The sequence below is a fragment of the Mustela erminea genome, chromosome 5, assembly GCF_009829155.1.
Source record: "Mustela erminea isolate mMusErm1 chromosome 5, mMusErm1.Pri, whole genome shotgun sequence".
NCBI lineage: Eukaryota > Metazoa > Chordata > Mammalia > Carnivora > Mustelidae > Mustela > Mustela erminea.
In genome coordinates this window covers 46,503,533-46,564,480 of record NC_045618.1, presented here as the reverse complement: position 1 = coordinate 46,564,480, position 60,948 = coordinate 46,503,533, and the positions used below count along the sequence as shown (strand labels likewise).

Here is a 60,948-nt window from a genome sequence, read left to right as displayed (position 1 = left end):
GGACTCGGTGGTGCAGGGTGCAGCAGAAACAGTGGGTCAGAGCAGACCCCACGGCTTTGAGTGTTTCTCCGCAGCCTGGACCCACTTGACAGTCCGCTGGCTCTCTCCACTTCCCCGGCCCCCCAAGTTCGGGGCTGGCCCGCGGGCAGGGGGTACGGCGCAGTAGCCCGGGACCGCGCCGGCAGCTCCAGCCACAGTTCAAAGCGCAGGGGGCGCGTCCGCCGCGAAGCCGGGAATGTCCGGCCGCTTAAAGCGCTCGCCGGCTCTTTTGTTCCCCAGACCGGGCCTCCGGGGAGAGGGGCTGGGGGAGGGGACCGGGAGGGGAGGGAAGAGGGGCGGCGGGCGGAGGGAGAAGGGCGGGGCGGGCGCGGGCGGTGCGAGTGCGGAGCGCGCACCCCGGGCGAGGCTGACAGATCGCTGGGGTGGGTGCAAGATGGCGCAAGCGGCGCTCCCCCTGCGCCCCCGGCGCTCCTAGGCAGGCATGTGGCCCCAGCCCGCCGCCGCCCGGGCTCGGCCCGGGCCGGAGCCCCGGCCCCGGCCCCGGCGCCGACCCCGCGGGACGCTGTGAGCCGCCAGAGGCCCCGGAGCCGCGCTTCGCCGAGCCGAGCGGACCGAGAGCCCCATGGCTGCTCCGCGCGCCGCGCGGCGCCGGCTCCTGCTGCCGCTGCTGCTGCCGCTGCTGCTGCCCGCGCCGAGCAACGGTGAGCGCCCCGGGCGGCCGCGGACCGAGCCCCGGGAAGGGCGAGAGGGGAGTAGGTGGGCGCGAGGAGGCGGAACTGGGGAGAGAGGCGCGGACCCTGCGGGCGGACCCGGGGCGGGAGGGACTTGTCCGAGAAGGAGAGCCTAGCGGGACGGGGCGGAGCCGGGGGAGAGGGCCCCAAGGCCGGCTGCCCGGCCCGCAGGAGGATGCTGAGGACGCGGCCCCCTAGGAGAGACTCCGATTCGGGGCGCTGAGGCTCCGGGACTCGGGCAGTACGCAAGCCCAGACCGAGGAGCACGGAGCACCGCAGAGCAGAAGCGAGGCGGGCGGGCGGGAGTTGGGGAGAGGGAGAAGCGAACCAGGGGGGCACCTCAGGGCCGAGTCCCGTCCGAGGGGGCGGGCCGGGGTGTGCGGAGCCCGACTGCGGGCCAGAGTAGCCCGAGGCGGCCGAGACCTAACGCAGCCGAGCGGGAGGGCGGGGGGACGGAGGCGGGTCCGACCGGGCACGTCCCGGGTCGAGAGTTGGCGCTGGCACCGGGAGTGCTCGGCGGAGACCAAGGCAGAAGAGGAGGCAGAGTCCCGGCGGGCCGCGCGTGGGGAGGAGGAGACCCGAGGGAGACCGCGCGACCGGGGAAGGGGAAGAGAAGCCGACCGAGAGGGAGCGAGCTTCGGGGACGCTCACGTGCCCGCCCTTCCCGGGAGGGTGCGCGGGCAGAGCGCCCCTGACCCCGGGCTCTGGGTCTGCCCGCGTTGCTGCCCAGAGCTGCGTCACCACCACTCTGTTCCCTCAGGGGCTGTAATGCGCCCATCTCACGGGAGGGGAGCGCACATCTAGGCCCTTCCCTTCCCACCCCAGGTTCTCCGAAGACGCTGGTCTAGGCGGTGTTCTCCCTCCTCTCCGCTCGGGAGAAGCAGAATACCGCGTCCGCATCTAGGAGAAACTTTATTCCTCGACTGCTGTACCGGGGTTGGGTTGGGGGCTGAAGCGGCTGAAATGCAGGGCAGGGGGAGCGTGGGTAGGGGTTTGAAAGGTTATGACCCTCAAATGTCTTAAATTATTACATATCCCTGTGGCTGGGGGATTCATCGGTAAGGCGGGTCCCCCTCCTCCTTTCTCCCCACCCACTTTCCCTCTCCCCCAACCAGGGAGGGCGCTTGTCTGTTGGGGAGGGGCCAGCTCCAGGATCACTAGTTCTCTGGAAAAGTGACGAGGGGATCTGTGGCTGCCCTTCCAGACCAGGTGGGTTCATTCCTCCCGGAGTGAGGTGATAACTGGTCTGGTAAGTTGCTCGTTGGAGAAGTTGGGAACTTGGCATCACGCCTGGGATTGGAGCTCTTGTGCTTCCTGTCGGGATTCCCCGTCATTCCCCAATCACCTTCTTCTCTCTCTCCTCATTCCCCTTCTCTTCTTCCAGCTCACTTTTGTTCTACGGGAGCGGTGAGGTCGGTCAGAGTAAGGATTCTGGAAACCTCCCTCTTCCTGAATTTTGGGAACTCTGAGTTGACGCTTGGTACCCTTCAATTCTCCTTATGACAACAGCAAAATAACCACATAAACCAAAACATAGAGTGCCCTAGGGCAGAGGCAGTGGGGCTGGCACATTGCCTAACCTGTACCTATCAGATGAGGAATGGGATGCTAGGACAGGTTGAACACTTTGACCTTGAAAGTCTGTGAGGCTGCAGTGTGTAGCCAGAGTGATCACAGAAGTGGTAGCAGCCATGTTAGAATCAGTCTTACTTTTGGATCTCAGATGTGTTACTATGAATTGTGACACCCTAGACAAGTTGTTTCATTATCTCTGGGCTTCAGTTCCCTTGTCTGTAAAACGAGGAAACAGTACAAATAATATCTCTCTCTGAGATGGTCTGCTGATTGAGAAAGGTACTGCATAAGACAGAACTTTCTAATGCATAAAATTATATATGTAATGGAGATTTCTACTGGCATTACTGAAAGATGGGGTGGGTGTACAGTTTTGGGAACTTGGGCCACCTGTGTATGAAGTTCTTCCTGCCTGTTCAGTTCACACTAACCTCTCCTTTTCCTTCCATCTCCCCTTCCCCATACAGGTCTTGGCCACTCTGCCGAACTGTCCTTTGCTATGGAGCCAAGTGATGATGTTGCAGTTCCTGGGCAGCCTGTAGTGCTGGGCTGCAGGGTGGAGGGGACCCCTCCAGTGAGAATCACCTGGAGGAAGAATGGAGTGGAGCTGCTGGAGAGTACCCATGCCACCTTGCTGGCCAATGGGTCCCTGATGCTCCCTCACTTCCAGCTGGATCAGGGAGGGAGCCCCTCAGATGAGGGTGACTATGAGTGTGTGGCTCAGAACCGCTTTGGACTCGTGGTCAGCCGGAAGGCTCGAATCCAGGCTGCAAGTAAGTGGACACCCCTTACTGTCTTTTCCTACACTGGGGATCCAGGGTCTGCCCAGGGGTTGGGGGCAGGGGAAGCAATTCCCTCTTCTGCAGCCTTCTGGAGGACTGATTTCTCAGCATGGGTCAGTTGAGATGTACATAGTGGTCATTTGTGGCGGTGGAATTATATCCTGTACTCATTTAACTGACTGGAATGGGATTCGGCAAGAATACAGCCAAATACTGCTGCAGGGAGAGGGAGAGAAAGAGAGCAAGCTTTATCCAACTCTTGGGTCGGTGTGTCTTAGCTTCCACGTGGCTACACTGGGAATGTCCCAGTCCATCGAGTGGGATGCTCGTGTCTCAAGAAACAACTGTCATACTTTATGGGTGATTTAAGAGAATTTTGAAGGACAATTTGGCTACATTGCAATTTTAAATTATGTGGTGACTTTCAGATCTTTTGGGTAGGATAATGATATTCGGAAGCTTGTCAACAATTCATTTTACAAAAAATATGGTAGGTTAATTTCAAGGTTATCACAATGATGACATTACTCCCACTCACCTTCATGCTAATGTGCCTCTTTAAAAAAAATTCAGCTTTATTGAGGGATAATTAACAATAAAATTGTAAGTCTTTAATGTGCACGTGGTGGTGACTTGACATCTGATGTGTTTTGCATGGGAGAGAAAGGGCCAGGCGGGGTGTTTCAGTTCTAGAATTGTGCTTTGCTTACACTGATCGACCACCATTAGTTGAGACGAAATGATGGCTGTGTTCTACTGTCCTGTCCCGCAAAAATTCAGTTGTTCTTTAATTTATGCGTACTCGTGGTTGTGTAAGCCAGAATTATCTATGGATCTTGAAGGGGGCAAGCTGGGGATGTGAGGCAAGGTGTGTGTCAGGCTTGAAAACCACTGCTCTTGAGAGAAGGCGAAAGTTTTAGCAAGTGCTAGGTAGTTCTCTACCTCACAACTTTGTACTTCCGGGGGAGTGCCCCTTAAAGACTCTGCTTACAGAGGCTATGCCTTAAAGGTGTTGGTAATAATTCTATTTTTTTAAAAAGATTTTATTTATTTTATTTGACAGACAGAGATTACAAGTAGGCAGAGAGAGAGAGAGAGAGAGAGAGGAGGAAGCAGGCTCCCTGCTGAGCAGAGAGCCCGATGCGGGACTCGATCCCAGGACCCTGAGATCACGACCTGAGCCGAAGGCAGCGGCTTAACCCACTGAGCCACCCAGGTGCCCAATAATTCTATTTTTTAAAGATTTTATTTATTTACTTATTCATTTGAGAGCAAGCACAAGTGGGGATGGCAAGGAGGCAGAGGCTGAGAGAGAAACAGACTCCCCGCTGAGCAGGGAGCTGACGGGGCTCCATACCAGGACCCTGAGATCATGACCCGAGGGGAATTCGGGCAGCTGCTTAACCAACTGAGTCACCCGGGTGCCCTGTATAATTTCAGCTAATGTTACCAAGCCCTTGCTGTGTGCTGGGTCCCCTAGGTGTTCTGCATGAAAGTTCAGTTATCACAATGGCCTGGAGAAGACAGGCAGTCTTTGCCCCCGTTTGACAGATGGGAAAATCAAGAGGCAGAGGGATCCCGGGACGCTGCAGTAGGCAGAGGAGCTGGGCTGAAGTCTGGGCAGTAGAAGCCCTACCCATCCTGCCTACCTCCCATGGCATGCCGCTGGTGCCCCCGCTGAGGGCCTGCCAGTTTCCTCCTGGCTCTTAGGGCATTTGCCCAGTTGCTCGGAATGGCTGGTGAGTGATGAATCGTTCTGAGGCAGGAGGCTTCTCACTGAGTTGAAGATGCCCCTTTGTTCTAAAGAAGGCTGATTCAGGCCCCCATATGGAGCTCGCTGGGAGGCAGCCCTGGACCTGGAGACCCAATCACTTCTGGCTCAGCGACCCCTCCACGCCAGCTCTCGGCGGTGCAGGGAAGGCTGGTGCGGCCTCTCAGCAGATGGCGGGGTATGAGGAAGAGAAGCATGGACGTGGATGCAGGGCAGGGCCCCCAAGATTGGCCGGGGAGAGAAGTAAGATTTCTTGGGGAGAGGATCCCCACACTGTCCCCGGCTTGTGTATCAGCACTGGCCCCTACATTGCCAGCCTAGAATTCTGGAAGATAAATCCCAGGTGTTTATATATAGCTAATTGTAAATGTGCTTTTCTATAAATGGTAATACCTTCAAGATGTCTGGTCTCCTTAAACTACAGTATAAGAAACTGAGCTGTGGGCTGGGAGAAGGGCCAGTGGGTGAGGTCAGCGTGGTTAATCCTTTGGGGTCCTGGAGACAGCTGGGGGGTTGCCTCTAAGCACCAGCGATCTGATATGGCCTCTCTCTCCCCTGCAAGGCTTGTGACCCCATGGGGGAATGCTTGGGTACCAAGCAACCGGGTGGCTGGATCTCCTTTTCTCACTTCACAAGCTGATGTCCCTAGAAACCTCCAAAGCTGATTAGCTGCCTGAGTTTTCTCCTTTGGTAATAACTCCCTGCCCGTGTGCCTGCGGGCGCTGCAGATGTTGTGTGACATGGGAGGGTGCCTTGCTGAAAGGTGTGAGGAGCCCTCTGGAGCTCCTGCCTCTCCTGCCTGCTCCCTGGGGGCTAATGGGGAATCGGCAGGCTTAGCAAGACTCACAGACACACAGTCTACCCAGCGGATTCACCAGTGGGGCACACAGAGGCCCAGGTCTGTGGGGGGGAGCCCTGCTGGGGCCTCTGAGCTCTGGGCCTGAGGCCACAGCTAGAAAAGCCCCCTCTTGGGGTGCCTCGGTGGATTAGAGCCTGTGCCTTCGGCTCAAGTCATGATCCCAGGGTCCTGGGATCAAGCCCCACATCAGGCTCTGTGCTGGGCAGGGAGCCTGCTTCTTCCTCTCTCTCTACCTGTTTCTCCGCCTACTTGTGATCTCTGTCTGTCAAATAAATAAATATCTTTTAAAAAAAGCTCCCTCTTCCATCCCAGTGGCCTCAGATGTTGTCATCAAAAGATGGCCTGACCAGGCTGGGCTACATTGCACGCTGGTTCCTTGGTGGCTTCTGTTCCCAGTATCTCCTTTTTAGGACAGAGTGGCTCAGGGTCCTAAGACCTGAGGTCCTAATTCCTGCTTCTGGCATGTCTGGTTTTCTGCCTTGCAGTTCCTTGTGCTTGGGGTCTGGAGGCTGCAAACTGAGACACTTGTTAATAATGAGACAGACCCGGACAAGTTAGCCTCTCTCTGGGCCAGATTCCTCACCTGTGAAATGTGCATATACTCCTACATTTGTGGGATGGTTGGAAGGACTGACACATCCCATGATTTGCCTACTATACAGGAGGCACATGGGAGCCAATACGGCATTCTTCATCGAAAGGTGATTTTACAGATATTGCCAGCAAAAGCAAACTGCCTGACTGTGTTCCCAGCCCCCAGCTCTCTCCCTCACTGGGATTCGGTTAGGAAGTACACCAGGGAAATCTACCAGGGAGTGGAATTATTGGAGCCAGAGAGCAACTTGTTCTGTTTTAACTCTTTCCTGGGAGGGCCTGGGGATTCTCCCAAGCCTCAGAGTATGGGCTGAAGCCGGGTTAGCCTCTGAAACCCTCTGCCATCCCTCTGGAGGGCCCCTGGGAGGGTATGTGTGTCACCTGACCCAGGGGGAACATGTGCATTGCCTCACACCTGTTGAAGTCTGTGTACCTGGACGACCCCAAAGAGGGTTGGGCAATGGGGCTCCTAGCTGGCTCAGTAGATGGAACATGTGACTCTTGATCTTGGGGTTGTGAGTTTGAGCCCCACGATGGGTGTAGAGATTACTTAAAAATAAAATCTTTTGGGGCGCATGGGTGGCTCAGTCGGTTTAGCATCTGACTCTTGGTTTCAGCTCAGGTGATCTCCCAGTTGTGGGATCGAGCCCCGGGTCAGGCTGTGCTCAGTCCAGAGTGCTTCAGGTTCTCTCTCCCTCTTCCTCTCATTCACAATCTCTCTCTCTCTCTTTTTTTTAAAGATTTTATTTATTTGACACAGAGAGAGATCTCAAGTAGGCAGAGAGGCAGACAGAGAGAGAGGAGGAAGCAGGCTCCCTGCTGAGCAGAGAGCCTGATGCGGGGCTCGATCCCAGGACCCTGAGATCATGACCTGAGCCAAAGGCAGAGGCTTAACCCACTGAGCCACCCAGGTGCCCCCACAGTATCTCTTTCAAATACATATAAACATACATAAAACTTTTTTTTTTTTTGAGAGAGAGAGAGGGAGAAGTAGGGGGAGGGGCAGAGGGCGAGAGAAAATATTTTTTTTTTTAAGATTTATTTATTTATTTGAGAGACAGAGAGAGAAATTCAAGCAGACTTGGTGTTGAGCCTGATGTGGGGCTTGATCTCCCACCCCTGAGATCATGATGTGAGCCAAAACCAAGAGTCGGATGCTCAACGAACTGCGCCACTCAGGGCCCCTGAGAGAGAGAATCTGAAGTGAGCACCAGACTGGGCTCAGTCTCACAACCCTGAGATCATGACCTGAGCTGAAATCAAGAGAGAGAGGGATGTTTAACTGACTGAGCCACCCAGGCACCCCCAAAATGAAATCTTAAAAAAAAAAAGATGGGCTAGATACAAGGAGGGGGAATGCTTGGGGGACCCACCCTTAACTCCCCTCAGGCAGATGCCCTCAGGCCCTACCCTTCACTTCCTGGTCCTATGCCCCTTGGAGAATCGGAGCAAAGATCTATGTGATCTAGAGCGGGACTTCACAAATGCTACTGTGCCCATGAAGTACCTGGGGAACCTGATAAAATTTGTATTTTGAATCAGAAGGTCTGTCTACGGCCATACCACCCTGAACGCGCCCGATCTCGTCTGAATCAGTAGGTCTAGGCCAAGGCCTGGGGTCCTGCATGTCTCACCAAAGGCCAGGCGATACTGATGGATCCTGCTGGTTCACAGGTGCTAGAGTAGAGCTCGCCCCCCAGGCCATCCACCATCTCTGGTGTGGGGGTGTGTGGGCAACACAGTAAGGTTGGCAGAATGTGGTGCAGGAGCAAACCCAGATGGGTTTGGACCCCAGCTCTGCCACTCACCGATGAGTTACTAATCCTCTTGAGCCCTCGTCTGAAAAAATGGTCATTACCCTATCAGCCTATCAAGGCTGTTGGAGGATGAAATGAGTAGATTGGGTGTAAAAACCTGGCATGGGGCTTGACCTCTAGACATTAAGTAGTTTTGTCAGTGCTAGGTACTGACCACTAATTTAGGATGAGGTTCAGCCTATCTGGATGGTGGCCCAGTCCTCCAAGAGCCAGGATGGCCTCCCTCCCTGCCTGGGGCTGTCCCCACAGGGCAGGCCCAGCAGTGGCTGTGAGGGTAAACTGCAGAAGCTACTGCCCCCACTGGACGGACATGGACAAGTCACTTACCTGTACGGAGTCTTTATTTTCTAGATATAATATTTTATCTTAAAATTCCAATGCAAGTTGTTTACAGTTACTTTTTTAAAATTTGCTTATTTTTAATTTTTTTTAAGATTTTATTTATTTATTTCATAGAGAGAGCGCACAAGCAGACAGAGCTGCAGGCAGAGAGGGAGGGGGAAGTAGGCTCCCTGCTGAGCAGAGAGCCCGATGCGGGACTCGATCCCAGGACCCTGAGATCATGACCTGAGCCGAAGGCAGCGGCTTAACCCACTGAGCCACCCAGGCGCCCTAAGTTTACTTATTTTTTAGCAGTCTCTACACCCAATGTGGGTCTCAAACTCATGACCCAGAGTTGCATGCTCTACCTACTGACCCAGCCAGGCACGCCTTAGCCTCAAAATGGGGAAATAGGACTTCCCAACAAAGAATGTTATGAGGATTACCTGTGATGGTCTGGGTGAAGAACTTAGCACTGTGCAAGGCACCTAGAAAGTGTTCCTCAAATATTAACATTATTATTCTGAGAAATGCGGGGGTTCTAAGCTCCTCTTGTGTGGATTCCAGGAAGGCCCTTGGTGAGCCCAGACTCCTAGGAAGAGGCTGTGGGGTCAGGCAAGGGGGAGTCTTTCCTGCTGCCTCCACCGACTTCTCAGACCCTCAGGCACCCACTTCTAAAATCTTGATTCATTCTCAACCCATCTGAGGGAAAGCAATTTAAACAGCTACTCTGGAACCCACTTTTAGCAGCAAGGTCCGTGGTTGTGTGAATCTGGGATCAGGGTCTGGAGCCAGATCTGGGGAACCAACTTGGAGCTGGGGGAAAGGGCCAGTGGCAGAAGAACCATGGGCTGGAGCTAATGGGGAGAACAGTTTGTGTGGGGGGTTCAGTGTATTGAGGGGACCCCAAAGTGTTTCAGGGTAGGGCAGTGGGCTATGTAGGGAAGCGGTTCCTGGTGCAGTGGCTGGGAACCCCAGAGGCCTGTGTCACCTGGAGGTTGGACACTCAGGCCTGGTATATAGAGCCCAAGCTTCTCTCTCCTCCTTGAAGGGCAGCTCAGCTGAGGTATCCCTGAGGAAGCCCCCACCAACTGCCTCTCAATCACATACATCTGCCTACCAAGTGGAGCAGGAAGCAGGTGTCGCAGGGGAAATGTCACTGGTGTGACAAGCGGGCTGGCAATGCAGAGGCCGGCTCTCCTTTCCTGCAGCTCACGTGTAACTAGAGTCAGGTGCAAATGGGGGAGGGTCAGGCCCTTTCCACATGCCAGTTGATACCCCACTGACGCTCCTCGGACAGTCAGTCCCTAGCCGCTGTGAGGTGTGATGGAAGGGTGCTTGCCCGGACACTGGGCTCCTGCGTGGCCCTGGGCAAGTCACTCACCCTCTCTAGGGTTTGCTTTCCTTATTGTGAAAGTGGGTGCTTGAACTCCGATTCTTGTCTGCTCTAAGGTGTGAAGGCTTGTTTGCCATCCAGGCGGTCCTGGGGACATGCTCGCCTTTGCTGGGCCTTTTCCCAGTCTCTTCTTGCCCCTGTTTGTCCCTTAGCCGATCAGTTTCCTCTCCCCCAGCTAAGGCAGGGTGGAATCATGGCCTGTGGCACTCAGGCTCAAGCTTCCCCTCAGTGATGGCTGCTTACATTGTTAAGTACTGTTTTGTGGCTGCATATTCCATCTGTCTCCTCAACTAGACTTCAGGCTCCTAAAGGGCTTTGCTTTTGTATTTCTCACGTCCCCCGCCTGTGGAGCTTGGTAAAAACTAAATGAACATGTGGCCCTGCGGGTGCAAAGCTCGCTCTCCCTTGTTTCTCTTGCTGCTTCTCCCTTGCTTTCTCTCTGTGTGTGTCTCTCCTGGCCTTGTAATTGATCGCATAGCTCAGAGGAGCAGAAGCTCAGGAGCGGGCCAGGTCGGTGAGGGAACAGAGCACACCCGGCAAGATCGGCAAGATCGTGGGCGGCTGCTGCTGGGTGTTTTTTTTTTTTTTTTTAAAGATCCTACCCATTCATTTGACAGACAGAGATCACAAGTAGGCAGAGAGGCAGGCAGAGATGGGGGGAAGCAGGCTCCCCGCTGAGCAGAGAGCCCGATGTGGGGCTCGATTCCAGGACCCTGGGATCATGACCTGAGCCGAAGGCAGAGGCCTTAAATCACTGAGCCACCCAGGTGCCCCTGCTGCTGGGTGTTTATCTGCAGAGGACCTGAGACTCTTCCTGGCCACATGGAGTGTGAGGCAGAGACCAAAGCACTTGGCACCTTTCAGGCGTGGGTCTCCGGGTCTCCTGCCTTGAACTTCAGTCCCTTGCTGGATGAGGTCCCTGTCCCTAGCCACACTGGCCCCAGCTGAGGGGGGAGGGTCCCACTCGCCCCCACCCGCAGGACTCGAATGTGGAAGTCGAATGCTTCTGGTTCCCACACCTTGGCTCCACTGTCGCAGGCAGCCAGCTGGCCCCTTGAACACAATGTGCAAATCTCCTCTGTTCCTGTTCCCGGCATTGTCCGTGGCCGGGCGCCTTGGCTGGGAATGTGGGCCCGTGAATAGGAGAGGCATTTGCAGCCTGCAAATGAAACAGGCCCCCAGCCCCCCTTAACCCCTTGTCCCCTCCCCGCCCCCAGGGAGAAAGGACTTTTTCACTCCTGGCTTTCTTGTATTGCCTTTCCTTCTCCTCTCCAGAGTCCCTGCCGGCCAGAGAGTGAGAGTGAGTGTGCGTGTGTGTGTGTGTGTGTGTGTGTGTGTGTGTGTGTGTGAGAGACTTTTTACAGCAGCTTGGAGGCTGTTCTACACAGGCTTCAAAAACAGTAGAATGGAACAGAAGGGCATGTGGGATGGAAAACCAAACTGCTCGCGGCTGTCTTTGTTTAAACTGGACCAAGTGATTCAAAAAATGTCTGTCTTGTGTGATTCACCTAGGGCACCCAAAGCTTCTCTGACCATAGCCTTGTTGCACCCAGGAATGGAGAGACCTGTAGTGTGTGTGTGCTGCCACATGGACCTGTGTGGGGACCTGAGCATGCAGGTGTGTGCCTGAAGGAGGTGTATGGAGCCCAGGATTGGGGTCCCTCTCTTCTCCAAGCACTTCCCTTGGGCATTGTGGCCAGACTGGAAGGCTAGAGTGGACAGAACAGGCACAGGCCAAGAGACCATGGTCGGTGATGTTTAGGTCCCACAAGGAGTGATACTCAGCCAGCTGAAGCGAGAGAAGAGGAAGATAATCCTCAGGTCACTGGTGCAGGGTGGGGGCTCACCTCATGGGCTTGCAGGCATGGGAGCACCTTGGGACTTGACACCATATTCTTAGTTATTTATTAGGCAGTGCCAACAGTCTGACTGCAGTCCGAGCCCGCTGGCCTGTGTGGCTCCGTATCCCCCCCAAGGATCACTCTTTGATTTCTCATCTTGCTTCCGGTTCACCACCTCCAAGAAATGCTAACCCAACTCTTGTGACTGCCCTCAAGTATAAGGTTAGGACAGAAGACAGATGGGAGCAGTCCCGGTGGCTTCCTGAGAAGGGGTGCCTGGACACGCGCCACTGGGACCAGTGAAGGTGGAAAGGCAGGGGTTGAGCAAAGGCCTGAGGAGGGGCAAGCAGGAGGAGCTCCTGGCCAGACCCCAGACCCCAGGGAGATGGAGGGAGTGGGGAGTATGGGCCTACGGCCAGTCAGCCAGCCACCCAATTCAGGCAGGGGGAGAAAAGTGTGATGCAGCGGGTTCACCTCCCAGCTTCTCCCACGCACTTTTCTCTCTCCTCTCTGGATTTTGGCTTTGACACTCTCCCACAGACTGCACTCCACCTCTGCCTTCCTGTGGGGTCATGCTTAACATCTTTGTCTTTGTTGTCCTCAGCCCTGTTCCTCCCGCCCTGTCCTTTCTCCTGCTCCTCTCTCCCGTGTTCTATCCTTCCTCCTGCCTGTTTCTCCAATTGTGGCAACGCTGTGTCCACCATCCTCTCTTTGCTGGGGGAGAGAGCCTCCTGAGAAGCTCAGTCCTGGGCACAGAGCAAAGAGATAAGAAGAGGAGATGGAGAGGGTCAGGTTTAAAGATGACCCCCATGGAAATGGTCCATGGCCTCCCCAGCAAGCCAGAGCCCCCTGGGGGCAGACCTTCCCTGGGAGGAACCTGAGAACACTGGCCCCTGCTTGAGGCTTGTCTCTGAGCCTGGACACTGACCACGGTGGGTGGTGGGGGCAGCCCCAGGCCGCTCTCTGGAATGCTGGTGTTGGGTTGCAGTACAGATGCGAGCAGTGATAATGGGCAGGAACTGGACTTTCTGGTCTGGCTGCTGCCCCAAGGCCATTGGAATGTGAAGGGGGGACCAAAGAGAGGCTCCAGGGCCTTAGGGTGGGCAGACGGAGACCAGACCACCTAAATGGAGAGGAGGGGCAGACCACCGTGAGAGAGAACAGAGTCCTCGCCCTTTCCCTGAGTTGCAGGCTGCAGCAAAAGACCCTGCAGATCTCCCCCTAGCTAGGACCTCGGAGGCTTCCCAGCCTCCAGCGGGACCACAGGCATCCAGAGCAGAGGGACTAGCTTTGGAGCTCATCTGGTCCAAGCTTTTCCTTTTACAGACTTGAAAACTGAGTCTCCAAGTAGGTAACCTGCCCAGGGACATGGCTGGTTCTCCAGCCTGGGCAGGTAAGAGAGCCTCCTGGGCACGTCACCTCTCTCACGGGCCTAGTGCCTCTCCGGATGGGGAGGGGAGGGGTCTTTTTATGTGCTCCCTGCACCGAGGGGAAGCTGGTACATGTATACATATATTTCTCTTTTTCTTGTGCCCTGCCCTGCCCTAGGCTTTATCTGTGATTGTGGTTCTGGATATTTGTTGACCAGCAAATGTTGAGTGTGGGGCTCCTGACATCCACGGCGTATTTCGGGGGCATCCAAGTTTCCAGAGCACACTGGATGTTGAGCCTTGTGACTCGAGGGTGACCTGTGTGTGGGCACTTGCACTGAACTAACTAGTAGAAGTCTTCCTAGTAATATGGGGCCGCACTGTCCTAAGGCCTTGATGTGTTAATTTACTTAATTCCCACAACATTTCCCTTAATAGGTATTACTAGTCCTATTTTACAGATGAGTAAACAGAAGCCCAGGATGGTTCATTAACTTGCCCAAGGGCACACAGTATAAGCAGGGAAGCTGGGATTTAAACCCAGGTCTGCCAGACCCAAAGATCAATGGCCTGAGGGCCTTTAGAGGGGGCTGGAGTCCCTGGAGAACAGAATCAGAATTACTGCCGTAGAAATAGAGCTGGGTACCTTGACACATACAGGGTGGAGATGGGGAGTGTTGGGAGCAGAGCCTTGAACCCTGGCCAAAGTGGGAGCCACTTCCAGCGGGGCCAGGATGGGCTACACGCCCCCCCACCCCCACCCCGCCCGGAGCCGCTGCTGGAGGCCCACAGCGTGGAGGGCCAGTTAGGCTGGCAGGCTCTGCACAGAGAAGTCTTGCTCTGCCCCAGTGCAGGATGCAGGTTCCTGGCAGGCGAGGAAGTTGAGAGGGTGCCGGGGCTGCTGGCGCTGGAGGTGGGAGTTGCTTCTTCCCGAGGAGGAAAGACAAGTTCCCCTCCCCCCTGGGGCCCCCTCAGCTCCCTTTCCCTTTCTTGTTTCCGCATAATGACGCTGATTGCTCCACATCTGTCATAATTACTCTTTGTTTGAAAATTCAGAACAAATCACAGGAGAGGAACTGGTGTGGCTAGAGAAGGCTCCTTCTCCCCAGGGGTCCTGTGGGGTGGGGGAGAGGAGGAGGAGAGAAGAGCCATAATCAGCCTACAGGAACCAAGCTGCTGATTGTCCTTGTGCTGTCCCCTTGCCTGGGCAGGGTGGCCTAAGGCCTCCTGGGGTTGGATGCCTCTCTCCTGAAGCCCAAGGCTACAGTCTGCTGGGGTGACTGGGAGAATCCACCCCCACCCCACCCTGGAGGAGGGGTCTCGGTTTGGGCCCCCGCCCTCCTGGCCCCACTGAACAATGAGTTGGATGGCAGGCTTCACGAAGCAGGCTTCTTGGTAACCTGAGCAGCACAGCAAGGAGGGACAGGCTGTGCGTGCTGGAAGGGTGCAGGGAGCCTTACTGGCAAGGGGAGAGGGAAGTTCTTGCTGGGGTCCTTGGATCAAAGCAGGCACTGGGTCTTGGGGTGACAGCCAGAAACAGGGGAATTGTACTTCTGGGAAGCACAAAACCCATCCTCTTGAGATCCAGCAGCTTCCCTGGGTGCTCAAGTTTTCCTCATAGTCGCCCCCCACAGACCTGACCGCTGCTGCTGCTGCTGCTGCTGCTGCAAGTCCTGCTTCCTGCCCCCATGCCCAGCCTGAAGGCTCTTGGTTTGGGGAAGCTGATAACTCCTGGGGCATGTGCTCTGGCCTGCAGCCCTGCCTGCCACCAGCATGCCTCCATGTCCCCCCTCCCAACTAAGCCCTTTCCCACCTGGGATTGTGTCTGCAAAGCCTCTGCACAAGTGGGGAGAAATCAAGGACAGCCTGTAATGTGTCCCCAGACCCCACCTGTAATAAAACTCCACTTGCTCCTGCCATGGGACGGTGGTGAGAAGACCGACACCCTCAAGGAGCAGAGCCATTGTGGGAGATGCAGACAGACTGGAACTGAGGCTTGGCTCAGCTCTGGGTTCAAGCTTTCTGCTCCCTACCCCCAGAGCTGCTGGGCCTCAGTTTGTCTTGGCGGGAAGTGGGAGGGCGTGCTGCCCTACTTGGTCTTTGAAGGGGAGAGAAGGAGTAGGATCCAGGCATTTGTGGGGTGTAGGGTCCTACCTCCCCATCCTCTTGCCACCACGCAGCTGGCGCTCTTTATTGGGACTTTAGTGGGCTTTGGTGTTAAGCAGGGCAGGAAGCTGAAGAGAGGGGGAGAGCTGAAGCCAGGCCCCACACGAGGTACCTGGCTTACACTGGCTTGGAGGGGACACCTCCTGTGGCCCCACCACTATTGAGGGCCCTGGATTGACTCAGACACCATCATGCTTACTTCTGTGCCCTCCCTGGATCCCACCTCTGGATTTTCTAGTGTCAGTGTTCAACTCACCCCTGTATGACTTTGGACCCGTCAGTTCACAGTGCCTCAGTTTCCTCATAGGTGGGAGGCAGTGTGAAAAGAGCCAGATTAAAAGATTCCTCAAGTCCCTTCTCCCTTCTAAGGTTTGGAGGCGCTGACTCGATTTTGTCTTGCCCAGCGTCCCTCCTCCCAACCCTTCCCCTCCGCGCCCCTCTCCAGGCTCGCTCCAGCTCTCTCCTCCGTCTCCCTCTCTCGGGCTCTCCTGGCGCGCTGGGCTTGGCCTCCTCCTTTTCTAAATGTTAGGATCAAAGTTTGGCAGAAAAGCTTCCCCGCCGTTCTCACTCGCCTTAGCTCCCCCTCGGCCCCGGCCGGTCGTGCACGTGTCCCAAGTCCCCGGACTGCGGGCCGTCCCCGCCGCGTTCCGGAGGGCGCGCGCCACAGCCGGGGCTCCGCTCCCCGCCCCGCCCCGGGCCCCGCTTGTTGTCACCGCGGCGGGAGGAGGGACGATCCACCCCAGACACCAAGCGCGGCCGCCTCTCGCCCAGGCCAGGCCTGGCGGGCCAGGCGGGCGGCAGAATCAATGTGCATTCAATTAACCCCGCGCCGCGCAGTCGCTGGCCGCCGACGCCCCGTGCCTCATGCGTCTGTGTGGGTGTGAGGGACGACGTGTGTGCGTGTGCAAGTGTGTGAGTGTACGCTGTCTGTGAGTGTCCGGCTGTTCTCGCTTCCTGGACTCGGTGCCTGGGGCAGGGGCACTACCCCCCAGGGCTGCGCTGGCCAGGTGGGAAGGGACATTTTACCTGGTAACTTAGGGACTGGCCCCTGCCAACCTGGGGCCTGGAACTGGTCTGGGGCAGGAAGATGGAGCGTGAGAGCGGAGGGCTGGAGGTCCCAAGGCCTCCTCCCCGTTGGCTTGGGGTTGTAGGCCAGGGATTTCTGACCCTGGGCTAGAGCTAGACCAAAGTTTGTGGGCAAATCTTTAAGCAGGCCACCTCTAGGGGCAAAGGAAGCAGAGAGGGTCCCAGAGCCTTTACGGAAGGACAGACTTGAACACTAGGATGGGTGCTTGGGGGTGTTCTAACCCCAAGTCAGACAGGAATGGGGAGTCGGGGAGCTCTCCAGGCTTTGCTCATTCACCCTGATCCTACTTTCCCCTGTTCCTCAGCCTCCTGCCCCCATTTCTCATATCCCTGCTGCGGAAACAGGTCCAGAAGAGAGGGCATTGCCCCCAAGTTCTGGGTATACAGAGCTGGGACAGAAGGGGTGTGATGTTCTTTTCAACATGCTGATTGGCAAAATGGTATTTGGGCTCCTGCTCAGAGCCACGATCTTAGGGAATTGAAATCCAGTCTTTGGCCCATGACAAACAATTCTTGGATCTTTTTTTGTCATCTTCACATTTGGTTTGTTTTTTTCCTCACTGCCCCCCTTTTGGGTTATTGTTTTCCCCAACAACCTGACTTATCTGGAACATCCCCCCTCTTTCTGCAGCAATTTCTTTCACCCTAATTTTTTGAGGTCTCTTGAAATTGTATTTCAAACCTCAAGCACCTCAGAGAAGCCCTAATTTAGTCTCCCTTGCAGATTGGATTAGAATATTCTTGATTCCATTATGTCAGCTCACCAGTAATTTCACGTAGAATGAGCCTCACAATTGAGCCTCTTTGATATTCCTGCTCTGCTGTGTTTCTGGTTTGGCTTCTCAAATCAGTAATTTTCCCATCAAACTGTGGCAAAAATCAAGATCTTGCAAGTAAGCTGGTAAGTGTAACACTGATGGGATCAAGGCTTTCTTGAAATAAAACAATGTAGTTTTTATTACATCAATTAAAGAAGCATTCTTTATGCCTTTTTTTTAAAAAAGATTTTATTTATTTATTTAACAGACAGAGATCACAGGTAGGCAGAGAGGCAGGCAAAGAGAGAGACAGGAGGAAGCAGGCTTCCCGAGGGGCAGAGAGCCCGATGCAGGGCTTGATCCCAGGACTCAATTCCAGGACTCTGGGATCATGACCTGAGCCGAAGGCAGAGGCTTTAACCCACTGAGCCACCCAGGCGCCCCTCTTTATGCTTCTTTATGGGCTTTATGCCCAGCTTTGTTTTGGGGTGGGGCGAATCCAGGTACACAGTCTTTTCTGGGACAATGAGTATATAGCTTGTCCCTCCCCACTGGTCTGCAAACTCTTTGAGGGGAGGGGCTAGCTTCGATGGGCATCCTCAGCGCTGGGCACAGTGCTTGGCCTGGAGTTGGTGCCTGATGAGGGTGAGCAAATGGGGAGCCGTGGGTACATGAAGCGGGAGGCTAGGAATACCTCCTGCCTGCTGGGGGTTACTTACCCTCTGGGGCTCAACAGCCCAGTTTGGAGAACGGCAGACAAAGTTACATCAGAAGTTATTCCTCATGGGTCTATGGGTGTGGTTTTGCCTGTGCTATTCTCCGCTAGCTTTTGAGCAGAGAGTGGTCCTGTCTGCATCTAACTGTAACCTAGGGCTCTCATCCCAGCCTCTTCTGGTATTAAAGAGCACCTGGCTCTCCCTATTCTGTTCCCTTCCTTGAAACATCCTACTTCCAAGGTCCCACCACTGGCCACCTTGGGGAGGGGAGGGATTCAGCTGAGCTATAGGTGCTACTCCTTAGTGCTGAATAGGAAGGGCCTGGCCTGGCAAGTTCAGACCTCGGTCCTGCCACTGCAGGAGAGGTGACTACCAGTACTCAGTCAAGCAGGAGGAGGGGGCATGGAATGGACACCCTCCCAGACAAGCTGGAGAAGGTCCCAGAATGCCAGACTAGTGGCCTCACCCCGAAAAGAGCTTACAGGCCAGGCCAGTTTCCATTTGAACAAGCGTCCTTCTGCCCTCCAGCTTCCTATAATCCCCTTCAGAAACACTAGCCCTACATGTCCTGCCAGCCTTCCTGTTATCTTAAAAAGTCATAACCATGATAACAAAGTCTCCTGTGAATATTCACATGTTGCTGTGGGAATGGATAAGGGGGGAAAAGCCTAGTATCGTTATTATACTCATTATCTTTCTGTCAGAATTCTCACCCATGGAGCATTTTTTAAACGTGCTTATGGTGTTCAGTTTGGGGAAAGAAGAGATATGAAGAGAAATAGGCTTCTTTTTAAAGCACTTTTTTAGTTAAAAGTATTGAGTCTCTAATTTGGGCCTGGAGGCTCCTCTTGGTTTTTGAACAGTGGATCATTTTACAAAGTATAATTTATCTGGGGATTAGACATTTAGGCATTCTGACTGAAATCTGGGCAAACCATAAAGGCACACATAGAGTTATAATTGTATTTGTGTTTCTATTTGAATGGTCATTTTAGTCTTTTAAAGTAAAGCTGGTAGCCTGTATGTCATCAAAATGATCTTTGATCTACCTAACTAATTACCTTTTTCCCCCCCCAAGTTTTTAATTCCAGTTAGTTAACTGCTACTAACTGTCTTGTTTCCTTGGATAAATCCTTTTTTTTCTCTAACTCAGGGGACTTTAAGCATCATTCCTTAGAGTCCCTGAATCTGTGGAAGGGGCACAGGGGCTGGAGATGGGGAAAGAGGGAGGCCAGATTGGGGGGGCTTCAGGCCTCCCACATTTACTCCATCCACAGCAGCCCTGCATTATCCTTTGGTTTTGTTTTTGTTGTTCTCAAAACCAATTAACTAGGCAGATCAACTAGCTAGGCGGATTGGCCTAAGCGGGGGAGTAGTTCACCAGCAGCAGGTGGGTGCTGTGATGCCCAGCAAGCTTAGGGTTGTAGACCCTTTGGAGGGGGTAGAAAGACTCTAAGATACAGAACTAGGAGAATTATAAAGAAAAACATTATTACCACATCTGAGGGTAAGACCAGGGTTAGATTAAACCTTGGTTCAGGATTGAGTCAGAAAAACAGTGAGCTATACCTACAATCTCCTCTCTTTTAAAAACATGCTTTTCCTGTATCACTGTTAACAGCTAGTGCTTGTTACCATTAATTATGATTGGTTGGTTGGTTGGTTGGTTGGTTGGAGCAAGGCAGAATTTTGGCTCAACAAGTGTTTTCCATTCTTTAATTTTATTCTCAAATTAAATTCTCAAATTTTATTCTCAAATGGATGAACGGGTAGGTAAATGGTTGGTCCTGTTTAAGAGTCTGGCTATGCATTGCCTTTAACGAGTTTATAATCCAGTTGTGGCCACTCAAACGTTAGAAAGGATTGCAGCCTCAGAAAGCCACGATGAGCATCTAGTCATCGGTGCTAACTGAGGGCTACTGGTTCAGTCCAACAACCTCCTGTTGATCAGAGCAACAGACCAGACCCTTTTATCATTTGATAAGGGCATTGGAACAGGTGTATAACATTCTTCCTTTAGGCAGAAAGAGTCTAAGAGCCCATCAGAAGGGGTTAGGAAGTGCATGCTTCCAGGAAAAGGATATGTGGACTTGAGGGATATTAAAGCAGCTCAGTTCTCAAATCAACAGCTCTCAAAGAGCTACTGTCCTGTGCCTACCTGCCTCTGAGCTAAGGGCTCAGGGATAGAAAGATAAGACCCTTCCTGATGTTGAGAGCTGAAATCTCCTGCCCCTTCCCTTCTAAAAACAAAAACCAAACAACAACAAACCAAAAACAAGCAAGCAAACAAAAAACCCCACCTTATTTGGTGGTGATGGTAAAGAGAAGGTATCCCGTTGTAGCCCACAAAATCTATTGAATGCATAAAGAATGTGTTTATCAGTTTATCTGGCTGCACCTTGACTGCCTTTGGTTCTGCTTTCTAAGCTGAGCTCTCTTACACCCTTTCCTCCTTAAAAAGTGGGGGGAGATAGCCTGGAGCAAGTAGGATTCCTGATGCTGAGTGGGGTTTCCACCGGCCTGTGGTTGGAGCTGCAGTCTTACCCATCAGCCCGCCGCTCTCCCCGGATCAGAACAGTGGCCTCTGTGCTTGGGGCACCCCATCCTGACCCTCTGTAATTCAGACCTCCCTTTTCCAACCATTTCCAGCTTCCTCCCGGAGGAGGCCAGTGCCTCCGTCAGTCCAGGCTCGCCGCAGCTCTTCTTCCTTCCCCTTCTTTCCCGGGTCTTCCTCTCCAGCCTTCCGTACTCTTCTCTCCCAACCATGCCCCGAACTTCCCCCAGCCCTGTGGGTTGGTGGCACGCAGCTGGGCACCGACGCCCGGAAGCTGCGGCCTCCTCGCCGGTTGTCTCACGTGTTCCCAACCACGTTTAACCAGGCCGCTGAGCGCCGCGCCGAGCCTGGTTTTCGGAGGCAGAGGAGAGCGCTGGGCGAGCCCAGTAGGCGCCCAAAGAACCGGCGGGTGGAGAAGGCAGGTGAGGAGCGGGTGGTGGGGCCGGAGGGAGCCGGCGGCGGTTGCTCCCGCGCGGCTTCCTCAGTTTCCCCTTGGCCGCGGGGGCCGGGCCCAGCTGGGGAATTTGCGCCGCCGCGGGGGGAGGGGGCGGCGGGAAATGGTGCCTCGCTCGCCCCAGCGACATCAAACCCTCGTTTGGCGTGCGAGGACAATGGCTGTCTTATTTTCTCCATTCGCCGCGCACAATGCCGGATTCTCTCATTCACCCGCGGCGGTGCGAGCGAGGTAATTAGCCAGCGCCATTCAGCGCGGACACTACCGCTATGCGGGGGGGCGAGGGCGCCCGCCCCGCGGGGATTAGCGGCGGGTCGGGGTGTGCAGCTGCGGCCACTTCAAAGGGGCCCGGCGGCCCGGCCGGCTGTGGGAACCGGCGCTGCCTCCCTCGGGAGCCGCCCGCCCGCCCGGCCCCGGGCCGCTGCGCTCGGGACCCCGCGCTCCTCGCGGCCCGGCCCGCGCCCGCCGCCGCCTGCCCGGGCTGCTCGCGCCCCGAGCTCGGCGGCCACTGTCGCTCCCCATCACACTGCCACTTTCATCACCACCTCGAGGGCTTCTTTCTTTCGAGTCCCGGGAGTCAGAGGGCACGGGGGTGGGCGCGTGGGGGGGAGGTCGGGGGAGGAGCGAGGGGGATGGGAGCTTGACACAAAGCGCTGACCTCCGAGGAGAGGAGCAGATGGTCCCACTTACTCCTGCCGCCGAGAGAGCGGCTCTCAGGGCCCCAGGCTTGGGGCGCTGACCCCGCCCGCCGTCCCGGGGACTGAGCCTGGGGCCCCGCAGGGGCCGGGCTCCCGCACGCCAGTCTACCCGCCCGCCGCCCGCTCTGCGCTTCGTGGCATCGCAGTCACACCGCGGGGATCAGCCAGTCTCCAGCAAAGCTGCGGGGGGGTGGGGGGTGGTGGCTGAGAATCTGCCCTCCTGGGATGCTGGAACCTTAGAGGAGATCAGATTCTCAAGAACCTGCCAGACCAGGGGTTCCCAATCCGGGCTGTGCATTTGAGACACCCTGTGAGCTTTAAGAAAGAGACAGATTTCTGAGCGCCAGCGCCTGACCAAAGGCATTGGAGTCCAGAAATCTGCGTCGTTAGCGAGCCTCCTGGTGTGAGAACGGTGGCCCAGCCTAACTGCTTCATTTTCATTGCAGAAGCTGGGACTCCCGTAGATGGGTAACCTGCCCCAGAACAGACGCTGGATTGTGGTGGGGTGGGGACTTGTGTGGAAGAGAGGATGATTGGGGAGGGACCCCCCAAGCCATATGATTCTTAAAGTCAGCATTCAGGAAATAATTTGTGAGCACTTATTACTTACCTAGTGTTTGTTCTAGGTACTCAAGGTGGAAAGGTACCGTACTGTTCTCTGCCAGTAAAGAACTTGTGGCTAGAAGGTAGATTGATGTGTGAACAATGGACTGTAATACAGGTGAGGACAAGGAGAGAGGCACAATTAATTCTGCCTCCTTTGGGAGATGTGGAGGTTGGGGCTGCAGCTAGAGAAAGGAGCAAAGTGTCCCAGGCACAGGGGACAGCAGAAGTAAAGAAATAGAAGTGTGAGCATTATAATATGTCTAGGGAAGGCAAGCTTGTCTCACACGGTCAGAGTACAAACCACATGAAGGCAGAATTAGCCTGCTTTCAAGGCCAGAAAGATGAAACATGATCTAATTATAAAGACATCAAATGGCATCCCAAGGAAAGTGCTTTGATTCAAGGCAATGGAGAACCACCAAAGGTGTTTATGGGTCATATTGGATAGTTAGGAAGATAATTATGGCTTTGGGACTCAGGAAGAAGAGGGAGAGCGGGCTGCAAGTGGGAAGGCTTGAGAGGGGAAGCTATTACAGAAACACCTGAGAGTAATAAGCCAAGGCAGTGGGATGCAAGAGAGACAATGCACCAGGATTTGGTGACCAGTTAGTTGGGGGAGACAGGGAGAAGAATGGGGCAGTGGCCCACTGGTTTGTTTATACCTTGGCAGCTGGTGCATGATGATTAGTAAGAGAGGGAAAGGAAGAGGTTAGGGGTGTGGGTACATGTGGTGACTCCTTTGAATTTTATGGGAAAGCTTTTGAAACCCTTTGTGGAAGATGGTTCCTAGGGCTTTGGAAGACCTCTGACAACTAGAGGGCAAATAAGTCTATTTCCCAGAGTTGACAGCCCCATACCAACCAAGAAACTCTGTAATCCTCTTATGGAATATAATCCTCCCTCTTCCCCCAAACAGATAAGGCTTATTCTGGAATATTGTTGGGGTAGGGGACCTGCAGGCCTTAATCTATTGTGGTTTGGTGTTGAGCCAACAGATTCTGTAGAGCTGTGAAACAAAAAAGCAACATCGAATCAAGGTGTGAGAATAGGAAAGCATCCTTTCATGGATGCAGAGGGGACAACTTTACCCAGTGTTATCCTAGAATCTTAATATTAGTATGGGCCTTAGAGATGATCTTGTCTGTCCTGCCCCACTGCCATTTTACAGATGAGAAAACTAAGGTCAGTTTTGGAAGGCCACGTAGGAAGTCTGTGACAGAGGCAGGCGTGATTGGGGTCATGGTCACCCATCCATTACCCGACCCCTGCAGCATTCATCCCTACAGATCCTAATATATGACTCTGGAAATCTGGGGGAAGTGTCTGTTTTTGTGGAGTTGTCCTCGTGGTCATGTGAAAGCAATTTACTTAATAGCTCCAGCCTGGGCTGCCTAACCAGACGCCCTTCCGGGAGGTGAGAGAGATCCGGTGTCTTGACCAGAACGACGGGAAGTTAAGGATGTTGTGGGCTTGGGCGGGTTTACATAAGGAAGATTGGTGACCCTGACACGGGCAGAGACGTGCAGTCTGAGGAGAGGGGCTCTGCTGGGCCTGGACATTCTCAAGTCTAAAGCAGAGAGGGATTCCCCACTTGGCTCCCAGCCCCTGACGCTGTACTGCTGGCTGGTGCGCTCAGAAGCAGACAGGCCTCAAAGGCGGACACTGGATGAGCCTTTACAACTCGTTCCACTCAACTCCCTCATATTAGAGAAAGAAACCGGCCCAGAGAGGGGCTTTGGTTTTCTCAAAATCATACATCCAGTTGTGAACAGGGCTGAGTTCGTCTCCCCACTACTCCTCCTCCGAGCACGCCCTCCTCCCTGCCAGTCATCCCACAGAAGCTGTGGTATTTCACAGTGCTTTACCCTCCTGCCCCAAACTAGGAAAATAGATTACTCCTCTGGTTTATGAGGCCCAGGAGGACAGGAGTAGCCCTCCAGGCCCCACCGCTCCAGGACCTGCCACTGGGTGACCCGGATTGCTGATTCGGAAATGCTCGGGGAAGAGCTATCCTGGGTCCAGCATCTGGGTTTGTTCATATACTTGTGTTCATAGGGCTAAGGAAACGTGTGGGCTCAGGGAGCATTAATGGGGTGGTAACACCATCTTATAGTGGTGCTTATCTGCATTAGCTACGCTTGGGGAAACTTGTCCTGCGGGAAGCCCGCTGTGCCAGGGGGCGTCTCTGACTTTGAGTCGGTGCCCTTAAGGGCCTAGGATGTTGTATTTTCCTCTAAGTGCATATGCAGGTATCCTCAGCCCTGTCTGAGCAGTGTTGGAATACAGGTGCCCGCCTCATCCCACCCCATCCCACCCCAGGCGTGATGCAGGGAAAGAGCCCTTGGTGTGGAGCTAGATGGCTCCAAGTTCAAATGCTTGCTGTAACATCAGTCACTGGGTGTATCACACAAGCTCCCTGCTTATGTGATACAGACAGGGTAGCAGGCCCCACCTGTCGGGTTATGCCGATGTCACATGTAACCTCTGACACCCAGTGGCTTCTGCAGAGCAGTTATTACCGTGATCGTGGGATCCTGGCCCTGGGCTCTCACCCTTCTGATATTTCTTAGGAGTGTTGGCAGGGACCCCTAAGGACAGGGCCTGTGGGATGGGAGGAAAGTGGCACTAGGACATGGTCTCCTACACATTAGCAGCCAATACATATCTGTCGAATGAATGCTTCCAGTTGACTCTGTGGGTCTGCCGTGAAACACAGCAGATGACTCTATTTCCCACACCCCAAACCAGGACACATCCTCACTGTCTGACGTATGGGATGAAACCAGGGCAAAATATTTGAAGTGCTTTCAAAATCCTAGCAGTTGGACGGGTAGGGTGGTCGCGGGGGTCGGTGATACTTGTCTCCCTTCCCCTTCCCTGAATGTGTAAGGCAGGTGCATGGCTTGTCCCTCAGCACATGCATCCCCACTGGAGGCTGGAGGGTGCAGAGAAGAGGAGCTCGGGCCTTGATCTGGAGGAAGAACAGGAGCCCCCGAATTATGGGCAGAATCATTACAAGTAGGGCTTTGAGAGGTTTTATTCCCCTGGGGTTGTAAACGCCCAGTGCAGAGGTGCAGAGAAACCCCAGATGGCCCCCACCCCACCCCCTGCATCTGTGCCTCGGGCCTTACAGTCCACTGGAATCAAAGATCAGGCCATAAAGTTTCGATGCTCTACAGCAGCGGACCAACAGCTGGAGGCAGGGACTTTCCCAAGCCGAGGCTGGCCTCCCACTGCTCCCCACCTCTCCCCATCCAGGCCCCCATTTGTCAGAGGTGGCTGCCAGAAGGGGGGGGGAGTGATGTGGATTTATGGCTGCTGACTTGAAAGACAAAGTTGCCTTTTGTGTTAGAATTGGGGCTGGGGGGGCGTGGTGAGCTGGTGTTGGAGTGGGAGGCGCTGGGGTTCAGGGCTGAGGCAGGGGGTAACGGGCTTAAGGAGGGGAGGAGGCAGACAAAGGGATCCAGAGGCTTCTCAGAGCAAGGTCACCAGGCAAAGGCCCAGAGGAATCAATCACCCCCAGTGAAGCCGAGCATGGCCTCTGCATTGCAGTCCTCTGGGGCTGTTCGTAAGCAGATGTGGTCCACCCAACCCCAGAAGCACCCGCAGCCCCAAAACATACTCTTGGGATTCAGGACCTGAAGTCGCTCTCGGACTTTCTTTTGGAGGCTTGGAGAAGTGAATGTAAGTCTTCTGAAGTCCTGCTTTCCCCCACCCCAAATGGCAATGGCCAGTCAATGTGGGGGTTCTTCCCTAACAGTGAAAGGGGCAGCGTGGGGACGGAGATAGTAGGGAGATGGGGACAGAGTGCAGGGGAATGTGAGCCTGGGCCAGATAACCCCAAGGACAAGACCAGGATCCCACTGGGGGTTGTGGCAAATCCCCAGGACTCAAGGTTCTCTGCCACCACCTCCCTCCTTCCCGTGCAATCTAGAGATAGGACATTTACAAGTGCTTTGGAGAGTGTAAGGAACATTGGAGGTGGGACTTGGCTGGCCTCCTTGTCCTCCAGGGGTCACTCTGCCTGGTGGGTCTGGGCGGAGGCCAGAGTAGCCCTCGGGTGCCTGAGTTCAGCAGGTGCTTTAACTATGCCTCAGAGAGCCACATCCATGCCCCAGAATGAGCCTGGCCAATAAAGGCACGAGTTTATGGGCTTCATAAACATTTTACTAGAAAAATCAAGGCCTCAATTACCCAATGGCCTCTTCCAGCTGACAGCTCGCCTACTGGGGCCTCTGTGAAGCCCCAGGCTGCGGTGAGATAGAAGAAGCTGAGCTTGGTTTACACCTGACTGCCCCCTCCCCTGGCACGGACACCCCCCTCACCATTCAGGCCTTGCAAATTCTGTCTTGATTGACTTCTCTAGAGGACTTGAGGTCCTACCACTAACTCTCTGGGCCTTAGCCTCTCTGAGGGAAGATGGCCACCCCCTTGGAGAAGGTAGCTTCTCTTCCCTCTCCCCGTAAGCCCACCGTCTTTTTCCATAACTTCTCAGCTCCCTTTCACTCAAGATTCTACTGATTTCTCTCAGCAGCCACTAGCAAGGGTTTACTCTGTGCTAAGCACTTTACGATCTATCTCATTGGCTTAGCAACATGAGCTGTTTTCCTTCCTATTTTATAAGTGGAAAAAGAGAGGTTCTGAGAGATCGTCACTTGCCCAAGGGCACACAGCTAAGAGTGGCAGTGTTGAGTTCTGAACGTAGTTCTGTTTGACTCCAGAGCCCATACCATTTACGGTCCCACCACCTCAAAAAGCTCTTAGCAACTATTTCCCCACTAGGAGCTAAAAATCTTGCTGCGTGAGGCCTTCTCTGTCACACAGTGTGCTAGCCCTAGGGTATGATCAACTATGGGCCTTGCCATCTGGGTCCATGTGGCCAAGGGCAGAGGGAGGCGGGAGTGGGGGCAATGCTAGGCTAGTGCTGGAGGTGGTGAGGAAGGGGCTTCTCAGCAGGGGCAACAAGAGAGAAGGCAGGTAGGGGGTCTGAGGCCTTGTCTTGGTTTTAGGCCAGCACTGTCCAGTGGAATTTTCTGTGATGATGCAAATATTCTATTGGTGAAGGCCCATAATGTACCACCTGTGGCTCTTTAGTGCTTGAAGGATAGCTGGTAGGTCAGAGGAACTGAATTTTTCAGTTTGATACAGTTTTTACTTAAATGGCCACATGGGACTAGTGGCTACCATACTGGACAGCACAGGGATACTCACTGCGGCTCATGGAGGAAATTTGGTCAAGGTCCTATGGTGATAAAAGGCTCAGACCAGCCCCACTGGGTTCTGGCCATTTCTAGATGCCCTACTCTTGCCCACCTAGAGCTTGGCTAGAGGAGGGTCTCTGGGCTCAAGACATCTGAACGTCATTTCACATCACAAGTGGCTTGAAGGAGTGAAGGGTGTTTTACCTCTGAAGATGTTTCTCAGGGAACAACCCAGACCTCAATTATCTGAAGGGCTGTTGTGTGAAGAACAAAATTGTTTGTCTTCTAGAGCAACACTGTCCAGTGGAAATAGGATATGAACCACATAGCTAATTTTAAATTTTCTAAGAGCCAGTCACATTTATCAAAAAAAAAAAAAAAGAAACAGGCAAAGTTAATTTTAATAATCAGTTTTATTTTACTTAATATATCTAAACTACTATTCCAACATATAATCATTATTTTTATTTATTTATTTATTATGTATTTATATATATTTTTAAGTAATCTTTATGCCCAACATGGGCCTTGAACTCACAACCTCAGGATGAAGAGTCACATGTTATATCAAGTGAGCCAGCCAGGTGCCCCAATATAATCATTTTTAAATTATTAATAAGGTTTTTTGCATTTTTGTGAACCAGGTCTTTAAAATATTATTTGAGGGGCGCCTGGGTGGCTCAGTGGGTTAAAGTGTCTGCTTCGGCTCAGGTCATGATCCCAGTGTCTTGGGATCGAGCCCTGCATTGGGCTCTCTGCTCCACGGGGAGCCTGCTTCCTCCTCTCTCTCTGCCTGCCTCTCTGCCTACTTGTGATCTCTGTCAAATAAATAAATATTAAAGAAAATATATTATTTGAACTTGTAATCAGTATTTCTTTTTTTTTTTAAGATTTTGTTTATGGGACACCTGGGTGGTTCAGTCAGGCTAAGCATCTGCCTTCGGCTCAGTTCGTGATGCCAGGTCCTGGAATGGAGCCCTGAGTCTTAGGCTCCCTGCTCAGCAGGGATCCTGCTTCTCCCTCTGCATGGCGCTCACCCTGCTTATGCGCTCTCTCTCTCTCTGACAAATAAGTAAAATCTTTACAAATAAAGATTTCATGTATTTGACAGAGAAAGAACACGCAAGCACAAGCAGGGGGAGCAGCAGGCAGAGGGAGAAGCAGGATCCCTGCTGAGCAGGAAGCCCCAGACTGACACTCTGAGGGTCGATCCCAGGACCCTGGGATCATGACCTGAGCCGAAGGCAGATGCTTAATGACTGAGCCACCAAGGAGCCCCAGTATTTTAAATTATTAATTAATACTATCAATTACAATTATTTTTCCAATTTTCAAGTTGTGGTAAAATACACATAAAATTTACTGGTTTTTAAATTTTTTTTTTTAAATTTTAGAGAGTGCATTTTTTGAGCAGGTGGGTGGAGGCAGGGAGGGGCAGAGGGAGGAGGAGTCTCAAGCACGCTTCATGCCCAGTGCATAGCCCAATTCAGGGTTCAGTCTCATCATCCTGAGATCACAGTCTGAGCCAAAATCAGGAGTCGGACACCTAACTGACTGAGCCACCCTGGCACCCCTAAAATTTACTGTCGTAACCATTTTTTTAAGGGTGCAGTTCAGTGGCATTAAGTACCTTCATGTTATTATGAGAACCATCGCTACCATCCATCTCCAGAATTCACCTTCCGAAAGTAAAACTCCATTTCCATGAAACAACTGCTCCCATTTCCCCCTTCCCCCAGGCCTTGGCAGCCACCACTTGGCTTTGTGTGTCTAGGAGGGTGCTACTCTAAATGCCTCATCTAAGTGGAATCATGCAGTGTCTTTTGTGTCTGGGTTATTTCACTTAGCATAATGTCCTCCAAGTTCATCCACGTCGTAGCATGTGTCAGAATGTCTTCTTCCTTTTTAGGCAGAATAATACTCCTTTGTATGTACATACCACATGGTGTTGATTCTCTCGTCCATCGATGGACACGTGGGTTGCCCCCACCTTTTCAGCTGTTACGAATAAAACTTCTGTGTTTTACAACTGTCTCTTTGAGACCCTGTGTTTAATTCTTTATTTATATCCTTATCTATACAGGGAGGTGCGATTGCTGGATCCCATGATAACTATTTATTTTTTGAAGACCCGCCATACACTGTTTCCCATTATGGCTGTGCCATTTTGCTTCCCCACCAGTAGTGCACACAAGGGTTCCGATTTCTCCATATCCTTGCCAACACTTGTTATCTTCAGGGGTTTTGTTCTTTTTTTGTTTCTGTTTTTGCTTTGACAGTAGCTATCCTAATGGGTGTGAGGTAGTATCTCATTACGGTTTCGATTGGCCTTTCCTTCATGCTTAGTGTCTTTTTATTTTATACTAAATCTTTGAAATCCAATGCGTGTTTTTCACTTACAGCCCATCTCAGTGTGGACTGGCCACATTTCAAGCACTTAATAGCTGGCTGCTATATTGGAAAATGTGACTCTAGAGGGGACATTGAGGGCTGGTGGGTAGAAGCAGAGGGGACTCAGACATGTCTGTGGTGTAAGGAAAAACAGGACGATCACCTGAGCTGTCTGAGGAAGGGCCAGGCATCCAGGTGTCCCTGATCCTCTGTGGGAACAGATAAGAGGAAGGGATGGCTTTGGTGGCCTCTGGAGGCGCCTGTAGATTGTGGTTGTTCCTCTTGAATAGCTGGCCGGGCGGGAGTTGGTGTCTCAGGCCCCCAGTGCCACTGGCTTCTGCAAAGGGTGTGTTTTGCACTCTCTATCCTAACATGCCCGCTGATCCTTTTGTCATCATACATCGGATAGGAGTGTGGCTGTAGTCCAAGAGTGGGAGGCCCGGCTTGGGGGTTGCTGCCAACTTCCTTCCCAGCACTCTGCCTCGACCCTTCCCTGCCCCCCAGCGTCCCCCTGGAGCCTGTCTAATCAGATCCAGACCTGACCTCACCAGAGGTCCTGGACCAGGAGGCAAGTCCTCCCTCCCCTCCCTGAGCTGGTCTAGATCTGGCTCTCAGGAGACCCCCTCCCCTTGGGTGATTTATAGGGGGTGTCCAGGAGCTGTTTCCTGCCTGTTCTGCTCCCTTCCAGCCCCGTGGACTGTTGGGCTCTCTCTGCCCACCTTGCCCCACCGCCTGGCTGTACCCATGGTTGGGGCAGGGTGGGACTGGGAGAGTCCTTCCCACACTGTGGGGGGACAGAGGTATTTTCTCCACGGTGGCCCCCAAGCAGGCCTTTGTCCTCCCTGTCACTCTAGCCCTCACACCGGAAGGGCTCCAGCCAATGCCCATGACCCCTCCCATTACCTGGCCTGAAATGAGGGACCCAAAATAGTCCCTGCCTAACCAAAAGCATCAACAGCCACATGTCACAGCAGCACCCTCACGCACACCAGGCATGGACACAACGCTACAACAGCGGCCTGTGCATCCCCTTACCAGTCACACTGTGGTCTCCAGGATGAGTGGTTCAGGATTCAGCATGCTCAGAGGTCCTGTCCTCAGGCCCTTGTGCCCATGGTTGCCCGGAAATCCTCTCCCCAGAGAGACCTGGCGAAGGACATCTTCCCTCTGACTCTGTGGCCTGCTAGCAGCAGCCAGGGCAAAAACAAACTTGTTGGGTTTTTTGGTTATGTTAGTCACCATACAGTATGTCGTTAGTTTTTGATGTAGTGTTCCATGATTCTTTGTTTGTGTGTAACACCCAGTGCTCCATGCAGTCCGTGCCTCCTTAATACCCATCACCGGGCTCACCCAGCCCCCACCCCCCTCCCTTCTAAAACCCTCCGTTTGTTTCCTGGAGTCCATAGTCTCTCATAGTTCGTCTCCCACTCCAATTTCTCCTCCTTTATTTTCCCTGTCTCCTACTATCCTCCATGCTATTCCTTATGTTCCACAAAGAAGTGAGATCATATGATAATTGACTTTCTCTGCTTGACTTATTTCACTTAGCGTAATCTCCTGTCCTATTCATGTTGATGTAAAAGTTGGGTATTCATCCTTTCTGATGGCTGAGTAATATTCCGTTGTGCTTATGAACTTCATCTATTCAGCTATTATGGCCATTGCTGCTATGAACTTTGGGGTACATGTGGACCTTCTTTTCACTACATCTGTATCTTTGGGGTAAATACGCAGGAGTGCAATCGCAGGGTCATAGGGAAGCTCTATTTTTTTTGGGGGGGGGCTCTATTTTTAATTTCTTAAGGAATCTCCACACTTTTCCAAAGTGGCCGCACCAACTTGCATTCCCACTGACAGTGTAAGAAGAGGGTTCCCCTTTCTCCACAACCTCTCCATCACTTGTTTCTTGCCTTATTGAGTTTTGCCATTCTAACTGGTGGAAGGTGGTAACAATGTGGTTTTGATTTGAATTTCTCTGATGGCTAAACAGACAGACTTGTGAACCAAACTGGCCCCACCCTGAGAGATGGGAGGAGGCCCAAGTGGCCCCTAGAATCTTTCTCCCACTTGCTAAAGAAAAAAAAAAAATGCCTGTGAACGAGGGGTGAATGCAGGATTGTGGATGTGGACAAGAGCCTGTTTCTGGAGGCAGTGGGAGTCCTGGTTGGAAGGGCCCTTCGTTTACAGATGAGTGGACCGCTGCCACCCCTGTCTCAGGGCAACCGCCCTTGGACATCTAAGGAATAGACAGGGCTGCCTGGAGGGCTGGGCAGGGGTGTGAGGAAGGGGAAGCAAGAAGGAGCCTCAAATCAAGAAGAGCACTCCCTCCTACTGCAGCCACCTCTCCCGGGCCACATCTGTGTAGCCAGGGGTGGGACGGAGAGACCGTCTTGCTGAGGCTCCTTCTCTTCCCTCCCCCTGCAACATGGTGCCAACCCCCACCCCAAGAGAAGAGGCTGGTCTGAACTGCAGTCCACCCTGGGGTTGCCTGCCCTTGGAGAGTGACAAAGTGACAAAGTTGCTGGAGGATTAAGGGACCCCTGCAGAGGGCCTGCGCTCAGTGACCCCTCCAGAAAATGAAGGGGTTGGCTTTCAGATTCGTGCTTCTCAGGTACTTTTAAAGGCAAAGCTGCCCTTTGAGGACATGTTGGTGGGGAGGGAGAGCCGCAGTTAGTAGTGTTGATAGGGAGGGACCGCACAGGGGCGGCTCTGGTGGGAGGGAAATGGGGAGAGCCCTGGGCAGAGGGGGCTCAGCTGCATCTAAGGGACCCCAGGGGACCGTTAGGAATCCTGTTGTCCACTGTGCGAAGGGTCCTGGGCTGGCTTCTTACCTGTGACCACTTCCTGCTTGAGCGCTTTCCTCCGCCACATACTCAGCCCGTGCTGTTGTCCTTGTTTGGTTTTGGGGGGAGGAGGAAGGGGTGAGACGGTGGAGGCCAGATTTTTCTCCATCCCCAGCGCCCTGTGAAGCAGCAGCTCTAGCCCTAGTCCTCTCCTCCCTGGCTTCTCACTCCAGGCGCCCCCAGGGAGCCCAGGCTGGGGCTAGCAACACAAAAGGAGCCGGTTCCTTAATAAGCCGGCATCTGTAGTCAGCAGAGCCATCAGGCCCCGCCCCAGATCCCTGGGGGACTTGGAGCTCCTCTCCAGCTGGAGCGAGGAGGGGGCACGCTGCTCCCTGGCTCCTGAATGGGCAGAGCCCTGGGCGTACAGGCAGCCAAGTCAGGAGCCTGGGTGCCCTCTCCACGCTCGAGGCCCATGTCCAGCCCTGCCCTCCTGGAGGCTGAGGCCTAGAGGTGGTAGAGGGTACCCAGCAGGGCCTCAGCCCCCCTGTCGCAAGCCCCAGGACTGACCAAACACAGTCTTTGGCCCGAGACAGGGCAAGCTGACCTCACAGTGCTCTCTAGGGACCCTCTCACCAAGTCTGATGGGGACACCAGCAGGGTACTTGCCCCCACCTCCTGCTCCGACAGGGCCCCCTCCCCCAAGCACACTTTAGGGACATGGGAGCTGAGATCTACAAAACCCCCACGCATATCCTGGACACGCTGACCAGATATGTGGGCAGCCATGTCCTCCCAGAAAACACAGCCCTGCACACGTGTACAAGGAGCTGCTCACACCCATCAGCTGCACTCCCAGGAGGCCACGACTGAGGAGGAGGAGGAGGCCAGGCGGGGGTTTATGCATGTTTATATTTAATGAACCGCATGCAAATGAGTTGGAGAATGCGCCTCAGAAGAGTCAGTCCCCAGAGACTCTGAGAAGAAGGGCACAAAGGCTCAGCCTTTGGGGGCTGCCCTGGAGTCCAGAACAAGCCAGGGGGTTGAGGGGACCTGAGATGGGGTGTGCCCACCCTCACCAGGGAGCCAGGGGTAGGAACCAGGATGGGCTCCAGTGCCCTCAGTGCTGCTGCTGTCAGGGGAGGGCTCCTTCTGGGAGGGGACAACTGTCCCAGTTGATGGAGTGCCGGAGGGGAGGGGCTGCCTGTCTGGACAGATGGTGAGCTGCCTTCCCGCACTTGAAGCAAAGTGGATTTTAATGAAATTGCAGCCCCAGTGCTGAAGCTGGGAACCCGCGTGGGAGGGGCACCTTCCCTGGGCTGCCGGATGGGGGGTGGGTGGGGGATGGGTGGGAATGAGGGTGGGTAGGGACACTTAACTAGCCTAAAAGTGGGGTGTGGGGGGGGGGTGCACCATAGCCTCTCTGGCCCAGCCTCTTCAGACCAGAGTTCAAGCAGTTCAGATCCCCAAAAGGTGGGGAGGGGAGTCCCTGAATATTTATGACACATTGAAATGCAGATTGTAGGTCTGACAGTATTCTGAGAGGCTGTCACCTTGGATGGATATACCACCCTCTCACCCTCTTGGGGTGCATCCTGACGCTGTGGATCCAGAGCTGGGGATGGGGCTGCTGAGGAAAGGCAAAAAAAAGGGGGGGGCTGCTGGGTGCTGGTAAGCAGGGTCTGATGACTGGTGTCCCCGCTGGGCACCGTGGGACTAACCACTTCCCCTCTCTGGACCTCCATTTCCTATTCTGTAAACCAGGCAGCATAATACCCAGGCCTTTGATGCCTTAGGGGGAGTTCATAAAGATACATCTGAAAGCAGCTGAAACAGTGGGAGTAGGACTTGGGAACAGGGACTTTGTGGATCACCAGCCCAAGATCTCCTTGTTAGAGGCTTGTTGTCTGACACTTTGTCCAGACCTTTCTCAGCATGTCCCAGCCATATACCAGGGGAGATGCCTCTTCTGATGGGAGGCAGGGTCAGTGATCGTGTGTCCTCCCTGCCCCAAGCCTTTGCCCCGTGTCTGCCAGCTCCAGGAAAACTCCCAGCCCCCCTCCCCGGGGTGCGGGGGCGGTGAGGTCCAAGGCTCCAGAACATGGGACTGTGACCCCCCCCACCCCTCTGCCCCTGGCCCCTCAGCAGTGTGCCTCTTCCATACACACGTCCTTCCTTTTCACCAGCCATGTCGGACTTCCACGTGCATCCCCAGGCCACCGTGGGAGAGGAGGGTGGTGTGGCCCGCTTCCAGTGCCAAATCCATGGGCTTCCCAAACCCCTGATCACGTGGGAGAAGAACAGAGTCCCCATTGACACGGACAACGAGAGGTAAGGTATTCGTGGGAGAACTGGAGGGAAGACGGAGAGGCGGGCAGCCTCCAGGGTGGTGCTTCTGCAGCCATGTTGAGATCAAGTGTCTGGGTGGCCAGCACGGCCCAGATTCAAGGCTGGTCGATTGATCCATGAGGACTATGCGTGGTTGTTGTCAAGGCTGGCGCGAGAGTCCCACTGTGTGTCTGTGAGGATGACGGTGACTTTGAGACAGCGCCTGGGGACCGAGCAGTGTCTGTGATGTCAGTGTCCCTGTGACTGATGGTACCCATGGTTGTGCTGGTGGTCAGCTGTGCCTCCCTCCTCAAAACAGGTACACATTGCTGCCCAAGGGGGTCCTGCAGATCACAGGACTTCGGGCTGAGGACAGCGGTGTCTTCCACTGTGTGGCCTCGAATATTGCCAGTGTCCGGGTCAGCCACGGGGCCAGGCTCACCGTGTCAGGTGAGGGTCTTTTGCTCTGACTAGTTCTGCCCCTCACCAGCCCCCTGACTTCTCACTCTCAGGTCAATCCCTGTTCAGCTGAGCCCTGGAGACCTTCTCCACTCACAGCCCGATGCTCCCTGGGGTGTGGGTTCAGGAGGAATGCAGCCCGCTCTCTGGCTCAGCTCTCCCTGGGGAAGCCCTTCCTTTGCTCACCCCAGGGCTCTCCCATTGCTAGAGGGCCCTGCAGGGACTGGAGCAGTGGGATGGAGGTGTGCAAGGCCCCAGGACCCCTAGCATCCCTCTCTGGCCCATAGGACCTGGTGTCTGGGCTGGATCTTGTTCCCCACTCCACGTGTTCTGGGTTGTGGGCAGGATAAGGTGGGAAGGGTCATAGCTGAAGTTAAAAAACATGGCCTCTTCCTGCCAGGCTCGGGCTCTGGGGCCTACAAGGAGCCAGTGATTCTCGTGGGGCCTGAGAACCTCACCCTGACAGTGCACCAGACCGCTGTGCTTGAGTGTGTCGCCACGGGCAACCCGCGCCCCATTGTGTCCTGGAGCCGCCTGGGTGAGCCTTGTCCTACAGCCCCTGCCTCTCCCACCCCTGTCCCACCCCCTAGGAGGCCAGTCTCATCACCCAGCTGTGGGGGGGACTTTGAATCCTGTTTGTTCTCCATGGGGGTCTGTGCTCTCTGGGGCTTTATGGAGGGGTAAGCTTCCCTCTGCTTGGCAGGACTGGGGAGGTGGGCTTGCCCACAACATTCTCCCTCCCCCTGCGTGGATGGCTTAGCTCCCTGGGTTACCTCATCCAGTTGGGCCAGTCCTGCCTTGCTGGCATCGGGCTCTCCAGAAACCCTCGGCAGCTCTCCTTCCCCCAGGTTCCTTTCCCTCCTGCGTGGTCCTGCCCGCATTCCCGTGGCTGTACTCCCCAGCAGTGCTACTCCAGACCCCTCAAAATCTCAGCCAGTTGTCACACCCTGTCTCCGGGCCCCCCAGTCTCTAGCCTGGCCCCCTAAATCCCCAGCCTAAATCCCTAGGCAGCTGAAGGAGAGAAATGAAAGGGTGCAGATGGGCCCACATTGTCTGAGCGGAAAGGTCACTAGGGGAAGGAGAGTCTGGAGGGGATGGGGTGGGGTCGCATTCACAAGGAGACTGTGCCACATTGTAGCAGCTGAGTGATCGGGGAAGGAGGGGGCAGCAGGCAGGATAATGGAGTAGATTTCACCACTTCAGCGCCTGAATGGGGAGCTGTCTCCTTGCATTCTGACTGTGCTAATCTGATCCTTGGGTGGGGGGAGGGCCCAGTCCCTGGGAGAGGCTGGAAAGAGTGGCCTCACCATTAGGAGGAGCCCATAGGCACTGCAAGGACCATCTGGTCCAACATTTCCCAAAGCATACAGGGAGGAAAGAATGGCTTGGTGGTCTAACGTCTAACGACTTTGGGAAACAGATTTAACCAGGTCCCTTTGCTGTGGGACTTCTCAGAGCCTTTATATTAAAGGGCAGTGTGACAGTCCACAAGTGGAATGAAAAATTTGAGCACGGAACTATTTTCAAGAGAGACAAACCAGGCTGGGAAACGCCCATCTAATCCAAACCACTTAATTCCCTGAGGGGAAGGAACTTGAAGGTTGCCAGCGAATCGGTGAAAATGCCAGAATTAGAGCCCAGGTCTCTGCTGCTAGGCAAGTTTTCAGGGCTGCTCCAGCTTCTTCCACAATGCCTTGATGCTTGGGAGGAAGGGTGCCAAGTGAAAGATCAAGGCTCCCTGGAACACGGGTGGAATGCCAAACAATCTGGACCATTCCTCACTTGTCCTCTTCCACATTCTTCCTCCAACCCCCAGATGGCCGCCCCATTGGGGTGGAGGGCATCCAGGTGCTGGGCACTGGAAATCTTATCATCTCCGACGTGACGGTCCAGCACTCCGGCGTCTATGTCTGCGCGGCCAACAGGCCGGGCACCCGGGTGAGGAGAACAGCGCAGGGCCGGCTGGTGGTACAAGGTACGGAGCTCCCCGGCCCCACAGCCCTCTCCTCCTGCCCCATTCCTTCCTGGCTTCATCACCAAGCCTGGCCCAAGCTCGGGGCCCTGGACACCTCCCAACCCTGGCCTCTGCCCCTCCCCAGGCCTCCAGGCCAAAAGGCAGCTCCCTCCTCTCGTCCAGGAAAGCGTGTGCTGAGAAGGGGAATGCAGGTCTTGTCTAGGTCATCGGCCCCTGCTTGCCTCTCTGGGTGCCCATGCCATCCCCCGCCCCCCGCCCCCCGCCAGTCATTCCCATTTTATAATCTCCTGCTTCCTACACCCCTGTATTCTTCACACGTGTCCCTGTTTTCCTTCACAAACATGTGGCACCTGCACGCTCACACCTGCCTGCACACTCTCAGGTGTTTGTCATTCTCACACTCACACCCTAGCTCCTGCCCCGCACACGGCTGGTCTCCAATGCAAAGGGAGGGGGCAAAGGGGGAGGGGCGGGTGTCAGCCTCTGAAGCTGATCACGTTCTCCTGTCCATCCTCCTGCGCTGGGGCTCAACTGTCCCCATGGACTGGGCTGGGATCCCAAATTCGGGGGCTTTCTGGGGTGGTTGCCGCCCAGAGAGCTGGGGAAGGGGTGGGAGATAGGGGAATTAGGAACTTAAATGCCTGTTTGTTTAGCATTCCATGTGCCGTTAATCTGTCCAAATGAAAGTGATGGAGCATTTCATTTCTCGGGTGTTAATGGAAGCTGGAGGCCTGGGATTGGAGGAGGGGGGGATATTGCATGTAGGGGCGAGGGGAGCTGGTGCTGAGGCTCATCCATCTCCCCGTCATTACAGCCTTCGAGGTGCAGCCAAACCTATTAGCACATTTATTTATTTAACAATTTCCTGAACAGGGAGCTCAGCTTGATTGCTTTCGGATATAAATGTCAGTCTTTTAAATAGTCATTAAAATGGAGTCTTCTCCTGGGTCTGCCTCTCTGGGGCCAGTTGAGGTGGGGCTTGTCTTGTCATCTCCTGCAGCCTGGGCAGGGGGTGGAGGGCGGGCCCCACCTGGAGGGTTCTCAAAGGATCTGACTGGACACTTGTGCAACACGAGCCCACCCTGTCCCTCTACCCTCCCCATCCCCTCACTCACGGCTGTCTTGTCCCCGTCCAACCTACCCCTCATGGCTGCTCCTACTTCTCTCTGCCCCCCACCCCAGCCCCAGCCGAGTTTGTCCAGCACCCCCAGTCCATCTCCAGGCCAGCTGGGACCACAGCCATGTTCACCTGCCAAGCCCAGGGTGAGCCGCCCCCTCATGTCACATGGTTGAAGAACGGACAGGTGCTGGGGCCGGGAGGCCACGTCAGGCTCAAGAACAACAACAGGCATGTGTGTGTGTGGGGTGAGAACAGGGAAAGATGGAGGGAAAGATGCGGGGAAGGGGGCCTGGATGAATGACCTGAGCAGGCTCTGCCCTCCTGTGGGGAAAGAGAGCTAAATTGGATCCGGAGGCTTGGGTTTGAGTTCGAGGTCTGCCCCTGACTTAGAGGGACCTCAGACAAGTTCTTTGCCTTCTGGAGGGGCTCAGTTTCTCCATCTCTCAAATGGGGTGTTCTGGCCAGACTTCAGGGATACTCTGGGATCTAAGGTTCTCCCTCCCCCTGCAGCACTCTGACAATTTCTGGAATTGGCCCTGAGGACGAGGCCATCTACCAGTGTGTGGCCGAGAACAGTGCCGGCTCCTCCCAGGCCAGTGCCAGGCTGACCGTGCTGTGGGCTGAGGGGCTGCCTGGGCCCCCCCTCAATGTACAGGCGGTCTCCGTGTCATCCACTGAGGTCCGCGTGTCCTGGAATGAACCCCTGGTCAACACCAAGGAGATTATTGGCTATGTCCTGCACATCAGGAAGGCTGCTGGTGAGTGGGAACTCTGTAGCCTCTTCTTTTTAGTCCCTGTTGATCATCCCTTTCAGTCCTGAGTGTCCTGACCCAACCCCTTCCCTCCCTTGTCCTCCCTGCACCTTGGATGCCCTCATCTCACAAGTGCTGGTAGGACTCCCTCACGTGGCGTACTCTGCCCTCCCCTTCACCTCCCCAGACCCTCCGGAGCTGGAGTACCAGGAGGCAGTCAGCAAGAGCACCTTCCAGCACCTGGTGAGCGACCTCGAGCCCTCCACTGCCTACAGCTTCTACATCAAGGCCTACACGCCGAGGGGGGCCAGCTCCGCCTCTGCCCCTGTGCTGACCAGCACCCTGGGCGAAGGTGAGGCCTGGGTGCCGCACATACTACCAGTCCAGGAATCAGCAACAGTGCATGCAAGCTTGCTCACCCCGCTCCACCAGCAGAAGCCTGGCCCCGAGGCGGAGTGGGGTCTGGGGCTACCTGAGGAAGGGGCGTCCTTTTCCATTTCACGTAAAGGTGTCCTTGAGCAAGCAGAGGTCCTGGGTCAGAGAGGAACTGCTAGGCTCGTGGGGTCAGGGTCCCAGGGGGCCACCCCCTCACATCTCAGCCTCCTCTGCCCTCAGCCCCCGCCCCTCCCCCGCTGTCGGTGCGGGTCGTGGGCAGCTCATCCCTGCAGCTGCTGTGGGAGCCCTGGCCCCGGCTGGCCCAGCATGAGGGAGGCTTCAAGCTGTTCTACCGCCCAGCGAGCAGAGCCTCCTTCACCGGCCCCATCCTGCTGCCTGCAACCACCTCCTCCTACAACCTCAGCCAGCTTGGTGAGCCGGACACAGACCGCGCTGGGGGAGCGGGCAGGAGTGCAGTGCCTGGTGCCCGGAGGTGGGGCGCGGGGGTCACCTCTGGTGCCCTGCTGCACCAGAGCTGCCACTGGAGCCTGGGGAGGTCACTCAGCACAGCACTGCCTTTCCTTCAGACCCCACCACAGTGTATGAGGTGAAGTTGCTTGCCTACAACCAGCACGGGGAGGGCAATGCCACAGTCCGCTTCGTGTCCTTGAGGGGAGCCTCTGAGAGGACAGGTAGGTTGGGGAGGGGTTGCGGGGCTCAAAAGTGGTGCTCAGGAATGGAGGCCAGGCGCTGGGAAGGGGCGGGGGCAGGAAGGGGACAGGGATACTGGGAAGGTGGGAGAGTGTAACCGCACATGGAGCCCTTGAGAACAAGGGCCTAGAGCTGAGTTTGAGATTCGACGGTATGACATTCTAGCTGTGTGACCGTGGGCAAATTATTTAACCTCTCTGAGCTCCAATTTTGTCCTCTATAAAACAGGGACTTTATAAAGCCATGGTAAGGATCAAATGGTCCTTTCATCAATGGTATAAAAGTGTTATTCCCAGTATTGGGCACAAAGTTAGTACTCAGTAACTCATAAAGAGACCCCAAAAAAGGTTGGGCTGGGGTCCCAAGGGCAAAGGGGATGTAGACATGGAGGCAGGTACAGCTGAGGAAGGAGGAGCGCCCAGACGCTGGGTGTCCACAGGGGCTTCGGGCCAGAGAGCCACAGCTCCCTCCCTTCCCCTGCCCGTAGCCCTGAGCCCACCGTGCGACTGCCGGAAGGAGGAGCCCAGTAACCAGACGTCCACCACAGGCATTGTCATCGGCATCCACATCGGGGTCACCTGCATCATCTTCTGTGTCCTCTTCCTCCTGTTCGGCCAAAGGGGCAGGTGGGTCCCAGGCAGGAGGGTGGGGGTAGCCCAGAGAAGGCCTTGGCGCAGGGGAAAGCAGAGTTGGAGCTCACTGTGTCCAGCCTTCTGTTTTTGCTCCCCCCCAAAGCCTCCTCCTAATTCTTGGCTCACCCCTTAGGGTCCTCTTGTGTAAGGATGTAGAAAACCAGCTCTCCCCTCCTCAGGGCCCCCGGAGCCCAAGGGATCCTGGCATCCTGGCACTGAATGGGGCGGGCCAGGGAGAGCAGGGCCAGCTGGGCCGAGATAAGAAGCGTGTGGACTTGAAAGAACTGGAACAGCTGTTCCCCCCAGCTGGGGCAGCGGGGCGGCCAGACTCCAGACCTGGCCCCAGACCCATGGTGAGTGAGCCCATCCCAGGTTCAGACTACCTCCCAGTCCTGCCCTCCCTTCACCTTGCTCATAAGCCAGGGTCATTGGCCTTCGCTAAGCTCCAGGTACAGAGCTTGGGCCGGTGCTGCTCTCTGAGTGCCTGAACCAGGCAGGGTGGCCCAGAGTCTCGAGTGGGATTGGAGGCAGGGCCTGACCCTCTGGCTGGGGGCTTTGGGCTCTGACCCTCATGCTGATGCTGGTCAGACTGGCTCTTTCTCCAGCAGGATCCCGGGGACCCTGCCCTGTGTGAGGAGACCCAGTTCTCTGTGCTGCCACTTGAGGGATTCAGCCTTCTGGAGGAGATGGTGTCAGAAGCCAAGGACCCCAGCGCAGGCCCTGCAGCCTCCCTGCCACCCCAGGATGTATGCCATGGCCGCCTCGGTGAAGGACAGGCTACCCGGCCTCCCATGGCACCAGCTGCCCAGCCAGCTCGCTCGGGACAGTAGCCAGTGTCTGGCAGGCTCTGGAGGGGGCAACCCCCCATTCTCAGGTCAAAGGCAAGATTTCTCCTGTCATGTGGGACTCGGATGGGGCTTCCCAGCATTTCTGTCCTGACACCCTTAGGGGGTCAAGACCTAAAAGTAGCCTCAGCAGGGATCCCCCCCCCCAGGACCTGGAGGGGTTCCTGCAGGAACCTCTCCCTTGGACTAATGTCCCAGCTCACCTCTGCCTCATATCCACATGACATGGAACTGAACTAATGTTTTCCTTTAAAAAAAAAAAAAAGAAAGAAAGAAAGAAAGATGAATTAGACTCCAAAAACACGCCCTTGCCGTGGCTGGGCCCCTGGCACTGTCACCCTCCACCGACCTTGTTTTCTCAGGATGGATTTTTGCTATTTGGCTCTCAGTACCTACCTCAGCCGGAATGAATGTTCTTGAGGGAGCTGGGCTGTGGCCTCAGCACCCTCACCCCACAAAGCCCCAAATGCATTCCTACCTCAAGCCCCTATAGGGGCACCCCCTCTCCTTCCCCAGATTATTATCCAGAATTGAAAAAAAAAGAAAAGAAAAGAAAAAAAAAAGCACTTCCCCATTTCCAGGTGTGAAAGAAAACATCTACCTCAAGGCTCGCCAGCTCTCCGGGCCTGTGTTGTATCACTGGACCCTCCTCCTGGCTCCTCTTCCTGCCCGATACCTTCTACCCCTTCCCGAGAGAGGAGGCCAGAGGCTAAGTCACCAACAGTGGGCCTCTCAGGACCTACAGAAATAAAGATGGAATTAGTCAAAGAAAATGTGGAAAAAAAAAAAAAAAGCCAAAAATGAGAGGAAATGTGTTCCTTGACGTCTGTCGCTCCACACATCATCCAGCAGGCTGCTGCCACCGCTCCGCCCTGTCTCCTCGCCCACTCCGGTTTCGACCCTCTCGGCCAACTGATCCTTGACTGGGATCCCCACAGCCGGCTCCCTGCCTGGGCCTTCCGAGGGTGGGGTGTTGCCCTGAAGCCTGCCTCCTATCCCGTCCGGCCCCAGAGCCCTTGGAGCAGGCTGTCCTCTGGAATGTTCTGTGTGTGTGACCGCTGTGTGTGGGTGTTGGGTCGGGAGGCTCCCTGGCAGACGTGGCCTGGCCCCCTAACCCATGGGACACAGCCGGCCTGACCCAACCCCTGGACAGTGGAACAACCACTGTCAGCAGATGTGGCTGGAAGATATTTTTATACAAGGTGTGTTTAAAGATTTATGTTCTTGTGACTTCTTGTTTCTCTTTTCTGTTGTGGTGTTTTTTGAAATACTTAAAGTAGGAAGGGAAAAAAAAGGAAACAAAGACCTATTTTTGGTTAACTCATTTTTTTAAATAGAAGGAAAACTTTTTTTTAAAGGAGAAAAAAATAATAAGTGTATTCCTTAAGTCTGAGATTAGACCATAAAGTCCCTGATCCCTAACCCTCTAGGGAACCCTCCTCCCCCAAGTTTAGTTAATTAGATGAAGAAGATAGAATTTGTGGTGTTTTCCTAGAAGACTGGCGTCATGTCCGTGTGGATTCAGAAAGGGCAGTCGGCCCCTTCTCCCAAATGCTGGGCCTGTGCCAAAGGCCCTCAAAACTCCCACACAGTACCCCCTCTGTCCCTGCATTGGCCTCTCGGCACCCCCAGCATCCTGAAAACCCCTTCTCCCATGGGAAGAGTGGTCTGGGGTTGGAACCGCCTGGCCTGACTTGACCTGACTTTTGTCACACTCGACTCATTTTGACTGAATAAAGTCCTGTTGCCAAAGTGAACCTTGAGTTTTTTGATGGCTGTGTCAGGTCCTGGGGAAGGGTGGGAGTGCTGGGATTAGGGTGGCCCATAGTGGGGCAGGCTGACCCTCCCAAGGCCAGAGCCCAGAATAACAGCCGCTCCCTGTGTACCACTTACAGGCACCATGCACCCTGGCCTCCACATGGAGGGAGTGTCCTTGGGTCCCCACAACCTTTCTGGGAAGTAGACAGTCTAGTTACCATCACCATATTTTACAGATGATGAAACTGAGAAAGGATAAGAGAAATAAAGGAAATGTCTAAACTCTCACATAGCCAGTTACGGCAGGACCAGAGATTGTGTCGGGATCAGGCCACCCAGTACCAGGGTCTATATTCTGACTGCAGCTCTGTACCTCCTTAGCTGGCAGTGAGGAATCTGAGACCAGTCCCTCCATACTGAGCCAGGTACTGCTCATGCATTGTCTACCAGGAGGGACTATTTTTTTTAAAAAAATATTTTATTTATTTATTATTTGACAGAAATCACAAGTAGGCAGAGAGGCAGGCAGAGAGAGAGAGGGAAGCAGGCTCCCTGCTGAGCAGAGAGCCTGATACAGGGCTCGATCCCAGGACCCTGAGATCATGACCTGAGTGGAAGGCAGAGGCTTAACCCACTGAGCCACCCAGGTGCCCCCAAGAGGGACTATTTTTGACTCCAGGCTACAACTGAGGAGCAGGATCTGGCTGTAGTGACTCTTTCCAGGCCATATAGCCATAACTCCTGGCCAGGCCTCTCCATTCCTCCCTGTCTGCTCCTCAGTTCAGGCTCCTGAAGCCAGGTGTCTGGAGCCAAAGCTTAGGATAGGCCAAAAGAGACTTGGCTTTAAGGTGGTTGTGCTGACAAAAATCTGGAGGTCTCAGTGGGCCTCAAGCCTCGTAAAGGACAGTGGTGCAATACAACTGCTTAGAATGTCAGTGTTGCCTCTACTGTGCAAATGGAGGGCCAATGGGAATCTCCACAGGTCTAGAGGGCTGCGCTGTGTACCCAGAGGTCCATTTTGCAAGGAGCAAACCAGGACAGTGGTTTGCAAGCTGGGCTTCTCCAGCTGCGGCGAGGGGTTTGGGGGTGAGCCTCTCTGCAGGAAGATTCTACTCTCCCTGTTCATTCTCAACAAGAACAACCCCACTTGTATCTTGTATGTTGGGCTCTTCGTGAGATTTCATTTGAAAACAGCGTTCTGGGGGTGCCTGGGGGGATCAGTAAGTTAAGCATCCAACTCTTGATTTTGGCTCAGGTCATGACCTCAGGGTCGTGAGAGAGAAAACAGGGTTCTGCTCCTAAAAGAACATTTAAAAGTCCCTGTCCTGGCACTTGTAGAAGAGGCCTGCAGGTCAGGCCAGAAACAGTGATGGTGTGTGGACATTGAACTGAGAAAAAGAAGCCTGAGGCCGCCATGGTACCTGTCCTGAGTCTCTGGGGGAAGTGGATGACTTGCCCTGATTTTCCCAGAGAAAAGAGCCAAGCCCAAATAGCAACATAATACCTTACCTTTCTTAACGCAGAACTTTGTAACACAGGAATTCTTCAACACCACCAGCCATCCGAGGGCTGCCTGGGAAGGTGCTGGGTTTGTCGTCTGGTCAAGCAGATCCTGCAGGGATGGGAGTAGATGAGATGAACCCCCAGTGTCTCTGTTCCCTCCAAGAGTCCAAGATGCTACTACCTTCCCCAGGGAGGCATCTGGAAATGTTAAGAAACCACCCTGTATGACCCACAGAGATGTATGCAAATTGCATACAAATCACATGCAAATTCAGGCAGGGCCTGTTCCAAGCTAAGGTAAAGGGAAGCAGGGTTCCAATTAGGAAGATTAGCAGAAATAGGCATCAAAGCTGGGAGTGGGGGGTGAGGGGGGGCGTGCCTGCCTGGAATCTGGCTCCTGATCTCAAATAGTCCCATGGCCTCAGGCTGAAGACACGGGTCCCTATACACACACACAGTCCTGGGGCAGAAAGCAGCCACCGCCTGGGCTTGCAACTGGCTCCAGTGGTCTAATGCTCGGTCACAGTCCACCTCACAACTTAGTGGCTTGATCTAACATCTGTTTTGGTTGGACATTTGCAGTCTGGGTGGGGCTCAGCAGGAGAGTTGTCTGCTTTACTGGGCATCGGGCGGCTTGAAGCCTGGGGCTGGACTCCTCTGAAGGCTCGCTGGCTCTCATGTTAGGTGGCTGGTGCTGGCTATGGGCCCCACACCCCCACGTGGCCTCTCCAAGTGGCCTGGGCGTCCTCAAAGCATGGTGGCTGGGGTCCAACGACAGGGGACTAAAGAGAGCCAGGCCAAAGCTGCGTCATCACTTCTAATCTAACTACGGACTGCGCGTGGTGTCACTTCTGCCTTGCTCCATTCATTAGAAGTCACTGCGGCCAGCCCTATCCGACGGGAGTACAGTCAACATTATGAACCAGTTCTAAAACTATCACAGGACCCCTTCAGGGGACAGGTGGAGAACATGTGGACACCATGGGGGGGAGGCTGGCTGAGCAAGAAGCTATCCCCAAGAGGGCCCAGCCAGAAGGGGCTGCTGCTGGGGCTGCAGGAGGACAGGGGTGCTCCTGACTCCTACACAAGCCCTGTTTATGGGTCACATCCCTACTGTCAGTGAAGAGGGATCCTGGTGTTCAGTCCTGAGGCCACGGGGGGCCCCGTGAATACCATGGCCTGCTCCCTCTCCACAGGCAGTAAAGGGGCCAAGGAGGCAGGTTCGGGCCTAAGAGCCCCACCAGCCTGGGTTGGTAGAGTTCATAATGCCAGCACTGGAAAGGACCACAGTCTCTCTCCTGAGACAGATTCAGGGCAGGAGAAGCTCAAGGGGACAGGGAAGTTAGAGGCAGGGCCAGGGCTGGGACCTGGGATGGCTACACCCTGCCTGGAGCCCTTTCTACTCAGACCCTCAAAACTGGACTGTGCTCCAGAGCCTAGAGGGAAGGACAGGGAGAGAAAGGGTGGTGGGGCAGGGAGTCGTCTTGCTCAGGACGGGGAAAGGGGGGTCTGGATTGGAAATGGTAAATGAAGGAGTGGGAACATCCAAAGCTGGTACAGGCCAAGGTCACACAGGGGGAGATCTAGACCCACATCCCTCTCACAAAGAGGTTTATAGGGTCTGATTTGAGAACTCTGTTGCTTCCCTGGCTCTCTTGGGGCCACCCAGGGCACGAAAGGGGAGAGGAGAGGAATGGTGGAGAAAAGGCCCAAGGGAGCCAGGTTGCCCAGAGGGGGAAGACCTTGCTCCTTGGGTTCAAGAGGGATGTACCCTGGACTTGGATCTCCCAAGGACACAGATAGTCACCCTGTGCCATGTGCCCACTGCCACACTGCAGGGTCTGGCCCTGACCCTCACTCCAAAATGCCCACAGCCCAGGGCTCCTTCTCCCCTGAATGCCTATCACGTCCTGTGCTGTGCAGGTCCCTGCACTTACTTCCTTGCCTTATGATCTGGCTTCCCACAACACAATTTGTATCCCCACGACCCGCTCAGGAACTATTGGAGACAGGCAAGCAGGAACAGGACATCTAACTGGGATGCTGGGGACGCTGTCGGGAAACTACAAAGGACAAACCCTTTGGCCAATCCCTGGCTAGTACGGTACCATCTTGGGCTAAACAACAGGGGAGTTTTGTGCCTGGAAGTTTGGGGCCATCTCTCCCATGACTAAGCCCCCCAGTTACTCGGGCTACGGCTTGGGTAGGGAGAACTGGAGCCGCAGGAGAAGGAGTGATTTCTCTGCCATGCTCTCCTCATGTGCCACCTTATGGGGGACCTTCTCTAACTCCAGCTGGTGGCTCACTGGCCAGAAACAGCCTTTTGCCTCCCGGGAGGTAGCCCAGAGCTTATGCACTGTTGTTGAGAATGATGAGCTCTGTCTCTTAGTGAGAAGCGTGGCAACCCCTGCAGCTGAGGTGGGGGTCTGGCCCAGGTGGCATTTGACAGATGAGGTCTCAACAATGGGCTCAGCCATTTCCTAATCACGCGACTATGAGGAGCTGACTTGACTTCTTTAGGCCTCAGTTTTCTCATCTGTAAAATCGGGATAAGATGCTCCTACCTCAAAGGGTTGTTGACTCAGCTGGCTTCTTTATAGAAACTGAGAAGCTAACCTAAAAATAGTGTGGAAATACAAGGAACAGGGGCACCTGGGTGGCTCAGTGGGTTAAAGCCTCTGCTTTCAGCTCAGGTCATGATCTCAGGGTCCTGGGATCAGGTCCCGCATCGGGCTCTCTGCTCAGCAGGGAGCCTGCTTCCCCTCCTCTCTCTATCTGCCTACCTCTCTGCCTACTTGTGATCTCTGCCTGTCAAATAAATAAATAAAATCTTTAAAAAAAAAAAAAAAGAAAGAAATACAAGGAACAAAGAAGAACAAAGTTGGGAGGCTCACTTCCTGATTTCAAAGCTTACTACAAAGGTTTACTACAGTAATGAATACTGTGGGGTACTAACATAAGGAAAGACAAAGAGACCAATGGGATAGAATTGAGAGCCGAGGAATAAACCCTCACATATAAACTGATTTTTGGCAAGGGTGTCAAAACCATTCATGGGGAAGAAGAGACTTTTCAACAATTGGACAAGTGGATATGCACATGAAAAAGAATGCATTTGGACCCCTTCCTCACACCATGTAAAAAAAAAAACCAAAATTTAAATGGAGCAAAACCCAGGGTGTTTGGGTGGCTCAGTCATTAAGTGTCTGCCTTCGGCTCAGGTCATGATCTGAGGGTTCTGGGATGGAGTGCCACATCGGGCTCCTTGTTTAGTGGGAAGCCTGCTTCTCCCTCGCCCTCTGCCCCTCCCCCACTCATGCTTGCTCTCTCTGGCTCTCTCGGTCAAATAAATAAATAAAATCTTTTAAAAAGTGAGCAAAAACCTAAATGTGAAAGCTAACACATAGAAGAAAACAGACGTATGCATTTGTAAACTTGGATTAGGCAAAAATTGACATAATGCCAGGGGTACAGTTAAGAAAAGGAAAAATAGATACATTTGAACATCATCAAAATTAGAAACTTGGTGCTTCAAATGACACCACCAAGAAAGTACCAAGACAAGCAAGCACAGGATGGGAGAAAATATTCGCAAGTCATATCTCTGGTAAGGGATTGGAATCTAGAATATATGAAGAACTCAGAACTCAATAAAAATAACCCAATGATAAAAAGGCAAGTAACTCAATTTAAAAATGGGCAAAGGTGGGGCACCTGGCTGGCTTAGTTGGTAGAGTATGCAGTCCTTGATCTTGGGGTCGTTAGTTTGACCCCCACATTGGGTGCAGAGATTACTTAATATTTAAAAAAAAATAAAAATTAAAAAAAGGAATACACATTTCTGCAAAGAAGAGAAGCAAATGGCCAATAGCACATTAAATAAATAAGAAATAAAACCCCAGGGCACCTGGGTGGCTCAGTGGGTTAGGCCTCTGCCTTCGGCTCCAGTCATGATCTCAGGGTCCTGGGATCAAGCCCCGGGCTCTCTGCTCAGTGGGAAGCCTGCTTCCTCCTCTCTCTCTCTGCCTGCCTCTCTGCCTACTTGTTATCTCTGTCTGTCAAATAAATAAATAAAATCTTAAAAAAAAAAAGGTAAAACCCCAATGAGATACCACTCTGTTCCCACTGGCATAGCTAGAATAAAAAAAGTCACATACTGTTAAGTGTTGTGGAGAATATGGCGAACTCCACACCTTCATACGTTGCCCGTGGGAGGGTAAAATGGTACAGCCGTTGTGAAAAGCAGTGCTCATTCCTCAAAAGGCTGGACGTATAGTGACTAGATGACCCAGCAGTTCCATTCCTCAGTGTATAGTGTACACAAAAACTTATACGTCGATGTTCATAGCTATAAGATCTGTGATAAAAAAGTAGAAATAAATGTCCACCAGCTGATGAATGGATAAACAAAATGTGGTATAGCCATATGCTAGCATATTATTTAGCAGTAGAATGGGGGAACCCAGAAAATGTGACATTAAGTGAAAGAAGCCAGCCACAGAAGACCACATATCGTATGGTTCCATTGGAGGAAATGCCCAGAATAGGCAAATCCATAAAGACCAAGAAGAATCAAGTGGTTGCCTAGGGCTGGGGTTAGGGGAAAATGGGGAGTGAGTGCTAACGGACACAGGGTTTCTTTTTGGAGTGATGAGAATATTTTAAATTTGATTGTGATGATGGCTGCACAGCCTTGTGAATATACTAAGAACTACTAAGTTGCCCACTGTAATGGGTGAGTTCTATGGTATATGAATTACATTTTGATAATCTGTCATTGAAAAAAAAAGAAAAAAAGCAGATGGAAGCACCTGAATGGCTCAGACCCTTGAGCGTCTGACTCTTGGTTTCCGCTCAGGTCATGATCTCAGGGTCCTCAGATCAAGCCTCATGTGGGGGCCCTGCACTCAGCAGGGAGTCTGCCAGAAATTCTCTCCCTCTCCCTCTGCCCCTCCCAGGCTCGTTCGCTCTCTAAAATAAATAAATCTTTTAAAAAATAATTAAAAAGTTTAAAATAATAAATTTTTTTTTTTTTTTTTAAGCTGAAAGGACTCAGTGAGTTTGTAATAGGGGAAGCATGCAGTTTGTGTTCAAGTGATCCCACTGTTACAGGAAGAGAAATTGAGGTGGGCAGGGCAAGGTGACCCCAAGTGGAAGAAGAGTGGGGTAAAGACGAAAGTAAGCTTGAAGGGACAGACCTCTGCACCCGGCCTGGCCTACCTACAGCCCAGGAAGCTTCTGGATGCTGGATCCCCGCTTGGAAGCGGGTCTCCTGGGAGGAGGGCTGGGACCAGAGGGTTTTGCTGCCACCCTGTGGAATGGGTGAGGATTACAGCTATGGGGGCTCGCAGCTAAGATGTGCTCAGACTCCTACAAGGGAGGCAGGCCAGGCCCTCAGTGAACTGACTGCCCGGCGTGAATAAAATTACTGCAGACTATCTACATACTCACTTGGGTGGTAACAGCAACAAGCTGTGGAACCAGAAGAAAATGCAGCGTCTAGGAGTCCAGGATTAAGGAAGACTTTGAAGAGGAATGATAAAGTGGGAAAGGGCTCTGAGGCTGAAGGCCAGGAAGCTATCATCTGCGGCATGGGGCTGGGCACTTAGTAGATGCTCAAGAAATAGGGGAATAAATGGTTACTAGATTGCCAGAGTACACGCTTTTGGCACAGTTGATGTGTCTGAGAAAACCTTGATGTGGCCTTCTGGGTGGAAAGGGAACCAGCAAGAGCATCAAATAATAGCCAGGGCCTTCCTCAGGGAAAGGAAAGAGCCTCTGGGGAGTCCTGAGTGATAATGATGAGGACTCTGTTACTAATTCTGGTGGCATTTTGTGGAATACCCCCCATTGCCTCATCTGAGTCTTCTCAAAGCCTTTCAGTGGTCAGGGCTGGATTCTCCATCATTCTTTCACTTAACAGATGGAAACTGAGGCCCAGAGAAGTGAGCTGGAATATGGGCCTCCTTGTTCTAAGCCCATGCTGTCTGCTGACTTGCTATCTGGGTGCTGAGGAGAGAGGACTGGGGAACTCGGTAGTGGGGAGGAGAGGGAATGGTCTAAACTGGCTGAGATGAAGATATTCTTCCTGAATATTGAGGAGGACCCAGGGATGTCAGACTGTAGAGTAGGAGAGTTGAGGAAGTTGGGCGTGTCCTAAAATGTAGGTGAGATCAAAAGCCTGCCATGGCTTCCCGTTGCTCCCAGGGTAGTACAACACCTCTGGCCTGGCGTTCAAGGCCCCCTCACGAGAGGCAGTGTAATTCAGTGGCTCAGACACGGGCTTGGGTATGTAATCCCCACTCAGCTGCTGTCCAGCTGGGTGACCCTCTGGGACCATTTCCTCCTCTAGAAACCATGCACAAGGACAGCATCTGCCTCCCAGGTTGCTTGCTTTTATTATCATTATTGTTATTATTATTATTATTATTCAGAACAGAGCCTAATTCTTGGCTCCTTTCATGTACTCCAATCCTTCAAGTTGGGCCTCTGGCTTCTCCAGTACGTGCCAGGCATTATGGTGTCTCCAGGCCTTTCTGCAAAGATGGTCCTTCAGCCTGAAATGATCCCACTCCACTGGTCCCTTGTTTCCAGATCCCTTCAAACTGCCTCCTCCCAAAGTCTTCCCCGATCCTCCCTGGTTAAATCCACTTCTGCTTCTGCCCTTCCTCTGCACCTTGCTTAACCCTCTCATCTAGAACTATTTCCTTCTGCATCAAATCAGCACAAGGGGCCTGCCTGCCATCTCTGCTTGGGGAACTTAGGAAGTGAGTTTCCTCAGGACGAGCACAGTATCTTACCTCTTTGTGAGCCGGCCAGAGCTGACATGGAGAAGCTCTAAACAATCACATGCCTGTGGAAGGAAAGACAGAGAGCAGGAAAGCAAAGCTGAAGGGAAGCGGGGGAGGGGTGTGCAGTGGAGAAAAGGAGAGAGAGGGGGTAAAGGTGATTGGGAAGTAAGGCCAAGAGAGACTCTGGTGAATGCAGCTGGGGCTGCTTTCTCTGGAAGACTTCGGCGAGGAGACTGGAGACCGAGTGATCTGCTGCTTTTCCATGGCTCTGATGTTCGTTCCTCGAGCCACAGCACTGAAACGGACTCTGGAAACCTCACGGTGGCTTTGGACTGGCTAGTTAGCGCCTCTGAAGCTCCATTGCCCCATCTGTAACACAGATAATAATGGTACTTAATCCAACTGGATTGTTGTGGGCATCAGAAGAGAAAAGTCCCAGGAAAACCCCTGCACTGAGGCCATAGTAAGTACTCAGTAAATACTATGTGTTAGGACAGTGATGGCTTGGTGGTTTGGAGAGTTCCAGACATGTCCGAATAAAAGGCTGCTCTCTGCTGGGGAGGAGAGGCGCTTCTTAAGCTTGGAGAAATGTCTTTTGTCCTAGAGCCCTCCCCAGTGGCCACACGAAGGTCACAAAGTGTTTTCCGTGGGGCCTTCCCACCCACCCCTGCAACAAGATACACAATAAAGCCTCATGATTGCTTGATTAAAGGAAGTGGATACACAATTAATTTCAATTTTAAGCCTAACCCTCCTTGCCTATCCAAAAGAACCGCACACCCTATTTCAATTTACACACTGAAACAATATGGAATTTTCCAGCAGGTTCTGAAGCCTTTGAAGTGACCAGACCAGACTATTGATTTATTTCCAACTAACCTCTCTCTTTGAACCCAGAGGGGTCAAGGTTAATTATACAATAAAACACCCTGTGCCCAGCTGCCCCCTGTGAGGGTGCAGGGAGCCCCCAGACCTTTCCAAGCCAGCGAGCGGCAGATCATATTTCTGGTTCCCTCTCTGCATTCATTTCCTTCATCAGGACCCATTAAGGAGAAGAAAAAAACCCTCAACCCCCTCATTTCCTCCCTGAGAGATAAATTTTAATTTGCTGGAAACCAACAAAGGGAATCTAAACCATGTTTCCAGGCTGCTCCCTGCGGTTGAAACCTCTGGCTGGGAGCACAGCACCTATTCCAGGGCTGGCTGAGAACGGGGCTAAGGGTGGCAGAGGGAAGGAAAGGGGTGCACGCTACCACCCCCTCCCCGGTCTGCCTCCCCCACACAGGGTGAAGGGAGACCCCAGAAAGCCTGGCAGTGTGGAGGATTCTGGTGGGACCAGAGGACTGAAGTTGGGTCACCCACGGGCTGCGGCTTCTCCTGCGCGTGCGCAGTCGGCGCTTGAACGCTTCATCAGGTGGGCAGCCCGGGTCCCTGTGCCTGCGGCTGAAACGGGCTCTCCTGGCACTGACCACAACGGGTCCCCGTTGTCACAGGCAGGCAGTGGCAGGGCCAAGACCGGAGCCCAAACTTGCATTCTCCTTGTAAGAGAATGGATTCTCTTCCCCTGCATCTTCCCATCCCAGGGAAACAACATCATGCGAATGTTCTTTTTATTTCCATCATTAAAAGAAAAAAAGAAAGAGTCAAAGCTATTCTCTAACATGAAGTCCACAATCCAGTGTCCCCAAGGTGTCCCAACAACGTCCACCTTAACTGTGTTTCCCAGATCCGGGACCCAACTGAGGCTCACACCCTCCCCCGGCTGTCATGTCTCTTCACTCTCTGCTCTTCCAAAACAGACCCCGCCTTCTCTATTTTTCCTGACACTGACATTTTATTTTATTTTATTCTATTTATTTAAGATTTTATTTATTTACTTGACTGAGAGGGAGAGATCACAAGTAAGCAGAGAGGCAGTCAGAGAGAGAGGAGGAAAAAGGTTCCCTGCTGAGCAGAGACCCCCGATGCGGGGCTCAATCCCGAGACCCCGAGATCATGACCTGAGCTGAAGGCAGAGGCTTAACCCACTGAGCCACCCAGAGGCCCCTTCTTTTCTTTTTTTAAAGATTTTTATATATTTTTTTTTTGAAAGAGAGCACAGAAGGAGAAGGAGACTCAGACTCCTCACTGAGCAGAGTCTAACACAGGGCTCAATCCCAGGACCCGGAAAGGCAAATGCTTAACGGACAGAGCCATCCAGGCACCCCAACAATGACATTTCTGAAGGGATGATGTGAGTGACTCCCTAGTGTGGATTTGTCTTGTTTCCTCCTGATAGTTAGAGAATCGGACATTATTTTTTGCTCCAAACAATTCACATGTGAATTCCTTTTAGGGCGTTCCTTTTAGGGTATCACTCCTGGAGCCCCACGATGCCAACTGTTTTTGGTGAGACACCCAGGGTTTTCAGCTGAGGTTTGTTCTCAGCCTCCTTGAGGCTTCTTGGCACCAGAGCACCTTTAGCACTGGTCACCAGACGAGGACATTCTCTGGGTCTCTTCCAACCCATAGACTACAACCTAGAACCTTGGGAGGAAGTCCACCAAACACAGCCTGAGATGCATTTTTCCCAGTTTTTGCTGGAACATTCTTATGTTTGCCTCAGGGCTCAAGAGTCACATCTCTACCTCCATGAGGCCTTTTTAATTCTCAGACAGAATCAACACTCCCTCCTCTCAGCTTCCACACCTCTTTGTTTCTGGCTTCTTGAGTGATTTATCTCAACTAAATAAAGGTCACTGTGGAGCTCTGACTGCCCCCTACACGTCCAGGCTCCACCACAGAAGGTTCTCTATGAATATCTGCCAAATAATACCAATCTGCCTTGTGGGTGATCTCAGTTTTCCATTTGAAAGAAAAGCTCAACATCCAATCGTGAATTAAAAAGTTGTTTGAGTCTTTGCTGAACAACCTGGAAGAGGAGCTGGAGGACGAATTAGATTGCCTGTCATCCACCAGCGTCCTAAATATTCTCTTCACCCATCTTTCTCCCTATCATCTCATGGCTCCTTCTTCACCTCCAAACCTCTCTGCTTTCTCTCCTTCTTGCCCAAGTCCCACCTCTTTGGGGATCAATTTGGTTCAAGTATAAGAAAAATGTATTAATTTAGATCAAGCAATACCCAGAAACAGTCTCTTTATTTAAAGAAAAAAAATGTTGCTTAAGTTCCCTCTCAACTGCCCAAGCCCAGGGCCCTCCCTAGGGCCAATACCATTATCAGCTTTGGGTTCCCTCCAGGCCTTTTTCTAGGAGATACAGACTTCCATCTCTGGATATGCTAAATAATGTTTCCAGTTTCCAGTGCTGCACTGAACCTTCCACTGTCTCCCTGTGCTCATCAGCACATGTCTCTGTAGAGTACAAATGAGATTTGCTAGGTCTGGGGAATGTGCTTTGTGAATCTAATGGAGCCTGCCTAATGATCCCCGCTAAGACACTGTGTACCCTCACTCTCCACCAGCGCTCTGTGGTGGGAGCAGGACTGTTTCTCTCCCATGGGCAGCTTCCTTCTCTCCCAAGACTGCTCTGAGGACCCCGGTGCAAGGATGCCTTAAGGTCTATAAATCAATCAAGGTGATTGCCACATTGACAAAAGGAAGGATAAAAATCAGGGGATCATCTCAACAGATGCAGAGAAAGCATTTGACAAAATTCAACATCCACTTACAAGACAAACTCTCAACAAAGCTGGTGTAGAAGGAACGTGACCAAACATAATAAGGGCCACACATGACAGACCTACAGCTAACTTCATACTCAATGGTGAAACGCTGAAATCTTCCTTTAAGATCAGGAACAAGACAAGGATGCCCACTCTCGCCACTTTTAATCAACATAGTATCAGAAGCACTAGCCACAGCAATCTGGCAAGAAAAAGCAATAAAAGGCATCCAAATTAGAAAGGAAGAAGTAAAACTGTCACTGTTTGCAGATGACATAATACTATATAGAGAAAACACAAAAGACTCCACTAAAAAACTGCTCAAACTAATAAATGAATTCAGTAAAGCTGTAGGATACAAAATCAAAATACAGAAATCTAAGACCTCTCTATACACTAATTGTGAACTGTTAGAGAAACTAAGAGAAAAACCCCATTTACAATTACATCAAAAAGACTTAAATACCTAGGAATAAACTTAACCAAGGAGGTAAAAAACCTGTACTCTGAAAGCTGTAAGATACTGATCAAAGAAATTGAAGAAGACACAAATAAATGGAAAAATATTCTGTGCTCATAGACTGGAAGAATTAATATTGTTAAAATGTCTCAAGGCAACCTATAGATTCAATGCAATCCCTATCAAAATTCCAAGGGAATTTTTCAGAACTAAAATTGTTTTTTTTTTTTAAGATTTTATTTATTTATTTGACAGACAGAGATCACAAGTAGGCAGAGAGGCAGGCAGGCAGAGAGAGGAGGAAGCAGGCTCCCTGCTGATTGAGAGCCCGATGCGGGGCTCCATCCCAGGACCCTGAGATCATGACCTGAGCTGAAGGCAGAGGCTTAACTCACTGAGCCACACAGGCGCTCCCAGAACTAAAATTATTTTAAAATTTGTTTGGAACCACAAAAGATTCTGAATAGCCAAAGCAATCTTGAGAAAGAAGAACTAAGCTGGAGGTTAGGAAATCATGCTCCCTGATTTCAAACTATACTACAAAGTTAGAGGAACCAAAACAGTCTGGTTTGACATGAAAACAATGCATGGAATTAAACCCACATGCATATGGCCAATTAATTTATGACAAAGGAGCCAAAAACATACGAAAGAGAAAGGACAGTGTCCTTAATAAATGGTATTGGGAAACCTGGATGGTCACATGCAAAAGAATGAAAATAGTCCACTATTTTAAAACATACACAGGGACGCCTGGGTGGCTCAGTTGGTTAAGCAGCTGCCTTCGGCTCAGGTCATGATCCCAGGGTCCTGGGATCGAGTCCCACATCGGGCTCCTTGCTCGGCAGGGAGCCTGCTTCTCCCTCTGCCTCTGCCTGCCTCTCTGTCTGCCTGTGCTCGCTTGCGCTCTCTCCCTCTGTCTCTGAAAAATAAATAAAAAAAATCTTTAAAACATACACAAAAATTAACTCAAAATAGGTTGAGGATTGTTTTTTTTTTAAGACAAATTAAAGGGCGCCTGGGTGGCTCAGTGGGTTAAGCTGCTGCCTTTGGCTCAGGTCATGATCTCGGGGTCCTGGGATCAAGTCCCGCATTGGGCTCTCTGCTCAGCGGGGAAGCTGCTTCCCTCTCTCTCTCTCTGCCTGCCTCTCTGCCTACTTGTGATCGCTCTCTGTCAAATAAATAAATAAAATCTTTTTTAAAAAAATAAATAAAAGATGAATTAAAGATTTCTTTTTTTTTTAAAGACTTTATTTATTTATTTGACAGAGAGATCACAAGTAGGCAGAGAGTCAGGCAGAGAGAAAGGGGGAAGCAGGCTCCCTGTTGAGCAGAGAGCCTAATGTGGGGCTCAATGCGGGGCTCCATCCCAGAACACTGAGATCATGACCTGAGCCAAAGGCAGCGGCTTAATCCACTGAGCCACTCAGGCGCCCCTGAATTAAAGATTTCAATGTAAGACCTGAAATCATACAATTCCTGGGAGAAAATAGTTGTGTAAGCTCCTTGCCATTGGTCTTAGTGACATTTTTGTGGATCTGACCCCAAAGGTAAGGGAAACAAAAGCAGAAATAAACTAATGGGACTACATCAGATGAAAAAGCTTCCACAAAGCAAAAGAAAACTGCTTCACAATGAAAAGACAACCTATTGAATGGGACAAGATTTTTTTCAAATCATATTATCTGACAAGGGATTGATATCTAAAATATTTTAAAAACTCATACAACTCAACAACAAAAAGCCAACCAACCCAATTTAAAAAATGGGCCTGAAGAGACATTTTTCCAAAGCAGACTTACACATGGCCAACAGGCCAAAAAATTGCTGAACATCACTAATTATTAGGGAATTGTCATTCAAAACCGTAATGAGATATCACCTGACACTCGTTAGAATGGCTACAACCAAAAAGACAAGAAACAGCAAGTGTTGGAGAGGATATAGAGAAAATGGAAGCCTCGTGCATTGTGGTGGGAACATGAACTAGCGCAGCCGCTGTGGAAAACAGTATGGATATGCCTTAACTAAAAAACAGCAACAACAACAACAAACTACCATATGACCCAGCTTTTCCATTTCTGGGTATTTCTCCAAAGAAACTGAAAAGACCCAATCAAAGATAACTGACCTCCACGTTCACGGCATCATTATTTATAATCTCCAAGACATGGGAAAAACCGAAATGCCTATCTACAGATGAATAACGAAGATGTGGTATTTATACCATACATACGTAGGGATATGACTCAGCTATAAAAAAGAATGCAATCTTGCCATTTGTGACAACATAGAAGGATCTTGAAGGTATTATGCTAAGATGGAGAAGGACAAATACTGTAAGACTTCATTATATATGGAATCTATAAATAAAATAAAACAAAAACAAGCTCGTAGATACAGAGAACAGACTGGTGGTTACACCATAAGGAAGAAGGAGGGGGTAGGCAAGCAAAATGGATAAAGGGACTCAACTGTAGGCTGATAATGGTAAGGAGACTTCAGTGGTGATTACTTTGTAGCACATACAAATGCTGAATTATAATGTCATATGCCAATTTTAGCTCAATTTGAAAAGAAAAGAGATCTGGGAGCTTTTCCCATTGGTAAACACCTAGTTCGATCCCAACAAGCCCTCCCCCCCCATAGATTTTAGCTGATTTAGAAATGATTAAATCTCTAGATAAATTCTTATTTTCAGGTTGGAATTACCCTCTTGTTAAAAAACAAAATTCAACCGAGCACATTCTTTTTAAATAATCTCTATGCTCAATGTGGGATCAAAGTCTATGAGATCAAGAGTCACATGCTTTTCCAACTGAGCCAGCCAGGTGCCCCCAGCTGTGAACATTTGAAAGTTCTTACTGGCTTTCTTTCTTTTTTCTTAAGTAATCTCTACACCCAATGTGAGGCTAGGCTTGAACCCATGACCCCAAAATCAAGAGCTGCTTGCTCAATCGACTGAGCCAGCCAGGTGCCCTTCTTACTGGCTTTCTTCAATGATTCATGAATCAAGCAACATCCAGTCCAGCAGAGAAAGGAGCTCTGAGGAGCTGTGCAAAATGAAGGACTTTTATAGGCAGAAGGGATGGCAAACAAGGAGGCTGTATGAGCAAAAAGTGGATTGGTTGTGGCAAGGTCACTTTCCTTTAGGGGATGACCGGGGTCTGTCTGTCAGGCAGATTAGCTATTAGTGCTCATCAGGTAATTCTTGATTGGCTGATTTAAGATTCCATTTCCAGGAGAGCCAAAACTGTAAATTAACTCTTGGTTTGGAGACATGGGGCTTAGCATAAAGGACTTCATTTTTGGTCTGCTGTCTTTTTTTTTTTTTTCCACACTAACTTGGCTTCTTTCTCGTTTTCCCGAGTCCTTCTTTCTCCTTGTCCCCTGGTCCCTGTCCACCTGCCTCTCTGACCCTGCAGCCCTTCTCAGCCAGGCTGGCCAGTGCCCCCAGAACAGGGGCTGGGAGTGAACCTGCCACATCTGGGCCAAGTCCCCACTCAAATCCCCATCCTTTGCTTCTGCCCAAAGTGGGCACTGGATGCAACCAGGAGCAGGCACAGGGGCACCCTGGAATGCCACCTGCCTGTCACAGCAACACATGCCCTGCGGAGGTATTACCAATTCAAGAACAGTAATGTAACTATTAAGATACTTATGTCACAAAGCAACAAGTCATGACACCGCAATGAAATGGTGACATAGTGAAACTAAAACATGCACACAGATAGGTAGTGTTGGGAAAATTGGTAAATTAAAGATAAAACAGCTCATTTAACCAAGACTCTCTTTTTCTTTTGTTTAACAGAGTGGGCCAGAAATGCATACTGTAATAGTTTCCCTCAGGTAGCACAGACCAGGGGTGAGCACCTGTGTCAACACACATAACACTAAACCTATGAGGCAAATACTGTTATCAGCATGCTCGCTTCACAGATGAACTCACTGTGGCACAGAGAAGTTAAGGAACTTGCTTGAGGTCACACAGCTAGTAAGGGGAAAAGCTGGGATGGGAACTCGGGTATTCTGACTTGGGAGCCTGAGCCATAACCACTGTACCACACTGTCTTTCAGCTTTAAGGTGAGCAGGTCATCCCTGCAATTAGGCACACATGTTTGTTTTCTAAAGCACTCTTCTTTTTCCATTATTTCACTTGAATCTCTTGGTGACACTTTGAGGGAAAGGAAGGCCCACCTTAGTGATGGGAACACTGAGGGTCACAGAGATTGCCCAGGGTCACAGCATACCAGAGACAGATTTCATCACAAGAGGAAACAGGAAGGAAAAGAAATGCCATGTCCACAATGTAATGTTCTTACCAGGCCCTATGGTGTCAGTCCAGCCCCTTTTAAATTACCACGTAAAAAGAAAAGCTACCCCTAGGCCTGTCCCCACTAGTTTAGGTTTATTCATCTTCCTTCCCCCAACCTGTCTCCCTCTTTCCTCTCTTCTGCCCTTATCTCCCTCATCTAGTTAGGCATCTATTTATCTTTTCCAGAAACCTCTCCTGAGCCCAGGAGGTGTAGGGTAAATGAAGGGATACAGATGTGAATGTTCCAAGTTCTCCCCTGGTGGGCCAATATGGAGTCCGCTCCTCCCATCAGCCTGCCGTCTACCCACCCTCCCTTCCCACTCCCTCGCTCCCCTTCTCCTCCCTGTCAGCGATGCAAGCCCCCATTTTGCTGGCCTCCATCATCCTGTAGCAGATACGGGAGAATTAAGATACATGATAAATGGGAAGCAGCCACGGAGACCCCCAACAGTGCAGTTACAGAGGAAAGCCTGCAGCCCTCGCCTGATGTCTGCTCTCAAAAAGCAGGCTGCTGACCAGTGGGCTCAGGACCCCCAGAGACGCTGACACATCTGGGTCACCAAGATGCCCCAGACCCGGCCTCCTAGACAGATGCCAAGAAATGGTAGCTGGTCACCCAGGGCAAAGAAGGGGCAGGTCTGTAAACTCGGTGGTGTGTAGCATACAACAGTTGGGATAAGGGTGTTTGTGCATGTGTGTGTGCATACACAAGCACGTGTAGATGAATGGGCACATGTATGTTTATGCATGCATGCTGTTTGCACGTGCGTGCGAGTGTGTGTAGGAGCGCGCAT

General features: G+C 52.4%; 1 protein-coding gene across 12 annotated transcripts; it reads left to right on the top strand.

Annotated features, from left to right (window-relative positions):
- Nucleotides 1-371: 371 nt before the first annotated feature.
- IGDCC3 (immunoglobulin superfamily DCC subclass member 3) lies at nucleotides 372-42,942 on the top strand. Of its 12 annotated transcripts, XR_004285710.1 has the most exons (15): nucleotides 372-701; nucleotides 2,774-3,079; nucleotides 34,654-34,798; nucleotides 35,115-35,245; nucleotides 35,655-35,792; nucleotides 37,071-37,229; nucleotides 38,412-38,577; nucleotides 38,860-39,107; nucleotides 39,289-39,453; nucleotides 39,717-39,908; nucleotides 40,064-40,168; nucleotides 40,675-40,813; nucleotides 40,953-41,172; nucleotides 41,425-41,700; nucleotides 42,246-42,330. XR_004285710.1 is itself a non-coding variant. In XM_032342883.1 (14 exons), exons 1-14 carry the CDS (start codon nucleotides 623-625, stop codon nucleotides 42,466-42,468), a joined length of 2,469 nt encoding a protein of 822 aa, XP_032198774.1. In that variant the 5' UTR covers nucleotides 372-622; the 3' UTR covers nucleotides 42,469-42,942. The 12 variants fall into 12 exon arrangements, 11 of the variants coding, with proteins under 11 accessions (XP_032198774.1, XP_032198777.1, XP_032198775.1 ...); XM_032342883.1 differs by lacking the exon at nucleotides 40,953-41,172 and having other exon boundaries at nucleotides 41,428-41,700; nucleotides 42,246-42,942; XM_032342886.1 differs by lacking the exon at nucleotides 42,246-42,330 and having other exon boundaries at nucleotides 41,428-41,736.
- The last annotated feature ends 18,006 nt before the right edge of the window (nucleotides 42,943-60,948 follow it).

Excerpts from the sequence above, each read along its gene's own strand:
- IGDCC3 (XM_032342883.1), top strand. The coding sequence starts at position 623 with ATGGCTGCTCCGCGCGCCGCGCGGCGCCGGCTCCTGCTGCCGCTGCTG. Across the intron at positions 34,799-35,114 it reads ATTGACACGGACAACGAGAG|GTACACATTGCTGCCCAAGG; the intron begins GTAAGGTATTCG and ends TCCTCAAAACAG. Across the intron at positions 35,246-35,654 it reads GGCCAGGCTCACCGTGTCAG|GCTCGGGCTCTGGGGCCTAC; the intron begins GTGAGGGTCTTT and ends TCTTCCTGCCAG.